The sequence below is a fragment of the Zonotrichia leucophrys genome, chromosome 5 (genome assembly GCF_028769735.1).
Source record: "Zonotrichia leucophrys gambelii isolate GWCS_2022_RI chromosome 5, RI_Zleu_2.0, whole genome shotgun sequence".
NCBI classification, from domain to species: domain Eukaryota; kingdom Metazoa; phylum Chordata; class Aves; order Passeriformes; family Passerellidae; genus Zonotrichia; species Zonotrichia leucophrys.
The window spans coordinates 18,928,767-19,000,855 of record NC_088175.1 but is presented as its reverse complement, the minus strand read 5'-3'; the positions used below and the strand labels follow the sequence as shown (position 1 = coordinate 19,000,855).

General features: G+C 39.7%; 1 protein-coding gene and 1 long non-coding RNA gene across 2 annotated transcripts; one reads left to right on the top strand and one right to left on the bottom strand.

Annotated features, from left to right (window-relative positions):
- Positions 1–42,916: 42,916 nt before the first annotated feature.
- On the bottom strand, positions 42,917–62,967 carry LOC135448483 (uncharacterized). Its single transcript, XR_010440469.1, has 3 exons — positions 62,856–62,967; positions 51,752–51,895; positions 42,917–45,464 (listed from the first exon to the last, which is right to left on the bottom strand). It is a non-coding gene; the product is annotated as an uncharacterized LOC135448483 (long non-coding RNA).
- A 111-nt stretch (positions 62,968–63,078) lies between these two features.
- Positions 63,079–66,514, top strand: SSTR1 (somatostatin receptor 1). Its single transcript, XM_064714552.1, has one exon. It carries the CDS (start codon positions 63,079–63,081, stop codon positions 64,279–64,281), a length of 1,203 nt encoding a protein of 400 aa, XP_064570622.1. The 3' UTR covers positions 64,282–66,514.
- Positions 66,515–72,089: the final 5,575 nt, after the last annotated feature.

Below are 72,089 nucleotides of genomic sequence, written 5' to 3'. Positions count from 1 at the left end.
CCTTCCCATCAATGAGCCTGATATTTGTTGTTTTTTTACCATATCTTTTCATATGTTGTATTCTTCATATACTTATACATACTTCTACATATACAATGGCTTCTCAAATTTATACTTCAAAATTCAATTTTATTAATTAAACCTAAAGGTTTTTGAAATTAACTTAAAGTGTTTAGGATCTAAAAATTAATCTTAAGGAAAAAGCTCTCAAGAGGGAGACTTTTTTTTTTTGGTGGCTTTACACCTAATCTTGGACTTGCTGGACCTTTGATCCATGCAGAAATGCAGAGTTGTCTAATTTCTTTTGAAACTGATATGAGGCATTAATATATTTTAAGGTCTGGACCTCTAACACAATGCAGTACTTGCAGACTGTTGTTTGCTGAAGGCAAACCAACCTTTTTCCTTTTAATTTTCTCTTGCTTCATTGTGCTGTGCTACAATTGCTTCAGCAGTTTGCCATGCAGAGCTCCTAAGGCTTCACTTCTTATTGAAGCTGTGCATGGAATTTCTGACCAAGGAAACACGTTTCTTCTAGTGGAAACTCCAGGCAGACAGAAGTGTAGTACCTGATACTGGATGTTGCTGAAACAGATCTATAAAGCAGAAGAGTATTCTCTCCAAGAAGGGGAGAATGAATAACGCTGCCACAAGCCTAGGGAATCTACATTTCTTGTTAAAACAGCAGACTGCTGGCAGCTAGCCTGCATATTATAGCCAGCTGGTTGGCAGCCACAGGCATAATCTCATTTCACAATAAATTTGAACATTTTGAAGTTTTCTGTTTAACTCAAGTCATTAAATCATCCTTTTTTTCTGAACAAAATAGACACCTTTCATGTGTCCTGGTCTGAAATTACATTTGCTTAGGGTTTTCTCATTTAATTGCATCTTCTGCATTAAAATATAAGGGCTGAGAGTCTTGTTTTTGTTATTTGTGCATGATTTAATTTTAGTTACTACCAAAACACATCACTTCAGACATATCTGGCAAAAACAGGTGTTTTACTGTCGAAACAAATATCAACTTCAATTTTCCAGACTGTAATGGATATTTAAGATGGGGGGACAGCGTAATTTTATTTGCTGATGAGGATATCTTGTGCTGGTCAGAGCAAGGCTAAGACTGTAAGCTGTCAGAAAAGATATCATTGCTTAAACCATATTTCAGTTGTCATGAGCTGACTGTATATCTCCAACAGAGCCCTTCAAGATTATTATAAATATGATAGCCTGAGCCCTGATTTGCCCTCCTCATTCCCTTCACAGGCTCTTCTTTCTCTTTTTTGCTCTCCATCAGCTCCTCAGTAGTTTCCTGAATGTGAGGGGCTGCCTCCAGCTATGCAGAGTCTGGTTAAATAGCAAAGAAACTTCTCTGCATCTAATTCACCTGATAAATGTCACAGTGCTCTGTTTAGAAAAAGAAGTGAGCACTGCAGCTTTGAATTCTGTTTCTGCAGGCCTGTGTTTTACATAGCCACATATCCTATTTATCCCAGCCTATGGCTTTGCTCTCCTGGGTTACAAATACATGTGTGCAGCTACACATGTATCCAGTACCTGAAGACTTTTGTTTTACTACTACCACTTAGACTGTAAAGTTGTGATTTGTGACTTTGCCTTCTTAAGAATGGCCAGCTCATAAAAGAAAAGCTATTTGCTGGTACACACTGTTTACTATTAGTGTCATGCACACTTAGAGCGTCCTGTAAAGTATGCAGCATTTTTTTTCCACTTTATGATTGCCAGATCAACAAAGATGCACATAAGGTATTGCAAATGTTTTCACTGTCACTTCCTTTGATGCAGCCATCCCTGAGAATAGCATTTGTCCTGGGAAAAGTAGAAAGAAATTAAATGTCATGGAACAAACAAATTACCAGATAATGCAGAGCTCTTTTGCAAAACTGAACTTTACATTTAGCAGTGTCACTTCATTGTGTTTTAAGAAGGCCTGGCTGCTTCTGGAAGACGGTGTTACCATAAGGCCCCACTGCTGCCCCTCCTATTCATGCTCTCATATCTGTGTGCAGAAACTGGGGCTCCTCATGAGCTTTGCCCAGCCTCAGGTTCATAACTAAGCTCCTCTTTCTTCCTTTCTGCTCCCTGGAGGGCTGCAGGGCATGGCCAGGGCAGTGCGTGACTGTGATGCACAGGCAGGGATTTGGAGGAAAGGAAGGTTCAGAGGCTGTGGCTGTGTGAGTGCCAGTACAGAAGCTCTTGTTCCAGAAGGGGGTGGGAGGCATCCTAAACAATCAGGTTTGGGAGATGAGGAGTAAAAGCAGCAAATATTCTGAGCAATGCTGGCAACAAATAGCTCCTCCTGGGGAAAACCCCCCAAACATTTCACAGAGCACTTCCTTGGATCTCCCTGCTCCAAAGTAAGGCAGGAAAAAACCAGTTTTGCCATTTCAAAAGGGTACGAAATTACAAGGTTTTCACCCTTTATGCTAAAATGGACTGTGAAGCCCTAATTGTCACAGTTAATTAGTACCAGAGGGTGCAGACTTGAGATTTTTGAGAAGTTTTCACTACTTTTGATCTCATGTAATCTCTCCTTCCTTTTCTTGAGATAGGAAAAATACAATTCCAAAACAGATTTCATCTTATATGAGGGACAGAAACTTTATTCTGAAAACGTCCATATGTGTGGTTTTGATCACACAAACACTTTTCCTCAAACTTCATTAAATTGGAAGTTCCATTGCTATTTCTGTCAAAAGAAGTTTTAATCTTTACCCATTGTGGTTTACATTGTCTAAATGTCTTTTTCATTGATAAACCCCTTGCTTATATGTTTGTTCTGTTAGCCTAATTTCTTCCTTGACAATTCTTCAATATTGATCTTATTTTTCTTGTCTAATTTTTTTTTCTCCCAATTTTGTCCTCTTAGCTACTGGGTCTTCAAATTCTAAAAAAGTCTACAAATATTTTGAAATTGTGATGGTGCTTCAGTGCAGCTTATTTTACATGAAAAGGTTAGAATATTGTCTTCAGGAAAGTAGATTAAGAGAAAAAAGAAAGCCAGTTGTAATTCTACAAAACTCCCATTGGAACAAATATTTTTAAGGAAAAAATTAAAATACCTAGGTTTTTTCAGTTTGCCAGTAAGCACTAGAATACAAAACCTAGCCTGTGTGTACATATTAGCATAGAACAACATTTTGACTAATTTCCAATATATTTGCATGTGCAGTTTAATCACATGATATATTAATTATACTGATATTATACTGAGTATTGTTTTTACATTAGTTTACTTGCAGTACTGATTTTATAGCAACATAAATACCAGTGAGATTGGAGGAAACAATAACCACACTATTTTTGCTGTGGGCTGTCTAATTGCTTTTGTTTAGTATTTATTTAATTAGATTTTTCCTCTAAAATACATGGGCTTTATGAGACAGTTGGCTGTCAGTGTCTCCCTTAGAAATATTTTATTAGTAAACAGATCAGGAAATTTTAATTTTTTTTTCAATAAAGCTGGATCAGTCATGAAAAATGGACCAGGGGAACAGAAATTGATGTCAAGCTTCTTCTCCAAATATATTTTTGTTCAAAAGTGACATTTGTTTTATAACAGTAGGGTAAGATGTTCAAAGCAATATGTAGTGGAAATCACAGCAATATCACTTAAATCCACAGAGAACACACAAGATAATGGAGCAAGTAATACCAATGGCCCAGTTTGAAGCCTGTTAAACTCAATATGTTCTTGCCATTGCCTTCAGTGAGCTTGGAATCAGGAATGCATTTCTTTTGCCTTCTCTTCACATTTTAAAACATGGTATTTTGTTGTGAAAGATATAATCACAAAAAAAACCCAAAAACAAACAAACAAACAAAAAACCAAACTCAAACATTACCCTCTCTCCTTTTCCCACTGCTGTGTCCCTGAGCTGACCCAGACAGAGAAGGGGATCTGTGGCTCTCACTGCCTGTGTGCCCTGTGGGCTCAGCTGCTGGCATGGACAGCTGATCTTGCACATGAGCACCAAGTGAATGGCTGATAAATGGGGAATTTTCACCAGAGTTCAGTGGTGCAAGGCTGGAGTGATTTCATTGGGAACAAATGCTGATGTCTGACCTGGAGACTGCTCAGACAGCCCATCCTATAGAACTGGCAGTCAGGATACACATTTAAGTCAACGCAGAGTCTGGCTAATAAGTGGTGGTTCCATAGTCTCAAATCCCTCACCTGCATTCTGGACTTTTCCCTCTTGACTACAGAAGGTGCAACTGGAGTCACTAAATTTGGAAAGGGGTCATGATTAATGCAGGGAGAGTGCACAATGTCCAAGAGTTAGCATGAACATGATCTATATGTGTTGACTGTGTGTACACAGTGGTGGTTTAGAATTCCCAGAGATTTATTATGAAAACCAGCAACATTCAGTCATGGGGGAAGATATTTTGCATTCAATAAAAGCTTGAGACAGCTAATAACATGGTTTCATTTGCCCAACACTTCATTTCTGAGCTTCTTGACATTTTCTCCTTTTAACTTTGCTTTCATCTTTAATTTTAGCAAGAGGGAGAACCCATGCTTCACTGCAGAATAGAAAATAAAATGAAATGTAGATTAGCATTAAGCTATTTCTCTTTGCCCCTTTCCTTTTCATCCCCCATGGTTTTAAACTGCAAGTAGCCCCCAAATGTTTTAAATATATTTAAATAAAATTGTCTGTATCAGACTACTTAGCAGCTGAGCCTGCACTTCCCTCATGCATTCATCAAACTTACCATTTTACCAACTACTCTTTAATAACATTTACCTGCCAGATGGACAACAACACAGATGTAAGGTAGTGAATGGAGGAAAAAAGATTTCTCTGAGGGCAGAGTCCTCTTTGAAATTATTAAAACTAATATGTCACCCTCTTGGGTAAAACCTGTTAGACACACACCTCTTACAACAGAGATCTGTGAAACCCTCCTAACAATGGTGTGTGTTTTTGTTGTGGAGCTAACTGAATCCTTTGCTTGTACTTTTCTACATGCTGAGCCCACACAGCACTTGTTCTTCCCAGTGTCAGGGCTTTATTGCATAACCCCAGCACCCTGTATTCCACCTGTTTTCCTCTATATCATCTCTTCTACAGCCTTTATCACCACACTATTTGAGTACCATTCACCAGTGCATTAAGCATTGTACCTGCCATCTGTCATGTGTTTGTCCTCTGATCCTCTCTGTAGGGAGTGTAATGTGCTCAGTAAGGTGCCCTGTTTTGATAGGATTTTTTTGGAATAGATTTTTTACGAGTGTGTAAAAATAGACAAAAACCTGCCCTGACCTTAGAGCAGATAAGGAAGTCAGTGATGCGCTCAGTTCCCAGTTCATGGGGAATTCATGCCACAGAATGCACCAGCTCCTGAGACTGCAGAGTTTTCCTGAGAGAGGAAACCTTGCACTTGTGGGAGGTGCTGTTGGGCTTTTCCAAATCTCAGTAGATATTTTATATAACCTGGGTCCAGACCAAAAGGAGCTTCAAAGAAAAGATTCAAGACCTTGAATTTGATTTGGATGCTTTTGAAATCCCCCAGCAAAGCTTTGCAGTGCTCCTGGTAACTTTTGTTCCTGAAGAGACAGTTCTTATTCTTGGCCCTTTCTTCCATTCCAGATTGGTGCTACAGCTGAGTTTGCCAATCTGTCAGGACACATTTAAGGCTGCCTCAACAGCAAAAGCATTGCTTTTGTCTGCAGGCTATCAGCCAGGCCTTCCGGGGAAAACATCACATACTGCTTTCACTCCTCTCTGGAAGCCTCCCCCAACAGTTTTCAAAAACTTGTCTCAGGCCTTGCCCATCTTCCTCTTGGCCATCTCTGTTTCCTGAAAATGTTTTCGGTACTCATTTCATTTTGGATTGAGAGTAGAAATTAAGGAAGTCTAGAAATTTAAAAGAAGCTGCATTGAGAGGCTCTGTGGTACAATTCCATTTGTGAAATCAGTGTGTTTCCATGCGTGCTGTCTTTTGTTAGATAACATTTTTGTAGTTTTCTGTAGCATAGACAGATATGCAGACAGCTGAAATTCTACATTAATCATAAAGAAACTGTGGCCCAGAAAGACGAGCTATGCATGAAGTTACACAAGTGAATAACTTAACAGTGTTTCTCCATGTTTTTGTCACTAAACCAAGGTTCTTGCTGTCTCCTTCAGCAACCCCACACTACAGCACCTTCTACAGCAAATACCTCTAAAGTGGCACAATTGATTTTAGTCTGAAGTGGTGGGTGAATGAAGTACATAATAAAATAGAAGCACATGTCCAGAGGTGAAGTGTGGAGTTTAAAAGTCTTCAAGTTGCAAGGCTTGCTGAAAGATTCATGATGCTAGATGGAAGACAAGCGCGACATGTTCTGTTACCGTGTTCAAAATTGCAGAAGAATTGTGAAGAATTGATACCAGGGCTTCTTGTTACACCTACAAGTAACTTTGACTCTCTGCTGGATTACCACCAATGGTGGCACTTACTGGTAGCCTTATCTCTGCTGTTACATAAACTCTTAAAGCTTGTGCAATAAAACCACGGTGATTTTGGCCAAGGTTTTTAATTAAAGTTTTAAATCTTGGAATATAAATAAAGGCTCTATTGTAATTTGATTAGTATCTGAAAAAATAAAACCAAACCAAACCAAACACAACACTAAAAACCAGAAAACAGGAATCAATAGTATGTGATTTCTATGTCCAAGCTGATACCACTTCACAACAGGATCATTGCTGATGTCAATTTTTCTGGTCATTGTCCTCCTTATATAAGCTAGGAGAGCAAGACTGTAAAGCCATGTCAGAGCTATAATGTACAGCAATCCAACAGCAATCCAAGCTTTTTGAGTTTTATCTCACACTGATTTATTTTACACTTTAAATTTATTCTACCTTATGTACTAATGTATTGCTATGTGAAAATTATATTTTTTAACACAAGAGGCCAATGAAATCTTTTCAGGTAAAACAGATTTTTCCAGACTCCAATCAAGAGATCATTATTAGTTTTCTCAGGGCACAAGGGCTAATAGGAAGAGCTGTTGATCTTCAAACCTGTTTCTGAAAAGTGTCTCTGGTCAGTGGCCTGCAGGAATCATACAAAGCAGCAGTAGGCATAAGAGCTCTTTTTCTGAGTGTGGTTTGTCTGGGTGTCTTCAACAACACATTAAGAGTTGTTTGGTTTCACAGTGTTCTGCAGGACAGGATAAAGATTGACAAGGTCTATTGATTCAAATGTTTTGGAAAAGTGCTTTAAAACATTATTGTGAATAATGTCTGTCTGACACTGCTTTGCAGGTCTCAATCAATCAGGGTCTGGATCCATACTAATTTCTCATAAATGTTCATCATTAGTATTTACATTACACAGAGCCTGTGCTGGTAGGGAAAAGGTGCTGGGGAGCTGTTTGCTTAATATGATTGATAAAGAAACCCTTATTGTGATTTTGCAGTTTTATACCACTCTGTTGAAAGACTGAGAAGATTTCTGATGCACCAAGTACAAATTAATGGCTATTCTGGAGGATAAGACATGTGACCTAGAAATGCCAAGTTCAGCATAGAGCAGAATTAAAGAACTGCTTTTCTGAGGAGCAGATTTGGAGCTCATTGCCACAGTGGCAAAGCAACTGATTAGGTTGCAAACTGATGCAGTGGACCAGTGATCTGCAACTAAGAGGTGCTTAATCTGTCTGATAGTATTTTCTCAGTATCAGACAATTACTGAGTTACCAGCTGGGAAAAAAGAGAGACTCCCCTAATAAACATTGTCACTACAGGAAACAGGAACAAAGAGCTTTTTAAGATGTCTTAAAAAGAAAGACATGCAGTCTGTAATCTAAATGAAAATTAACACATAAACATTCAAGAAGAAAGAAGGGACAACAAATGTCCTGTTTTCCAAGTGCAAAAAAGTAGAAATGTGACAGTAATATTGGATGGAATGATCAGTCAGGCAGGTTTTGCTCTGCTGAAAATACACAAAAATATTACATGGAACAGCATAAATATTAAAGGTGTGAGAGGTGCAGAAGATTAGAAAAGCAGAGAGAAGTTCAAGTGATGTTTTGGGTTTTACAAAAATCAAAAAAGAGAACATCTTGGAGGTGAGGGGTTGGACAGATGACTGGTGAAAACAGAAGGTTTTGGCTTTGTGGAGCACTGTAATTTGTCACAGTTTACTGAGAATTGTTTTCACTGTCCTTCACAGACTGTTAGACACTTACTTTTCTCAGCTGCAAATCAGCTTGAATAAATAGGAAGAGAAGTAGAAACAAGAACAAGGGGTATAAAGGCAGAAAAGACAGTACATACTTAAACTCAGTGCCTGCATCTCATAAACACTGTGGTCTGATGTGGCAAGGGATTTTTCACTAAATCATTTACCCATGTTACAAGACTGACTATTGAGCTAGGGGAACTGGTAATTCTCATTAAAGAAAATAAATTTTATTTAACTGGCATTACTGGAACACAGTGGGATGATCTGTATAACCAGAATATTAGAAAACACCACACACAGCGCATCAGAAATTGAGGGAAACTGAGGCCAGCCCTCCATGGATCACAAAAGAGGGACATGAATTTTAGGCTTTTTACTAGACCATGTAAAACAATTGATCTTGATTCCTTTGATTCATTACAAAGGAATAATCTACTCAGAGTGTGGCTGCCTTCCTCAGAGGAGACTGAAGTCTCCATGAGATGGACAAAATTCTTTTCCAGCAATGCCCACTTGCAGTGGATTCCTGTCCCAGCTGCGTTTATAGGTATCCCTGACACTTAAGAAGGAGGCATTTTGCAGAGACCAGTAAATTGTTTTCTTATTCTTCCTGTGATTTTATTGCTCAGTGCTCCACTCAGCCAGAGTAACTCAAGTTTATGAGACTAAAATTTTTTAAAAAGACAATTTTATTTACTTCTCTAATCTAGAGACTTCAACATTTTCATAGGCTACATGAGCTTTATTCTGTGACATGAACAATTATTCCCAGAGGCATTTAATGTATTCCTCTGAGAGTTAAATCAAAGCAGATTTCATAAAGGAAAAAAAAAGGCTGTTGTCTTTCTCCATTTTTTTTTCTCTCTTCTCTCAGATATATATATATTACTAGTTATTTCAAATCCCTGTCATGGGAAAGATCCCACATTATTTGATGTAGCTGCAGATGAGCATCTTCTTCACTGCACACAGCAATACACTGCTGTGAAAAGCAGATTCCATTCTAATGTTCGGTAAGTAATGTGTAAAAAATAAAGCAACCAAACATGGAACTCCCTGACACTGTGTCTGGTGGATTCACCAGGTACTTGTTTCAGTGCTCAAAAGAATAATTTTGAAAGCAGTTTTACTTCTCTTCTCTTCTCTTCTCTTCTCTTCTCTTCTCTTCTCTTCTCTTCTCTTCTCTTCTCTTCTCTTCTCTTCTCTTCTCTTCTCGTTAAAACATTTCAAGAATAAAAGAGAAAGCTCAAGACATATGTTAGCAGAGAGGAAGGTGATAACGACTTGATAGCTTTTTGAGGGCAGAACCCCTTTATTTCCAGCAAAACACGACATCCCAATTAAAAAATTTTACCATTTATCTTCTTTTTGTCTAAGGAATCATGGCCAGAATTCAAAGGGCATTTCAATGCTTGTAGGAACAGAAACACAGTGGAACCAGTGAATTTCCTGTCTCCCGTCAGAGGTCACTATCAAGCCAGGGTGTTTAGTCTCCTCCAGGATCAGGCACTGTATGAATTGCATCAGTTTTTCTGAAACAGTGTTAATTTCTTCTCTCAGACCTGAACAAATAACTTTCTGCACTTTGGTCACAGAATGATCAAAGTGACAGGAATAGATGATTTGTGTCAGCAGTAGGACTTGTTGGATTTTTGCATATTATCCCAAACACAGTCGGGCTAAGCAAATTAAAGAACTAGTAATTCTGCAGGCAAAATCTTTACTTTCAGCAAATGCTGACAAAGCTACGCAGTTTTACGGCTGCTGGCACCTTATTCTCAAGCTTGAAAATAAACCTGGGATTAAAAGGTTCTTATATCAAAACTTTTGTCTGTCCAGTGGAGCTCCTCAAAATGTTTTCATCTGAATTGCTTTCCATCAGGAAATGGTGACTGGGTGGAATCCAAGTGCTCCACAAATCCGGTCTTGGTGGTGCTGGGGAACACAGGGGCACTGCCCGTCTGTCTCTCAGGTCCAGCTCCCCAGGGAGACACACAACCTGTTTCAGTGCCAGGGGTCATCTCCCCAGGGTGCTGAGAGCAGAGAGGGATTTGAGAAAATACATATTATTTATTACAAAATATGACCCTTTTAATATGCCTACCATATGCTAAATGCTGCTGAGTAAAAGAACTGCGATGTGTCTGTTGTCCTGTAAGTACTATACAAAATTATGGCATCATCTGGAGTAGTCAATCTGTGTTCGCATCAAAGATGGCCTTTAAAGAAAGAAGTGAGAACATGCTGTCCTTTCTTTTATAAACACATCACTTTTGTTCATTCTAGGGTATGCTTTTCTCTGGGAGCACAATAAGTTTAATGCTGGAGAGACTGAAGTAAAAACACTTCAGTTCTGGCATTTCAGCCCCCACATCTTCAAGAGTAGGAGTTAGGCTGCTTTGGATTACTAAACGGACATAAATAATATTTTCCTTCTATATTTCATTACTACTAATAATAATAATAATAATTTCCCATACCACAACCTTTACTCATTGGCTGTAACAGGTCTCTTGAGGGAGATAAAACACCAATGAAAGCAGAAAGGGCATATGCAGTATATCTGATGGGAAACATGCCATTAGCACTACGTGAATTGCTAGAAAATTGTACATTGCTACCTCAGTTCAACTGCAGTATCTGCTTACTGGCTTCCTCAGAGTTACACAGAGGATAAAATTCTTTTTAATGTTTCTATTTATTGCAAGTAAGGCACTTAGACTTTATCTACAGTGCTTAGAAGATAATTTATAATGCTGAGAAGCCATAAAGCACTGAGGATGTACTGACACTCCCATGACTTACAGATACCCTTCTTTCATCTGCAGTTCCCTAAAATCTGTTTAACTCGGTGAGAGCGTGTGGTTTGGGAGAGAAGAATTCTCAAGACGTTTAAATTCTCATTTAAGGCTGAAGCAGAGATAAAAATATCATGTATTTAAGAATCCATTGCTCAAAGAACCAGTTGTTTGGTTTTGAAGCACTGGGTTTAGCTTTGCTCCAAATAACATAATATTGTCTTGTTTTTCCACAGAGCTCAAGAGTGCACCTTGCATGCTCTGTCAAATATATAATTTTTCATAACTTTTCCATCTTCTCAAAATTGCAGACTTCAAACTAAGCTGCTCAGGTTTCACTATTTGCTGTTTTATGATGTTTTGCGTGTATTTCTCTCCCTTTACTTGATCATGGAATGAGGATTCCTTCCAGTCTTAGCTTCACAGGAGCTTCACCCTTTTAGAAGGACTCGATTCCTATATTCGTGGATCCAAATGAAAGAGAAGGGTGAAGAGCAACATTGGGAAGGATGTCAAGAGAAAGAATGAGAGACATGCAGGAAACACAAATGTGGTAAGGGAATTGTGAGGTGCAGCTGCCACCCCTTTGCTGATTCACTTCAGAAGTGAAGAATTACTCCACAGAAGGGACAGAAACCACCCCAGATGAATAACCCATGAATATGATGTCTGTTAGGATTTGGAGTATGTGATGGTTACAGAGATCTGCTACATCAAATCCATACAGATCTTGAAAATTTGCAACTTCCTTTGCTATTCTGGTGTTTGGTCTTTTTCACAATATTGGTGAGTATTTAAAATACATTTAATCCTATAGATACTGAAATTCTTCAGGCACTTCTCACTAGTTTTCTAGGATTAAAAAAATCACTGTTTGAATCTAACTCCTCTCCTTGGTGTTGTTCTAATCATAAAGGCAGTAATGTTTTCATCTTTTGAATTTTTCCTTTGTGAAACTGACTGCAAGAGCCTGCTAAAAGAATACTTTTTTTAGACTGGTAATTCTGACTTAGTGTATGTGTTTTACTTCAATTGGCACAACTATATCAAGGTGAATAATCCACTGAATAGAAAGGACCATAAAATGGCCCTGTGAGACCATGGTGCTCGCATGCACAGCCACACAGCACATGTTACATGGGCACAGTTTAATCCAAACTGACTGTGGAAACAGTTTCTCAGTTACAGGACCAGTCTTTATTTTCCTGTGGTGTATTTCCTATCTCAGTGTTAACACACTGCACATGTTACCAAACCACTTTCTCATAATTAATCTGATCATAAAAAAGTTTTTGTTGTCTTCATTGATTACCAGAAACTTTACCTTTCATGTAGCATGCTGTGATCTTGGATACATTGTGTCCAAACACAAATTTTACTGAGTTATTGAAGATAGTGAAGAAATATGGAAGCTGCTAACAGCAGCTGTCATGAATAACCTGTCTGAACACAAGACATACAGAAAAGATACTACAGAAATTGCATCTTTAAGACAGTGCTTAAACTGCTAGCACATGAGTTTAATGAATGTGAAGAATGTGAGCTGAGATTTCTTTTGCATTTATTTCACCTCCATGATTTTATTGTGGCCAATCCAAAACGGAAATAAATCTGTCTTTAATAAAGAGAATGGAATAAAATAAAATCCCATTGATTAATAAAATCAAATATCACATTTATTAAAATTAATAAAGTTAACTCTCAGTAAAAAGTTCTTGATGTCCAGCTTGATTTTTTTCATGTATTTTCTTTGGTGGCTTTATTTTTCTGGTGTTTTTGCAGAGCAGCTAGTGAGGACTGAGAAGCATTAAAAGTCTTTGCTCTCTAAGGAGGGGAAGGCATGAGGTAAGGTTGATGCATACAGTATTTTGCTGGGCAACTTGAGTGGTCCTTTGAGATCCTTAACATATGGAGAAAAGCTTTTTTAAATTTTTTTTCAGTATGTATTTGATTGCTTCATAGAAGTCATTAAGAACTTTCCAAACCTTTCTCCTGGAGATGGTTGTAAAAATGCCACGTGATCTCCAATGTGTGCAAAATGGAAATGGATCAAGCCTGAGGAAATGATCCTTTCCCTCCAGAATGCTCCTTCACCTCTAGGGAAAACATCTAAACAAGAAGTTTTTGTTCAGACAAACTCCAAAGATGACCCCAAATATCAAAAGGGAGAAAAGTTAAATGTGTTTAAATTTTGGCTGTGTCAAATGTGTTTCTGACTCATACTGTTTGTCCTGTTCTCCCCTCCTGCCTCCCAGACACAGCAGTTATTTGGGATGCAGACCAATAACAAATCCAGCCACAATGCCTACAGCCATTTCTGGGTGGCTGTCTGGAAAGCAATGTTGATTTTTTTCTGTTCAAGACAAATTGGCAGTTTAAGGGCCTCTTTGAAAGCAGGAACAATGTTAGGCGAGGTTTGTGTGTTTCCACCCGGGTATTTTTCAAAATTGATGCTGGGCTGCTTGTGTCATCAATAATAATCGATTTCTTCTTTAGTACTAAGGCTGCAATTAGATTCTGTGCATAGTGCTTTCCAGGACAAAGACAAGAATAAAAGCTGTGTGCCCCAGACCTTCTAAATCACAGATCTCAGACACATTCTTTCTTGAGCAGGAGTCTGTGCGTCAGTCCTGTGACAGGAGGAGGCTGCATCTGGGAGTGACTCTTTTAAATGTGGAGATGTGTTAAGATTATTCCTCAGCACTCTGTGGTAGGTTGCAAACAGACAGCTAAGTGCAACTGGGACATGGGATCCTAGAATACATGATGTTGTACTGTAAATGAGTGATGAATGGAACTAGCTTCAGGGACAGTCAAAAGATTGAAACTCATTCACAGAATCACAGAATGGGCAAAGTTGTCCAGCTTCCCGGCTCAGACAGGGTCATCCTAGAGCACATTGCACAAGATTGCATCCAGATGGCTCTTGAACATCTTCAGTGAGGGAGGCTGCAAATGCTCTTGCCAACCTGTTTCATGTGGTCATGCACAGTAAAGTTCTTTCTCACATTCTGGTGGAACTTCCTGTGCATCAGTTTCTGCCCATTGCCTCCTGTCTGATTGCTTGGCACCACCAAGAAGAGTCTGGATCCTTCCTCTGACACCCTCCCTTCAGATGCTTGTGTACATTGACAAGGTCTCCTCTCAGTTGTCTCTTCTCACCACTGAGCAGCTTGCCTAAGCCTTTCCTCATCAGAGAGATGCTGCAGTCCCTTAATCATCTTTGTTGCCCTCTGCTGGACCTGCTCCAGGAGCTCCATGTCTTTTTTGTACTGTGAGGCCCAGAAGTGGACACAGCACTCCAAGGACTGAGCAGAGGGGCAGGATCACCTCCCTCGACCTGCTGGCAGTGCTCTTCCTATTGCACCCCAGGATGCCACTGGCCTTCTTGGCCCCAAGGGTACTGCTGGTTCATCAACAGTTTGTTGTCCACCAGGACCCCAGGTGCTGCTTTCCAGAGCTGCTTTCCAGCAAGATGATTCCCATCCTGTCCATGGGGCTATTCTTTCCTAGTACCCTGCAATTGCCTTTGCTGTATTTCAGAAGGTTCCCTTCTGTCCATCCCTCCAGCCTGTGGAGGTCCTTCTGAAGGGCTGCACAGCTCCAGGGGACATTGGCTCCTTCCAGCTCCAGGGGAGATTGGCCACTCCTTTCATCCGTGAACTTGCTGAGGAGGCCTCTCCTCTTCATCCAAGTCATTGATGAATAAGTTGAACAATGGTGGGACCAGTATGGAAACTTAGGAGCCACCAATAGATACAGGCCTCCAACTAGACTCAATTGCAAGAGTCCAAATCACTGTGTCCAGACTCATCAGACCTGAGTGAGATTCGAGTGTAGACATGAACATAAGGACACTACATGGTTCCAGGGACTCGTTCATCAAACACTTTTGTGAACTGTCTTCTATTTTTATATAAAGAAAGATTTTTCTGAGGGAAAACAGAAGTGAAATGAGATGTAAGGACAAAAGGTCAGGGGAAAAAAATAACAGAGCTAACTTGCTTTGCAGCTGTCTTGTGATCTGGCATTTCGAAACAGAACTTTTTTTTTCTTTTTTCTTTTTTCTTTTTTTTTTTTTTCCTGCAGAACTGAGGGAAGAGCAGTAGGGAAAAGGAAAGAGAGGTACAGATGGCATTATTAGATTTGTTACCTGGAAAAGGATAGATGGGATGAAGAATCCAATTTAGCATTAGCAAGAGAGAAAAGAGCCTTCAAAGGGTTATACTGAAAGAACCATAATTATTTTGTTTACTTTCTTGTGTACTGAGGAGTACTGCTGTAACTAATGCTTTGGGATCTATTTTGAGAGTGAATGGAGGAGGAGCAAAGGCATGAATACATGCATGCTTTGAACATCCTGTGGTACCGTGGCTGTTTGGGATAAAGCATGCCTTGCAAGTTTGGTCATCTCTGTGCTCTGTGTCTTACATTGACTACAGAATGGAACTCTTAGGAAGCACCAAGCTGAGCAGGGTGCTGCCCAGCCTGCCCAATACAATGTGCTGCAGAGAAGAGCACAGAAGTCATTAGAAATTTCTGTGCTAAATTTAAACAACTGCTTCACCTGGAGCTCAGCTTCTTTCCAGAAAATGGGTGAGGTTTGCAGCTTTGTACTCATCAGATAGCATTAATGTGCAAATACAAGATAGATTCAAGGACTTGCTCTCTATGAATTATAAACAATCTCCTGACAGTCATCACTGAAAGAAATGCCGCAATCCATGAGAATTGTGTAGCAGGTAATTCTCAACCAAGTTGCTGAATTGTCATCAAATATTACATAAACTATTCAGTCCCTCAGTATTCTTTAAGCTGTAGAAAGAATGGACATGACCTTGTAAATTAGAAAGGACGCATCTGTCTGCTAAGAGAGGACTAGAACTCCTGTTCTTCCATTTAGCATGAAACTGCTTCACAGAACACAAAACAGCTCCAACAAGATATGCTGATTATTGTGTTACAAATGGCTTTGATGCCAATCTTCTTTGTCAGGAGGAAGCCCTGACTCTGGGTGCCTGCTCTGCTCGCCCAGGCTTCTGAGCACAGGCTGCTAGCTGGGCTGCCGTGCTGCTTGCTGCTGAAGGACACGGGTGTGCTCTGATCGTGCCTTCCAAAGCATGTTATCCAGAAAAGGGACTGCCTCTGACACCTGAAATCCTAGTAAGCATGATACTGTATTACATACAGCTAACTTTAACTGCTCCTAATATTTAAATCCTCAAGATTAGTTCTATTTCTTGATATATAACCCCTCTGTCCCTTGTGTTAATTTTATGCTCATCACCGAATATTCAGGAAACTTCATCAACTGGTGCTTTGTACCAATGTCTTTACAGGAAATGTTCGACTCAGTGCCTCCATCTACCCTTGAGGAGCATCAAAAGTAACCCCACTTTAGCCAGTGTTTTCTCTTTGCTGGTTTTGTCAGGAGTAGAGTCAGTTTTCTTCCCAGTAGCTAGGACAGGGCTGTGGTTTTGAATTGTGCTGAAAAAAGTGTTGACAATACAGAAATATTTTTGTTACTGCTGAACAGTGCTTGCATAGAATCAAGGCCTTTTCAGCTCCTTGTCCCTCCCCACCGGGGAGGGGGCAGGGGTGCACATGGGGTGAGAGCAGACACAGCTGGGACAGCTGACACTGACTGCTCAGAAGGATAACCCACACCATATGGTGTCATGCTCAACATAGAAAGCTGGGGGAGAAGGAGGAAATGGAGATGTTTGGAGGGAACATTTGTCCTCCCAAGTTATAGTTACATGTGCTGGAGCCCTTTCCTGGAGGTGGCTGAACACCTGCCTGCCCATGGGAGGTGGAAAATGAATTCTTTGTTTTGCTCTGCTCACATGTGCTGATTTTGCTTTGCCTAATGAATTATCTTTATCTCAGCCTGCAAGATTTCTCATTTTTACTCTTCAAATTCTCTCCCCCATCCCACCAGGACTGAGTGGCTTTGGGGCTAAGCTGCTGGTTGGGGTTGAACCACAACAGGTGCCTCTCATTATTTCCCAGTTAAGTCTTGCCTTGCTTTACAGTCTTGCATTAATCTTTCCAGTCCAGGTTTTGCTAAATTAATAACCAGCTCTGTTTTACTTAGCTTAGGATACTACATATCCCCAATCCAGAAGATCATTTGTGTTAGCAAAAAAAGCTAGAGTTGGTGTGCTTTCTTAGTATCCTTATGAATTACTTTTCTATGATTGATGAGCTGAGATGATGGCATGAAGATCGTTTATAGCATAGCTCTTAATTCATTTACTGGTCAATGTACTCTGTAGTTGTGACATTAAGTATATACTGTCTATTAGCTTCACTGACCTCAGACTTAATACTACACATTTATTTTCATTAAATTGTGTTTTCTTTTCCTATGCCAAATGATATAGGAGATCAAAGTCTAGCCACAATATTCCTTAATAGTAGTTGCACCTTCAAATTATTTTTGCTGAATTTGATATATGCTTTAGATAGCTACATGAAAATAGTTAAACGTTTTTCATATAAGACAGGTTCTCAAAGTGACCTCAAAAAGCTACAGTTAGTAACAATGAAAAACTCACACACCTTTCCAGCGCAGTAAATTAGTCACTGTTATTATACAAGTTCTTTCTTTAGGGCATTTTAACCCTCAGGCAATTTTACAGTGTTATCATTGGAGCTGAGTGTTTTTTCTTTCAGCTAAGACTAAGCTTGTGGTAAAATTTAAACTTTGATATTTAGTAACCCTAATAGCATGATCTGAAGTGGCATTTGCTATGTAAGTTGGAATACATTTTCTGGGCTAGAATTACAAAAATGGTGGAGAAGTTCTCATCTTCCTTTTGTCTAGCAGAAAATGCAATTCATGATTCAGTGCAAGATCTAAACCTTACCTGTGGTTCCCCTTCAGGGAACAACAGCTGAGCCACAAGCGCTCTGGTGTTATTACCAGATGAAATACATGGTTTCTCACAGTGCCTTGTTTGAGCTGTTTTATTTTGTAAATACAATTAAACATTCTCTAGATTATTTGGGTGTTTTGCCTCCTTGTTGAGTGGCAGATCTTTCAGACTTTTGATCTCTCTTAGAGACAAAGTCAGTATTTTGTACCAATCAGAAAATATAGCAGTGATAGCAGCTGAGGCTGACTGGCTACTATCACTTTCTGCCCAGTTGCTCAGCAGTTAGGTCAGTCATTTGGGCAGTAAGAATTGTGGATCTCCTCTGGATCTCCTCAGCCTGTGACCAGCTCAAAATTTCTCCTCTCTGGTTAACCTTGCTCAGCCCTGACACCACTGTCATGCCTGAGTTCCTGAAGTTGATCAGTGGGTTGGCACCAAGCAGTTAGAATATTTGTTTTCTATCAGTAAATTACCATCTTGCAACAACCTAGATTTTGCATTTATTTAACCAAGGACAAAACTGTTTAACTGTTCCACAGAATCATCAGAGGTTTGTTTGTGTTTTTGTCATGTTGTATGTGTAAAAATGTCATATTGTAGTGTAAAATGGTTGCCAGAGAAAAAGGGAAATAGTTTAAAAGCACAGTGCTTCCCATTTTAACAGCCAAGCGTAGCCTCAACAGAATATGCTAGAAAACAGGAGAAAGATGATCATAGTTTCAGAAGACTAAATCACCATTCATCATCAAAAGGCAGGAACAGTGTTTTAGACAATGAGTTTTTCTAATTTTGCGATAGTTTGGAGACTGTTTTGGGGGACTTATAAATAGGAAAGTAAATTAACTGCAATACGCCTTTCACTGGCTGAGCTCTTACATGTATAAACTGGAACCTGAAATTTTCTTCACAAAGAGTTTGGCTAATGATGCATTGTACAGATGTTTTCAAAAGGTAAGCAGGTGGCTGCCCACTATTACTCTCAGCCAGGGAGTGGAAAATCCTCCTTGGCTTGTCTGCTCTTTAAAAAGATAAGCAGGTTTTTTTAATGTTTCACATAAAGTTGCTCTTTGAATGCCACACAGCCCAGGGAATCCACACCATGCAGGTCTCAAGAAAAGGTCTAAGACAAACCTCCTACCACCAATGAGCAAGGAAATTGCTTACAATCTAAGCCAGGCTCTCTGAGGCTTTTTTCATTTATTCATTTTCCTGCTGTAGCCCAGGGTCATGTAAGGCACAGGTGGTGGTTTTTCTTTGGCTCCTACAGGAATGCTTTCCTCAGGAAAGCTCAAAGTAAAAAAGGGAGCAATAGATTTGCTGCCTTCTCCTGCTTGATGTATCTTGGCCTCTCTCCTCTTCTGGGGTCCTTTTCCCTCCCTTTCTCGTATGCAGACTGGGGTGAGGGGTAGCTGCCCATGTCATGGACCTCTCCTGTCCACCTTCCCCTGATACAGAGGTATCTGAGAAGGGAATGGAAGGGCAAAGGGCTGAAACAGAGGTCAGAGGGGGAACCAAGAGTGGGACAGCCAGATGTGATAAAAGGATACTTTAGCGAGATTAATCTGCCCAGGTTAGAGTAGGATGAGTATTTAGGTGGTAGACACACGCATAACACTGAGACATTCTTCTCTCTTGTGTGTGACCCACATACTTCCTCCTACGTTTTTGGGTCTCTTCAGTGTTGGGGTAGAATGTTCAGAAACCAAAGTGCACCCACATCTCCAGCTGCAGCTCAAAGGGTGTGATTCTATTGCCCATCTCTTCACTGGAATTCTGGTTCACAGAGTTCTCTCCCCTCTCCTACCTGTCTGCCAGCTGGAACTTTTATGTTCTCTTTCTCTTTTCCTATACTGCTTTTCACTACTGCATTATTTGGATCAATACAGCTATAAACTAGGCTAGGAGGATAAACCAAGATAAAAAAAGATAAAACTCATGGTTTGTGCAAGCAATGGAAAAGACTTTGCTTCCTTTATGCTGTCCAAGGCCTGTGACAATGTAGCTGAAAAACTGTTACATTTCTTTTGAGATTTATTAAAGGTTTTTCCCTCTTCCATGTAACTGCTTCATTGGCTTGCTGTAATCCTTCAAAGACATTAAAAAGTTACTGACAACCAGTTCACAGATAACTAGAAAAGCTATTTTAAAATTATTTTTCTTTTGGAGTCTTGGCCTGCCATTGCATCAAGTGGCTGATGGGTAACATGTAAATGATATAGATAATTCTGAAATATAATGAGAGACTATATTTAACATTTTCAAGAGGTAGATGGTAAGGGATGGAGATCCTTGATTTATCAGTTTTGAATGTAATAGGGAATTCACTTGCTCCACCCATACTGCCATTTCACAAAGCTGAGGCAAAGATAAAGATTACCAGTCAAACCTGTAAAGAAATACATCAAAACAGAGAAAGTAGTGTTTTTTGAACATCATGAATTTTTAGTCAAGGAGCATAAGCTTCTCTAAATACAAAGTGCAGCAAACCTCAGCACATATGCCAGAGCCTTTTGAAATAATTAGCTAAAGTTGGATGTTGCTTCTCCAAGTTATGACTGCAACCTAGGCAAACATGCTTTTATTTTAATTATAGTCCATTGTATTTTAAAGATTCTTCTTTTTTACTACTCATTATACTCAGATGGTATTTGCACATTCTACAGTTTCCAATATTAACATTTATATCCTTATTCAGGTTTGGAATATAAACTTTGGTTTCATACATTTCAGTGGCATGCTTTGAGAAAATACTTTTCGTATTACTATGAAAATAAATTATGAATCCAAACTCTTCACTGTTTACAAAGGGAAACCCTGCTTAAAGAACTTGACATTACACTATCTCCCAATGCAGGAACAACTTGGTCTTTCTCATCCTATTAACCATGTGCATATGTTTAACCTGATGAACACAAATTGGTCCATTGGGATTACTCTACCACTTGAAAATGTTTGCAGTGCAAGTACTTGTATTGAGGTTAATATATAATGTAAAGGAGAATGAAAAATATGTGACTAAGCCACTGAACTAGAGACGGGCTTTCTTCCTGCTCTTTGATTAGGATACTGAACTAATTTATGCTAGTTTTATTTTTGGAGCATTCAGCAAGGCTGTGTTACTGCAGCAGTAATTCTCATCTGTGCAGAGTACATGCTAAATAAGATTGTTCTGCCCAGGTAGAGCCTTGTACTCTTTATATACTTTGCATCTAGTGTAAGTAATGACCCAAAGAGAGCACAGAGTCACAGTTTCTGAGTAGAGGCAACCTCGGCAGTGTTTTGAAGCATACAAAATCAATATTGTTGAAGTCCTCCAAGAATCTTGGAACAAAGTCCCACTACTCTGAATGATGATCATACTGATTATTTATCTTAAAGACTATTTTCTTAGCACCGCAGTTAAAAATACTCTCTGATGTAGGTATTTGCGACCTGAATAAAATCCAATTTCTTTATTCAACAGAACATATTCAACTGAACATAATTATGCATTTCATCCTTACCATTACCTGTCCAATAGAATTAATATTCTTTCAGAAGTTGGAAGAGATGGGCAGTCAGCATGATATAATCTTCAATGGTACTATGTTTTTTGATGCTAATGAAACTGTAGCCAAGCATTCGGCATATCCTAAAAGACCAATTGAAGTCCATGAGTTCTTTATTAGCTATAGTGGGTTTGGGTTTTTTGTTTGGTTTGTGGGGATTTTTTTCTCTGCTTTTTATTACCACTGAACACATCTGGGCAGATTGCTGATGCACAGAAACCTGCATGGACATGGAGGCTAGAGCAGCTGTTAAAGAAAGCTGTATTCCTCAGCATCCCAGAAGCTGTTCTTTGAGACACATGGGGACTTGAAGCCGAAAATGGACTATAGGACACACAGTCTGAAGTGTTATCACATATTTAATGCATTCCCCTACAAACCACTTTATTGAGAGCTCCTAATATCCTCCTTGATTCCTCTATCACTTTGAAGTCTCTTCTATTATGCCCATCTAACAACTTCTCCATAATTCCAGTACCAGCCACATCCATGTTTTCTTAGCATTAGTTAGCAGTCTTTCTTTCCTTTCTAGTCAAATAGAATCCACATTACCTACCTATGGATATCTGCTACAAAAGCACGGATTTCTAGGCTAGTCCTCTCAACCACTTTTACAGTCACTGAAACAAGACACAGAGCTGTTCAATTGCTGTAGTTTTCTAACATCTGAATCCGAGTCACGAGGATTTTCATCCCTTCTGGACTTACACAAAATTGGAAATGTTCAACTATTCCCAGGTCAGCGAAAAACACATTATCTGAGGTCTAGGAAATTTGAAAAAAAAAACCAAGATGTTTTTACCATATGAATAGCACACTGTTCACAAAATGATTGCAGAATTGACTGTCAGACTTATAGGATAATATTTGGAGGCTGAATTGTCAAATTTTGCTTGGCTTGACTGAAAGCATTCCATTTCCAAGCACGGGTACTGTATACCTAATTGATTCACCATAAATTTTAAGTAAAAAATAGAAAATTCAGTGAAAACTGAATTGGTGTCTCTTTTGTATTTTGTGCTCTGGGAGTTCATTATGGTTGAAAAAATACCCCAAATCTATGATTAAAAAACTTAAAGAAGTATCATCTTTTCAGGTCCAAAATGCTTACCATATTTACAGGAAATTATCTCAGGTACTTACAGAACAAAAGATAACTAGCAAATGATAGCAACACCCTGGAATTAAGCTTCAGTCTTTAAAGTTCATTTTCAGGCAAGATGCAATTACAAGAAATGGTGCAATTTGAAATGTGTGTTTCAAAGCACTGGGTTGTAAAACCAGAAAGCTGTCAATCACCTCTTTTGAGTCACAACAAGAGTAGAAGAATAATTATCATGAAGAACTCTCACAGTTATTTTGATGCATTAAATGGTTCAGAATAACTGAGAATATTTCTTATTGCATGCTGAAACAGTGCAGTAGACTTTATCAACCTGTCTTTTCACACGCAAGGGGTAAAACTTGGTGTACCAGCAGAGCTTCCTGCCGTGAGTGGGTTTGCTGAGACATAACGCAGGAGATACAGTGCTGCTCAAGTGCCAGCAGGTAGCCTAGGTAAGAGGTTATGCCCAAATGAGCTTCACAAAGCTGAGGTGCCATTCAGCCTTTTAAAGACACTGTTAGCAGCTGGAGGGTTACTCTGAAAAAATACTCTGAAAAAAAATTGTTGCACTGAGTACTGCCACAATTCACCTAGATTTGTTCACCTGTAGCCAAAGGCAGGGGAAAAATCAAACATGCTTTATGTGTGTTTTTCGCTTTAAGGCAGAAATTGTGAGCACATTCTGTATCTAGAAAACTGCGCAAGAGGAAAACCCATGTAGTTTGATGGCTTCAATATGGCTTTGATATTTGTAGCAAGAATTCAAACAAAGTTTTAAATACTGCCAGTAGGATATATATTTTAATACACAGTATTTGACATTGCTGTGTTCTCTGTGCTAAATTCAGTAAGGTCTACACTGTAAATAAGATAGAAATAAAATAAATTGCTGTGCTATTATTCCTGATTGTGTGTGGTTAGTGCTCTAAATATTAGAGAATGTCAGTCTTTCTTTTTCATCTGAAAATGAGTGGGGATTTTTGTTGTTTTCAATTTTTTTAATCTATTAAAAAACCTGATTAAGTAATGGTCCTGCAGTTCTGGAAGACTTCTCGTTATTCAGTTGTTCTGCTCATATTGTGATTAAATAATATACAGACAGATGTAATCTGTGCCATTTGATTATTTTTCAGAATAAAATAATAAAAAACCAGATAAATAAATAAATAAACCCACAAAAACCAGATCTTACTTGTTTCTCTTAATTTAATGTAAATGTGAAGAAGTTTGAAGATTTTAATTAAAAGATGATGATACATTTTCAGCTGTAATACTTGGTTTAATTTTACACTGTTTTTTTCTTTTACACTGTCGATTAATAGGCACTCTATGATTAACTTGCAGCAGTACCTAGAGCATGATATACAAAACCAGGACAGTAAGGAAATTAAAGTTATGTGAACCGTAGATCCAAAATTTCTGCTCTCCGTAGTTATATCATTATTTTCCTTTGATATGAGGACTTCTGGCTATGTTGAATATTTATGCACCAGTGTTTCATGGCAAAACTATCAGAGGTGATGTGAGGTCATTTTACAGTATTGTTCTCAAGATCAACATTTGGAGTAGAATACGGGACTGCACCAGCTGTCAGTGTGGTAATGTGCTGGGAGCAATCAAATTCCTCAGAAATCAGAATAACTGTCAGTGCTAATTAGCAGAGGTGTGAAATAATTATGTCTTTTTAATCAAGAGGTCTCTCTAGGAGCCAAGCTTATGCACATATTTTGTAGTATTTACATTGTGTTTAATTGGGACACCTCTAAGGCTTCTCACTGGATAACTGGGACAGCTGGAATTGGCTCTGGTGGCTGATTCACTCCCAGTTAGAGGTAATTATGAGAATAAGGCCCAAGTGTTCAAATGAGCACTGCAGCCCACTGTGCTGTGATGCACTCTGCCACACACCTCTCAGAACACACTGCATGCTCCTCAGCCAGCAGTGCTGAACTGGAAGCTGAGGGAGCTCTCCTGCCCTGGCTGCAGCTGCCAACACTCGTGATGTTTTAAGTGGAGTGGTAAAGTGGAAGTATTTCACCTTCTTCACACATCTTACCCCTTCAGAAAGATATTTTGTTGTGTAATGTATTTATTTTTGCCCTCAGAGTCCTAATTGGTGCTCTGTTAAATGTTGGTCATGGCTGTCTACAGGAAGCTTTGGTGACCAAGGAAAACCAGGAGCAGAGCAGCCAGGCTGGCAGTTGGCAATGGGAGATGGCAGGAGATACAAGCAGCTAACAGAAAATGTGAGTGTTTGTGAAATTAGAAACCTGCAACCACGTGTAGGCAAAGCAGCAGCTGGACAGAGAGCAGTACACTCAGCTGGGAGGTGGCCACAAAATGTACCTAGGGATTGTGACTGGGGGAGGAAATCAGAGCTGGTAAAGTGACCCAGGGCAGATTTTTTTAAAGACTGGGGCTATTCTATCATAAAAGACTGAAATAGGAAAGGGCTTGGGGAACACATGAAAGAGGTCTTAGTGAGAAGTGTGGACTACTCTTGGGAGACCCAGAAATTGGATTTGGGAGGGTTGCAGGGCTTTAAGGAAGTCTGAGGAGCTCTGTGTGAGTTGGGAGGCACTGAAGATGTTTGTGGCTGTGGAATAGCTTGGTAAGAAGGTAAGAGAGTCCAGAGAGAAATCAGTGGGAAAAGAGAAATCCAAACATCAGGAGTTAGGAGTTCCTGAAGAATCACCATAGGACACCCACCCACCAATTTATCTGTGAGTGAAGAGCTGCAACAAGTCCCTTTACTGCTTTAATTTAATAAGCACCTGAATTTCTATCAACATGTGGTTCATAGAAAGGGAGAAAGAAGGTTGAGGTAGACAGAAGATGGAGGGTATAACTGTGCCATGCCAGCTATAAAATAGTCACTTAGAAGAGTTTTTTAACATGAGACTTTAAAGTGTTTCTAACTGGATAAAATAATTCAGAGAAGTAGAGTTTGAGCAGCCAAACAATGCAGGGAAAACAATAATGAATGTGAGTTATAGAAAGTGCCTCTATTTCAGTGGCAAAAGTATTCTTACACAGCTCACTGGCATGACTAGTAGAAACATAAAATGTTAGACAAAGTACGTGTGCCAAAACTGCAGGAGGAACAGAGAACTGTTCAATGTACTTACCTCAAAACAGAAAGTCTTTCTGGAACCTGACATGAAGTCGTCCTGCTATACCACTGCACTGCTGTCTTCATGAAAAGCAACAAGAATGGTAACATTTTACCTCACAAAAAGGGATGAGAAGCAGATTTCCTGTGGGGTAAGGCTTTTTATTTGTGTTATGTAAGGAGTTAACATAAGAAATATCAACAAATTACCTTTGGCATCATCTGCTTATGGATGATATATTAAACCTAAGGTTTTAATTTATGTATATTCATTTCTGTCTTTACAAAATATGTGTCTCAATTCCTCAAAGTTTTGGTTTATAGATGAATCAGTTCTCCATTTTAAACTAGCCCTTTTTTTTCTTTTGGTTTCCTTTTTCTGTTTTTTCAAGGTTTCTATGTGTTTTGCATATTTTGATCCTAATGAAATGTTATTATTACCAAGAATTGTGTACTGCTTGACTTTGGAGAGTAGTGATAATGTTAGTTACTGTCAATCTTGTAAGTCAGATTCCTCTGTGTCATGAACCTAGCCATGATTCCTATTCTTTCTTAAATTTTGAAATATTTTATGTTGGAATAACACTGAATTCCTTGAGGCTTAATCTGTTTGTATATCTCTTCATTCTGACAATCATGTAGAGTGTTGTGCAGAGAATATTTCTATACGATTTTTAAAGGATGTGCTCTCCTGACCCCCAGTCATCTCAGAAGAAGGGAGGTTAACTGCTGAGCTGCTGGCCTGACAGGAAGGTCAGGCTGAGACACAAACCCACACTTGGGTATTGCAGATTTGGACTAAGCACATAACCAGTACAAATGAGCAGGAACACAGGAACAAGTGCATGTCGTTGCTTTGTTTTGGGTTTTTTTTCCCTTGAAATTCAACTGTTGAAAAGCTTTTCTACTTATCCCACAGTCTGTTGTTTATTGTCATTGTATGTGGTTTTATGTTCCATACCCTCTTTAATAGACAAGTGAGCAATAGATGATGCAGAAACTAAAGCAGTAAATACATGCCCTCTAAATTTCTGAGGCTTTAGCTTTATCAAGGTGTCCCAGACTGCAGCAGTAGCTCTAAATAAGAAGGACAGTGCAGGAATGAGGTTGGGAAAGATAAAAAGGAAAATGGAACCAAACCTCAGTTCAGGTTTTTTTATTCTGTTATTAAGTCACAACTGTTTGTAGTTAAAACATAACAGCAGAAAACTGTTAGTGGAACTGGCTACATAACACAGCTTAGGTCTATTTCCAAAGGACAAGCTGGAGAGTCCCCTCATGCTGTTCACACCTGAATTGTTTCACAAAATAACTCCTGAGAGCTGCCCTGGAAAAGAGATTCCATTCCAAATTTCGCTGCAGCCATGCAGTAGATCCATACAACCCCTCCACAGAGCAGGTCCGTCATATTGTGCACAGCAGAAAAATCTGTCCTTCCACTTCTCCCTGCCTCAGTCTTGTTGAAACTGTGACCCCATCTCACTGCCCTGTACCAGGGATTCTATTGAATGCTTGGTGTTGTATGACAGTGTTTCCAAAACAAATCAGTGGGGGCTGGATCCAGATCTCTCAGGTTTTCATGGCTTCTCTGCAAACTTTCTCTGCATGAGCCTCACAGCCTATATAAAGGGGACAAAGAGTATCTATTCCTAAAAGAATATACTCAAAGAACTTTCTCTCAATCATTCCATAAGGCTCAACAGCATGATGGCATGTTGTACTTCACCTGTACCAACCTGTTTTCCGCAGAAAGGGAGCTGAAATACTCTAGCTGGACATCAAGGGGATAGCCCTCTCCTCTCCTCTCCTCTCCTCTCCTCTCCTCCTCTCCTCTCCTCTCCTCTCCTTCTCCTCTCCTCTCCTCTCCTCTCTCTCTCTCCTCTCCTCTCCTCTCCTCCTCTCTCTCTCTCCTCTCCTCTCCTCTCCTCTCCTCTCCTCTCCTCTCCCCTCCTCTCCTCTCCTCTCCTTCCTCTCCTCTTCCTCTCCTCTCCTCTCTTCTCTCTCTCCTCCTCTCCCTCCTTTTCCTCTCCCTCTCTCCTCTCCTCATCCTCTCCTCTCCTCTCCTCTCCTCTCCCTCTCCTCTCCTCTCCTCTCCTCTCCTCTCCTCTCCTCTCCTCTCCTCTCCTCTCCTCTCCTCTCCTTCCTCTCCTTCTCCTCTCCTCTCCTCTCCTCTCCTCTCCTCTCCTCTCCTCTCCTCTCCTCTCCTCTCCTCTCCTCTCCTCTCCTCTCCTCTCCTCTCCTCTCCTCTCCTCTCCTCTCCTCTCCTCTCCTCTCCTCTCCTCTCCTCTCCTCTCCTCTCCTCTCTGTTTTTAAACAGGTCCCACTTCAGCCCATTGTTGATCTGCAAACAAATGTTTGTTGAGGTAAAAATAAGAAATGTACTTTTTACTGTATCATACATCTCCTTTTCTTTTTCAACCCTGTTTTTGGTCAAACTGAGCACTAAACAAAAACCTGTTTTGCATTCTTTGGCTGTGTTTTAGCCTGTGTATGTAGCATGGTGAAGCATAGCTGACCCAGATTTCCATAGGTATTTAGCCAACTTGGATTCTGTGATGGCACCACTGCCTTGCCTCTGGGCAGTAAACAAATCCAGGCACCCTAAGTTACACAGAGGGGTTAGACAGACCCATGTTTGCTTTCTGAAGCAACGACTACTTGGAGGGAATGGATTTCTTTAAAAGCATTTTTAAGGTTTAATTTTGAAAGTATAACCTATTGTCTTTATGTATTTAATGTTTAATATTGCTAAGTAGAATTGTAGCCATTTTTACTGTATTTATTTAGTAATGCCTATGAGATTAGTATCTCAACAGGAAAAATCAATAGCACTTCAGTATAGACATGTAAAGACAGTATAATGCCTCACAATCTTTTCACATTAAACCCAAACACCTCTGAGGTACAACTTTGCTTCTAACACAATACTTTCCAGCCTTTTTAATAACCATATTTTCTGTGCTGGAAATGTTGTAGCAAATATTTTAGGATCAATTTAGTAGATGAAAAAATAATAACAACAATTTTTCTATGTCAAAACATTTTGAAAAATGTGAAGAACTAAGGAGCAAGCGCTGTTTTACGTCAAACCAAGTCCAAATTTTAAACCCCCCTTTCTGTTGTATTGACATTTAAAATGGGCTAGAAATAGAACTGAGGGTGAAAACACTTCCATAATGCAAGCCCAGTCAAAGAGATGTTGCATTGTAATCTTGTGACTAAGGCAGTTTGGTCTGAGGGTTTGCTGATGTACTTGAAGCATTTGGAAATGTTATTCTTTATTTTGAGCATTTTGAACTTTTTTGAAAGCCTGGGCTGAAGTTAGTATTACTCTCAAGTGATTGTTTAGAAGGCAAAACTTCCCAAAGTAGACAAAAAATTACTTGTTAGGAGCAATGAGTTTGCCTATATCAAATGAAAGAAATATTTGAAAATCTCCCCAAAACAAAACAATACTTAGTACAATGACCCTCTGCAGAGGCTTTAATGATCACTTGAACAATGGAATGTGATCTTTATTTCACTTGCACTATCCTTTCATCACTTTGCTGATAGAACTATGCTGTCTGAAAATTTTTCATGTTTCTGACAATGATCACTATAATTTTATTTCCAGTGCCATGTGTCCTTTCTGCTGTGCCTTGTGATATGACAATAGGACAGAGCTACCTGCCATTGCTTGGATCTGAGTCAGTCTCTCATGCAGTCTCTGTAGCTGTGCGGAGCTCCATTATACACTTCCATAATCTGATTTTACTTGTAAATTTGGATGCAGCAAAAACTTGTTGTTCACTTACAGTACTTGGAATTGTACACATCAATTATCTGAAGGGATTTATTGCTTGAATTGCCATCATCTTGAGCTATTCAGTAGGTCCAAGATACAGACAGATTTTTCTGAGGGAGATGAAAAACGCATGTCTGACATAAAAGCAACCCACTGCTAAATTGCACGTCTCTGCTTCAACACAAAGGAAAAGCTGAGCCCTTCAAAGAAAAAGCAGACAGAATTTGGAGTGCTGAGCACTTTATTTTCACTATCACTAGGCTCAAAGATCGTATAATAAGGGAAAGATTCTATCACCTCATTTTCTCTTTGCAATTCCTGGTATGTCATTTTCTTGTAGGTAATTTTTTCTTTCTGGGAATAATTAGAAAGAAAGTTAGGCTGGGTCTGTGAAAATGCATTTTCCTTTGCATTGAGAGACTCATTCAAGACTATGAAGAGTCAGAAAGCCCTTTGCTTTTAAAGTATGGGAGAAAAGGAAATAACACTGGGAGTCTGAGAGCTGCTCCTTCCTGCAAGCTCTTTCTTTGACTTTGCCACATTGTGCAATCTGAGATCTTGGCTAGCACCTTCATTTCAATGCTCCCTCTAGATCCATACATGTCTGCATACAAAAAAATGCAAACAGTTTATTATTATTACCACACACAATTCAAATATTCAAGATGAGACTGATCTCCCAGCTTAGCGCCGCTTCTCCACACTCTTAAAAGATGGTCTGTGCTCAGGCACAAGATCATGCGCCGGCCTCAGTTCTAGTAATTATTGACCCGACCTAATGTTATTAAGTCAATGGGAACTTCTAATGAGTCTCAAAGGGCTTTGGGTCAGGATTTTTGTGCATAGTAAATCCAATGATGCATTAAGACACCCCTTAAATTTTGCTTTAAAACACTGACATTTGGAAAGGTCAGTACGAAAAAACCATTGAACTCATGATTTAGAGTAAGCAGGGCTAAAATAAGAAATTATTATCTCACAAGGATCTTGCTGTGTGCTTTACCATATTCAAAGTAAGATATTTACCTTCTTCAAAGATGGTAAGTGGAGAAATAAAATATCTCATGTTGCTTATGTTGTGCTATGAATGTTTCCAGAGTGTTATTTCAGTTGTTGAGTTTTCCAGGCACAATGCCTTAATAGGTTTTAACCTCAGTGATTGTTGGAAAAGAATGGCTCAGTCCTTCAGCTGGTACTTTTCTCTGGCACATTTAAGGAGTTAGTACAGCCAAGAAAATTAGAAAACAAAATAGCTCAACTAGGACACTTACTAGTCATTGCTCAATGAGAACAGCAGGCAAAGACAGAGCAGCTCTCACTACCTGTGCTAAGATTTTCTAAAATTTACAATTCAGTACTGCACTTGCTGTTCAGTCAAGACCTCTCATTTTAAGTGTCAGCACTTAGTACACTAATGTATCATGATTAATCCTGTAAACTCCAGAAATAAGCTGATTTTGTTGTTGTTGCTGTTGTGATACTGGGACATGCAGTTACTGTGCCCTGAGCTAAACAGCTTGTAAAAGCATGCTCAGCTGGATGAAAAAAATCAGTTTGTCTTAGGACAGTAAAAAGCACAAGTGATAAAATTCAGCCCCTGGAAGAATAAAAACTCCTGCAGCATTTGTACTGAATAAAGTTGGCTTTGTCATATAAATAAAAAATCAAAGGTGATAGACTCCACATTTGTGATCGGTGTCCAAGACAAACCAGATAAAGTAAAACCCATGTTTGAGTTGAAGTTACTGTACAAAGGAGAGTAAAATGACAAGTTTTTTGCAACTTGCACATGGTGTGATTCTTGAGCTGTCCCATGCAGGGCTGAGAGTTGGGCTCATTGATACTTTTGTATCCCTTCCAATTCAGGATTATGTGATTTCATTTTATACTCATTAGTTATTCCTTCACTTATAACTTTCTGTAACTTAGTGTCCTGGTTTCAGCTGGGATAAACTAATTTTCTTTTTAGTAGCTGGTACAGTAGTACAGTGTTTTGGTTTGGAGTCAGTATGAGAATAATGTTGGTAACACACTGATTTTTTGGTTATTGCTAAGCAGCCTTTACTCTCTGTCAAGGATTTTTCAGTGGCTCATGTTCTGCCAGTGATGAGCTACACAAAAGGCTGGGAGGGAGCCTGGCTAGGACAGGTGACCAGACTGGCCAAAATGATGTTCCATACCACAGAACATCATGCTCAGAATATAAACTGGGGGCAGTTGGCCAGGAGCAGGATGGTGATTGTGGTTCAGGGACAGGCTGGTCATCCGTCAGCAGGTGGTGAACAGTTGCATTGTGCATCACTTGTTCTTTGGTTTTATCTCTCTCTCTCCCTCTCATTTTTATTACAATTATTGTTATGTTCATTTCAGCAATAAAACTGTTCTTATCTCAGTCCATAAACTCTATTTTTTTCTCCTTCCTGACTGTCCTCCCCATCTTTGGTGGGGATGAGCAGGGAAACGGACGTGAGTGGGCAGCTGCAAGGTACTTAGGGTACTTATTTGGCAGCTGAAATTGAACCATGACACTTAATTGCCTATATCACTGTAGTAAAGGTGACCTTCTAGAGCAATAAACTGGATGCATTCCTACTGGTAAGGTCTGCCTGGTAATAAGCCTGGCCTCTCACTCAGGCTGAAGATTGCTGCGTTGCTGTGGGAACAGTGGATTGCCGCTGCTGGCTCGGGGAGGAGCGATTACCCAAAATATGTGACAGGGCTGTAAACAGCTGAGATGTATATTTGTCATGGAGCTGCAAGAACCACTTCAAGGACTGATGATGCCAAATGCTGCATACATGGAAGAAAATTTCCTTTGTCAGATGCAAATCCAGTGACTTTTGACAAGTGGAAACAAATGAGATGCAAATAGTGTTCTGACACACCCTTACCAGGCACATTCCAAAACATTTCTGTGGTGAAGTAGAAACTACTATTAAGTTGGAGCAGACTTTCTAATAGTTAAAATGCTACAGAGTCAGGGACCACCTTTGACTACAGAAAATAATGAACAATGTGTATGCTGGCTCATAATATCATGCTAATAATATAATGAAAACTGAACTGAAAGAGAAAAATAGATTTCTGAAGGTTTGTTTGCTGCTTAATCCAAATATAACTTCCTTCCTGAGACTCTTGTAAAGTTCTTGCCACAGGGAAGTCAAGGTACAGAAGATGGAACATCCTGCCACCAAATGAGACTTGAAATCTTGAGCAACTGCACAATGGAAATAAATGTTTAAAATTATCTAGGACAAAAGTATTAAATAAATAGAGGGTAAAACTTATGGGATCTCTGAATATAAATAGCTACTCAGAGCTGACCAAAACTGAAAAAATGCAAACACAGATGCAAGAAAACTGGTAAATATCGATTGTACCTCAGAGCACTAATTGCACCTGAATCTGGGTACAGCACTGCAGAGTTATTCACCTGTTCTAAAGTTTATTTTCTGCTGTTCCCTTTCATGTAAGCTCTGTTCATCCTTCATGTATCATCTGACAAAGGAGGTTTCTACTTAAGAAGGTGCTGCATCTTATGCTAAAAAATCTTGAATTGGTCCCTGTAGACCACTGGAAAATATGCCTGTCATCTACTGAGTACACTTCTACTTACTTTCACAAATACTTCTTCTTGGAACACCTAAGGTCACCATAACTGATGGTCCCTGGCATATCTCTTCCAAAGTTAGTACTGCCAGATGAGATATTTAATTGGGTAAAAAAGTGTCTTTTTGGATCTCCACTGGCTTATGGCTCATGAAATGCCACCTTACTCACTGACCTACATGTTATAAGAACCAAATTCAGAACTATAATTATTGACAGTGTAAAAATGCATTTTGGTACAGCTGGTCCAGGAAAACTTGGCATCTAGTGAGAATTTTTATTACGGAGACAGCATCACTTATAATCAGCATAGCTGAGAGAAGTGTTGGCCTTTACCTCTTAACCAGTGCAATAGTAAAATGAATTATTTACCATAAAGGCTAATTCAAGTAAAAAACATCTGACTTGCTGCATATTTGCCTACTGCTATTGCAATTTGGTGGGTCCATCAAGTATACTGACAGTTTTGCAATACTGGGAGGGAGATAGTTCATGACAATTGTTTTGTACCTCCATCAGATAAAACTCAGGTGAAGCTGCAGCTTCAGTGAGTGCAGGATGGATCACAGATGGCTTATGGAAGTGCCCAAAAACACATTCTTAGGCTTTGTCCTATCAGATGCTCACCCATCCTTCAAGGAAGCAGACATCCACCTGGGGCAGGTAGCTGGATGCTTGCACGTGTCACATCTCACCAAGAGGCGCCCACCAAGTGTCACACACCTCACACAGCTGCTCTTCCCTTTGATGGTGATGCACTGGTGGGACTGCATGATCAGGGAGCAATTAAGTATCTGGTCAGATGAGATGTCTTCAAGGGCCAGAATAAATCCATATGTTGGTGTAATACAGGAAAGACCCGAGTCAAAGGAGAGAATAGGAGCATACCATCCTTCCATTTACATTACTGATCCTATTTCATACAACCAGTGAGTAAGATCATAGACTTTGAGAGCCTGAACCTTTGAAGACCCTTCCCACTTCCAACTTCCCACTTCTAATCTCTCTTCACTAACCAGTTCAGGCTGGTGTGAGTTGAGTTGGATTCATGAAGATTAATAGCAGAGAACCTTGCTTTTGACATACATTTTTGATGTTAGAATCAGTCAGGCAAATGTAATTCATTGGTTCCTACTAAAGCTACCACAGCTGCACAGCGAGACCTGGAAGCACAATTGAGACCATTATCTCGTGTTCTGTTGAATGGAAAAGCAATGCACTCCAGCCTAAACCATGTCTGTTCTGCTGTCTCAGAGCCAGCATTGTTACCCAAATATCTGCCTGTCCAGCTGGGCACAGCAACCAGCTCTAGAGTGTTGTGACTACTTTAGCTCAGTCATATAGACGTAGGGCACAGGTGACTTCACCATTTCTGTTTACATAAATCTGTGGGCATTTCCAGTGAGTTTATGCTCCAGCTGGTCTGTAAACTAAGTCACACCAGGCCAAGCAAGTTGTCACGACATCAGACTATATTTGATCCCACAGCATACAAGGGGATCAGACAGACTTTAATTTTAGGTCTTGGCACAGAGTCCAGTAAAACATTTAAATGGTTATAATGTATTCATTGTCTAATTCCTTTGAAAGGGAGCCTGTACAAAAAGGCAATTAAAGGCTAAAACAAATTCAAAAGTCAAAATTATGGTGATGCTGAAATTAACACTCTAGTTCAGAAAAACATCTTAATGCTTTGAGGACTGTCGCAGAACCATTGTGAGGGGCCATGGAATCATGGTTGCATGTTCTTTCAACAGCTTACAAACACCAAGGGAGTGATGTATTTTGTCTGGCCAGAAAATACAGAAAAATTTTAACTTCATCCTTCTTGGTTTTGTCCTTCAGATAGAAATGATAAAGTAGACAGTATTCTGAAGTTACAAGAAGCAGTGAGGCTGAAATTCATTCTGCTAAAGAAAGATTTTTAAGGAAGCAGGAGCTAATCTAGAAGAATCCCTTTATAAAAAGAGACTCTAAATAAAAATTATTAAACAAATATAATTTTCTACACACAAGCTTGTCATACCTGGAAACTTTATTGTGCAGGCAGGCTGAACAATCAAACATGCATCTGTTTACTTTGAGCTCAGATGTCTCTTTGCACATGTAAATGATCATAAAATATGTGTCCTAGGAGATACTGTTGAACAGAGAAACTCTTTATATCAAGATGCCAAAAATGAAAACTGAAATTCTTGTTGCAGTAAAATCACTGGTGTTTCCCCCACTGGCTTCTATCCTGTTAGAATTTCATTTTTAGATCTTCTTTTTCAAATCACAATATCAGAAAGGATGCTTAGAATATTCTCCGGAAGAATCTGCACCATGCCACTCTTACCTGGGTTGCTAAGAATCAGCTCAATTTTTGCTTTTTTCAAATGGCTGATCAGAGCATTTGTACCTAAAGGAGAGACTGATGATTGTGGTCTGAAGAGAAATGGGATATTTTTACCAGCAACAAGCTCTGCACCATGTATTTTAAAAGACCAGTGTGTACATTTCCCTGCAAAGTGACGTGCACAGCCTTGCACAAGGAACTAAAGAATAAAAATCCCTCTTTTCTTTATGTTTGTTATTCTGATTTCCACCTTCTAACAATGCATTTCATTCCTACTGTGTGAGCAAACCATCATTTACAGGTGACCTCTAACCGACTGAACATAATACACAACTGAATTTCGGATACCTGAAACCATTAAAGATATACTCACAAGAGCTTATTTCTAAAGAATTTATACCAATATCCACATAAGATTTTAGCAGTGATAATACATCAGCTTTTACATGCCTGGCTGCCTAGTACAATCTCTAGCCCTGTGTGCAATGGGGCTCACTATACATCAAGAGGGATCAGCAAATTCAGCCTCCTGGAGGGGTGACCACCGATGGGAAATACTGAAGAGACAAATAAGCTTATCTTTTCACACCATTTTCAGTGATAGCAGTTCCTTGGGCAGTAAAAAGGCACTCTTTCTGACATTAACCAGCTATGTTAGTTATGTTTTACCTCTCCAGTTACTTATTATGGCTGGCAAGGTCCCTGTAGACTGTCTGGGAACAAAAGACACACTCATCTCCTTTGAGAAATCAGCTGGGTTCATTTAGACCATCTTCACTGTCTTCATAATTACATTTCTGACTGCATGAAGCAAATATAAGAGTCTTCCCACAGCTGGTTCAGGTGGCAGAGCTGTGAAGACAAGTTTATCCCCTGGAGAGGGAGTACTGGGGTGCTCCTACTTCCATTAGCAGAGCTATTGAAGGAGCTGTTGATTGTACAGTCATGCATCAAATATTCTGTGCACTCAGGAAATTACCTACTGCTTCTGGCCACATTCTGTCTCAGAATCTGTTGCTTCACACTCCCCTTTTGATGTGGGTTTGGGATTCTCTATAGGCAGACACAGCAGGGCTCTCTGCACCTGCAGTGTACAAGTGTCCCTACAGGTAAGAGGTGATGGATTGCCTGAAAATTAAGAGAGTCATAAAATCAGCAATTTTGGCATTCCCTTCAGATAAGCCTTCATATTTGGATTTGTCCCAAAAAGGTTGGTTTGACAGTATGTGGAATCCTGAGTTAATGGGCAAGTCCTTGGTGTCTGTTGAACATTTTTGCACACAGCTTGAGAGGAAAATTCAAGTGTATCTTAAATTTTCCTGCAGGTTCTTAAAATAGTGGAGGTTCTTAATTATATTATTTTGTGATGCATGTTTTGATCAGAGTGAATTCTTTCATAAAGCACTTTTCATTAGGAATTTAAGGAGGATATGTTTTTGACATAGAGTGCAAGCTGTTGTTTATCAAAAATACTCAGAAGGATGTTTGTGTGGGATAGAATTAAATGCCCTTTGTCTCTCAGCCTACTATTTCAGGTCTCTATTTCCTTCAAAAGCAGGTGGGAGATGAAAGAATTTTTTCTTCATTTTGAAAAGCAAAAGGACAAAGTTATAATGTACCATTTACCTAAATGTTATATCTAATGGTATTTACAAATTTATGTTGTGCCAATGTCACAATATTTTTATTATGAACATAATTGTTCTGAGACAGTCTTTCAGTCCTGAATAATTTTATATTTGGCTGACTCATTTTGTCTTGCAATTAAATGTGTGTATGTTTTGATCTTTAAAGATGAATACTGGATATTATGCCAAGAAGTAATTGAATTGCTTTGCGTGCATTATTTTTTGCAGTTCAGACATGTTTAGCTAAACAGACAGTCTTGTTCTCTAATGGACATAATTTTATTTGGTTTTTAATGATTCTGCTATCTCCTTGATAGTGCGAGATGTCTTCTTTTAGGAGGTTAAGCACTGAGATAAAAATATATTCTTGTTCTTCAGAAATCATCACCTATTGGATTGAGAAACATGTAGCTGAACTTCATTTTGAAGGTTGTTTTAAACATTTTTAATCACTTGTAACTGCTTCTACTTAAAGCTTCAGCCAGTGTCTGTCAATGCACTCACAGCCAGATCACATTTTACACTAACTTGGCACTGCTGTATCAGGCCAATAAATCTGCTCTTTTTCACCAGCCTCACACCTGCACCATATCTTGTCAGTTTGTCATACTGAATTTTTGCTGCAGCTCAGGCATTGTTTCAACTGAAGTCAACTGCTTAACATTCAAGTTTGATGTTCTAACCATCCTTCATCTGGATCCATTATCTAAGCTTTCAGGTGTTTTGTGTAGCTGTAGCACCTCTTGATCACTTCCTCTTTTTTGATTTATGTTGTAACATCCCACAGTGCAGCTGAGTCCAAATCATGACTCATGTGTCCGTATTTTGTATAAAAGCAATCATGTTAGAGCGATCTTTTTCACATTCTTTTTCATTTGTCTCCCAATCCTTTATTTCCTTTACACTTAGTCACTCATTAATGGGCACAAATGTATAAATCCACACATGGTGTTTATGATCTCGTGGGGAAATCTTGCTAGACCTTATTGGTTTCTGAAAGAGCCTGACCACGAGCTAACACCAAGTCAGAACCTCAGAAAGGTAAGCAAATGGTTTAGACCGTCCAGATACCTTCCACATAGAAAAAAGAAGTGGAGTTCAGGGTTTCTAAGGAAATTGGGAAGAAATCTAAAATATTTAGGCACCTCAAATGAAAGGAAGCCTGCTGAAGGTCCACTGCAAACTTAAATCCTACAGTTCCCAAAGGATTTTCTTTTACTTTTTTTTTTTTTAACTGAAGGTGTTTTACCTGCTGCAAGTGGTAAATATGGTTATAACTGCATCATCTTCCATTTATGGTTATAACTGGATCAATTCGTGCACTGTTGCATGAAACTTACCTGAAATGTTTTTCTTCCCTGTTACTGCAGAGGAAGTGCGGAAGAAGGTGTTACAGAGCTTAAATGTTTTTTCTTTTGCTTCAGCTTCTGCCTGGCCATCTGGGAATAAAGAAATCACTGGACTGCATGCTTAACTAACTCTTACACCCTTCGTCAGTTCTTCCATTTAGCTCCACCTTTTACAGGTTCCAGTGCATGGGCGCCCATCTGGGCCATGGAAAGATGAATATGTTTCTGCCCATTAATACCCAAACCACTGAGGTTGTTTTAGCCCAAGCATGTTTCCAGTCTGTCTGTAACATTATGAAATGGTCTTCATTTAAAGACAAAGTCAATCATTACTGTTTGAAAAATATTGCTTTATGCTGTCAACTGGATCTCACCAATGCTATAAAATGGAGTAAATAAATAAATGGAACCAAGAAACCAAGGAAAGGCTTGATTTATAAACTCTGCATTTACAGAACTCCTTTGCATTTACAGAGATCCCCCTGGAACACGAAGAACTTTTCACAGCCTTTGAAAATCGTCAATTAATGCATGGCACATCAGTATGAGAGGAAGAAAAGGCCAGAATGCCTGTGGCCATTGTTGGTACAGAATGTTATGTGGCTGTTTTTCATCATTAATATAGAATTCTGACAGGTGATGAAAGAAAATGGTTGAAAACCAAGGCATTTCCTCTGAAGTGTGCATGTACACATGCACACTCACACACACACACACATATATACACTGCTCTTTTATCTTTTCTGGCTTGCTATGGGTTTTGTGCTGCTCCAAACTTCTGAGGAAGTACTTCTAAGGCAGTTGCACTCTTTTGTTCTTTCATTACTGATGTCAGCAGTTTTTAAATCCCACATTATCAAAATTATATTAGAGATAAGGTCTGGTATAATTAAATGCTGGATAACAAGTTTGCTCATTCTCATTTCACTTGAAAAGGCTGCTTTTGAGAGCTATTCACTGTAACAGAGAGAGTAAAAACAAACTGCAGAAAAAAAAGACCAGATTCTCTTTCTTCAGAGATGGACAGAGTAATCATCCACTTTGAAGTAATGTAGGTGAAAAAAGCCAAGACTTTGCTTAAATATGCATATCAGTTTTGATTAGTTAATGACTTCTTTCTTTGGACAATATATTTTATCCTAAATATACATTATGTCTGTGCTATAAGTTTGAGGGCAACAAAATACTAATGAAGTATGGATCTTGAAAGAGGCAGCTGTTTTTTGAATTTGCTATTGAAGTATTTTAGAAAATACCAGGGAAAAGTCTTGGCAATTTTCCCTGATACTTTGCACTTGCACATTTGGAAACCAACTGGAATCCAAGATCTCCCAGTGTCCCACACCCATGAGAGCTTTCAATTCAGTGTCTGATACCCTGGAAATGTTAGTAAAGGCTCACAAGGACGAGTGATTTTTCCAAGATATACTTGTTTTAAATGCTCTGACTTTTCTTTTGGGACTTTTACTTTTGGAATAGCTTTGTCTGTACTATAAATAAGGTGGAATCTACTCCAGTTACCTGAAAAACTTTGATGAAAGATCTTACTGAATTTAGAGACTGTGAGTTTTCTCAGAGCATTTCATATTTATCTGGAGTAGAAAAAAAAGGAAAGAAGAACAACTCTAGATTGTCTTACCTTCTGAGAAGAAACAGACTTGATTGTGAAGAATTTAGAGTACTTCAGATTCATATCCATGGCAATATGTAGGCACAGATGAGATAACAGTCCCATTTTGAGGGCCTTCAGAATACCACAAAAACTATTTTTTGGATGCTCTGGAATAGTTTGTGCTTTTTCTTGCTTTGAAGGGCTCCTTGACAGATTTTTATAAGGTTGAGTTGTTAGCTAACTCAGACAGCCACACTAAAACTATGATTTTCTGTGACTGAGATTGCCTAAGTGTTTCTTTCAACTGAAACACCAACAAATTGTTTGTGGTTGAAAGTTCTAAACCAACTGAAAATGTGGCCTAAAAAGAAAGCCCTTGTTTTATGTAGGAGCAGCAGACTCCATTTGATCAGCCAAAACCTCAAAATGGCAAAGCAAGAAAAGGCTTAGGATGTATATCTACCACTCTGTTCCACTGGGCCAGTTCATGTGGATTTTTCACCTTTTCCCCTTTTTTAGGATTGTCTGTAGTAAACAGAAGCCTTGGGTACAGGTTGTTTGAGGTCTAGGTGGTGAAACAGAACTATGGAAGAAAACACACTCTGCAAGCCATTAAGACTGGCTCAGGAAAATGGATAATATAAGAATGGCACCACTGCTTTTTGTTTTTCTTGACCTCAGGGATTGCATAAGTTCTCAGGCTGTATCTGGGAATATGCAGCAAAAAGTGACAAAGAGCCACATCAGACTCTTGTTAGTTCTGCTAGTGTGTCCATGAACCCTTTGGAAGTCTTTGATCAAGTTACAGAGAATTTCCCCTCTTTGCTCTCCATTATAAATAGGTGGAAGCATGAGAAGCTCTGCAGTGCTGGTTCTGTCCCAGGCCTGTGTGAACGATGGGCAAAAGATGTACATGGGCAGATTGGAGAGGGGGGAGATAATTTATCCTCATTGCTGGCACGGGAGGAGGGGTGATCACCTTGTAGAGGCTGAGCACAGCCTGCACTGGGGCCAGCTGCTGCCTGAGCTCCGTGGAGGGGCTGAGACATCTGACCCTCCATCCCATGGAGCCCTGCATTGTTCCTTTCCATGCAAGGCAGAGAGGGAACATGGAGAGAAGACTGCTATGTCCTGCGCACATGCATGTCCTGTCAGAGGCCACCTTAGGGGCTGCTCCCTGTTTGCAGTGTCTAAACCACCATCACTTCTCAAAATGAGCTTCAGCTTCCTCACTTAACAATTTTGAGCAATGTTTATAAAATGCACATTCTTGCATTTAATATTCATTAGTTTCATTTAATTTCTCTAGATAAAATCCCACATGATAAATCATATAATCTCTGCTCAAGGATTCAGATTATTTCTGCAATAATTTGTGCCTGCTGATATGTGAATTTGGGGGCGTTGGATCTGCTGGGTCCTTTAGAGGAAAGGATTCAGCATGGGAGTCTGGGATGCAATCTGTGCTGGGGCTCTTGCTAACTTTCTTGATTCCTGTATAGTGGGCTCTAAAACTCAAAGTTTTAATTTAATGCAAGCTGGATTTCTTAAAGGGTTTGCAATGTTAATTTAGCATTTTATAAGCTGTATTTGTGTTACCCAGTGTCCCGCAAAATCACTGATATTTGTGTGGAGAAAGGGCAATATCTGCTCTACATGTATGCTTAATGTAGAAAATGAATCTTCCTCAGGCCAAGATCTTTCTGTCTGTTTTTTAAACTTCAACCTTGGCTTGCGAAACAGTGGTGTATAATGTCTGAATTTGTGAAGTTGAGAAACTGAGATTAACTCACAAGAGAAAATATTCATTTGGGGACCTCATTCTCCTCTCCAGGGTGTCATTTAGCAAATAGAGGTGACCTACTAGCCCAATGGAACCATAGAAAAGGCATGGGTTTGAATCTCATGGAAATTCTCTTTTGACATGAATATTTCCTCATGAATGACAACAACAGAGAAAGCAACAACAACAAAGGTCTTAGTTACCAAAAACAGAAAGACAAAGGTACAGGTTTTTCCAGGATGAGGTTTAAAGTCCTGGACTGTTTCCCTTTCTGTAGCCTTGAGCTGCCAACATGAGAATTTGTACATGCAATTCCAAGCAATGCTGGCAAACAGACTATGTGTGGCTGGAGTGATTGCAGTCAAGGTGTTTTGGATAACCAATTTTAACCTTCCATCAAACTGCTTAGCAGGAAATCTGAAGCTAAACACCAAATCTAATCTTGTTTTGCAGATACAGCGTTCTTTTACATTCCTAGGAAATCAGGGAGTCTGGTTTTTGATTGGTATTACCTACTAATAACTGCTGGCTGGAGATTAAATGCAATTAATTTCCATCAGTTTAAGAATTTCCTCATGATAACCAGCAAAACATACAGAATTCTCCATGTATCCAAGTAACTGCCAGACACATTCTGGGAATTAGGAGTTTCACGAAAGTCTTTTCACTGCCTGAAATTCCAGATAGGTCCACTTACAAGCGGCTGTATCTTCATCACTGACACCGACGTTCCCAGCTTCCGAACCACACAGCCACGGTGGGAGTGTGAGCCCTCTTGTCCTTACCACTTTCACACCATTGAAGAGGGAACTGCAGCAGCTTTCTGGAAACTGTGCTAGTGTGCTTTACTGTTTACCAGCTGTCTTAGAAACCCCCTGAATGAGACGCAAATCAAAATGAAGTTTTTATTTTCGCAAGCTCAAGCAAGAAAAAGGATCCAGCATGTTTAGAAAAAAGTAAACCAATATAATAACAAAACCACAGCCCTTGAATAGCTTTTATCTGCATTTTTATTCAGTTCAATATATTTTTCCTTCTATGCATTGTCATTCTCCACTCATAAGTATTTTTCTCAATTAAAGCTTTTGTGGTCTTTTGTAGACAAGATTTTGCTTTCCATTTAAAAAGCACAGAAACATAATCTTAAGCATTTCAGGCTTTTAATTAGATGAAGCTGAAACATACAATGTATATAAGAAAATCACCAATAAATACATTTTATTTCAAAATTTTACACAAAGGGTTATTAATTTCAATTTGTGAATGGATGAATTATATATACCTGATCATTGATGGAATTTTCTAGTAAAGCCTTCACATAGAGTTGTACAATTCCTAATTTTCCTACAATTAATTAAGTTTTCACAAAATATTTTTCAGTTGTAATTCTTTTTATTCACTTCACCCTGCATTTGAGAGCTGTGATGCTGTGGTTTAACTGTGGTATTCCAGCACTAGGACACTTAAAAAGAGCAAATTTCCCAAATTTTTGATTGTCAAAATAATCAATCAATGGTAAAACTTTCATTGTGACAATTTGAAAGTGAAATCAGCATGTGAAACTTAGAGGAAGAAAGCCAGGGATAGGGCAGATGTTATAAGCAAAACCAGGAATAGAATATAACGTGTGGGATTTGGTCTCTCCTGGATTTAACAGAACGTTAATGTCAGAGTCTTGAGAGTACCAGTGACCCTAATGATGTTGACCAGACTCTCCTGGGACTCCCACCCACATCTTCTGCCCATGGGCCTTGAAATCCATTTTAACTCTGGCTGAGCCCCCATTCCCTGTGCAAGCTGCACTGCAGAGATGTCTGTTCCCGGTCCCATTTCACTCTGGAGCCCTCGGACCTGTATTGCAGTCATGTGTCCAGTCTTGTCTGCTGCCCTGTCCCCTGCTGCTCCTGCTGGGACCCTCTGGATGGGGCTGTGGATGCACCCTGTTTCCAGCACCTGCTGCTGCCTTGCTGTGCCCAGGTGCTGCAGGACTGTGTCCTGGTCAGTGACAGCACTGTCCGGGCTGGGATCCCTCATCTCCTACCTCACTCTTCCTTAGGATCCTATCCTTCCTGCTCCGTGACAATCCAAGACAGGAAATTTATTTTTGCCTTCCTAAATTGCTGTGTGATCTCTACATAATGCGCAGAAAAAGATAAAAAGAGGAATGGAAGTACTTCAAGGATGCCCAATACTCAAGGGAAAGGCAATCCACTCACTGCTTGGAGACTTGGAGCCTGCAAGTGATAGTATTGTGTCTGATGAAAGAGAGGCAGATGAAAGAGAGTCAGGATAATCCTCTCAACTGCTAAGAGACCTTTATCATTTAACATGAGTGCTCCAAACAGCAGGAAATTCTTTATTCTTGGTTAATGTTTAAAGGCTTCAAAGTACGATACTGTTATGGCTGTGAATGAAAAGGACAAATTTTGCTCACAAACTTAGCTCCAGCTTTTCCCTCTTATTTTCTATTCAACTTTCTTCTTTTCTCTAAATACTGACAAAATTGTTACTTTGAGAGACAATGACAGCAGCTGAAAACAGTTTGGTTGACTCCATGAACTCAGGTCACAGCACAAACACCTTGCCTTGTGTGGGTTGTAACACTTGTGTTTGCCACTTTATTGCTGGAAAGGTGGGAACACTCCAGCCTGCACAGCTCTTCTGAATTCCCAATTCCCACTTCCAGGAAACCCTGATATTAGTAAAAATATAGCTTATCTGGGAACCAAATGCATAAGTTTCCAAAAAATTTGCCACGGACACAAGTTTCTGTAAGTGGTCTATTTTAGAAATAATTTCTTTGTTTAGCTGGGGTATTTCCCTGAGAGAATAGAAATAGCTATACTGATTTTTGGATGCTGTCAGTCAGGAGGATACTTTAGATTTCTTATAATGTTCCCCACTCCTGGGAGCAGCCAGTTCTCTGCAGAGGAAGCAGGAATCTGAGACTTGATGTGACATCCCAGAAGCAAATAAGTTCAGAAACTCCCTGGAATCAGCTTGCATGTCAGCAGTGATTTAAGGAGGTAAGGATTATTTGTGAAGCAGCATTTCCTTAAATAAAAAAACAAGCCCCAACAACACTGACCCTCTCACTGCACTGTTTTCTGTGGTGCTGGCACAATAACAGCTAATTACTAAGATGTTAATGAGTAGTTAATTATTTATACAAAGTGGGATGGCTTCAGCAAGAGTTACTCTGGTGTCAGAATACAAGGTGGGACTTAGTCTGTATTTTAAGATAAAGTTTGGAAAGTTTTAAAATGTGTCTCTTGCTTTCTTGTGACATACTTAAATCCCTGTGAAACAGGATATTCTGGGGAGAATCCATTTTTTTTTTTTTAAATGAGCTTATCTCCTTCCAAGAAATGTATTTAGTAGGTGGTACTTGAGCAGCAGCAGACATATCCCACAGGCTTGGAGTCAGTGTGTACCTTCATTCCAGAGACAAAACTTGCTGATATTACTCTTGAGCATCCCTGGCTGGCAATGCCAAAGTTTCTTCCTCATCTCCCTGGTTTCTGGAAATCCTCTTCTTTGATTACATGTATTTCATTCTTTGTTGTCCAAGGCACATGAGCACCTATTCTGAATTCCCCTAAACACCATGACTGCAGCTCTATTGGTGTCAAGCATCTCCCTGTGTTATTCTGAGAAACACAGCCAAGGTAACTTGTGGAACAGTCTAGGATCAGACCTGCAAAGGAACACAGAAAATCCCCAGAGGAGTCAGGTTACTCAGCTGAGTCTGGCAGAGTAGTAACTACACCATTAGACAGCCTCCTCTCTCAGGTACACTGCACAAAGGGATAATGTGAAAGAAGTAGTTGTAGATTAATGGGATTCATCTGGAACATCAAACAGAGGATTTTCCCTTGAGGATTGTGATTAGAACTTGCATACTTTCAGTGTAGCAAATCTGTATCACTTTACTCTCTTAGTATCGTCAAAGTCTAATTTTGGCAATATTGGGCTGTGGTAGCTAATTACGTAAAAAGTAGAACAATATATCTATCTGTACAGCTCCTTTTCCCAGAAAAAAAAAAACCAACAAAACAAAACCCTTTCTCATCCCATTCCATTTGGTTGTCCTTTTATAGAATCTTATTACTATTATTTGCACATTTCTCACAAATACAATGAATGCCACCTTCACAGTAAGCTGCTACTGCCATTGTTCACACTACTTCTTGATATTTGAGAAAAAATCCACTATTAAGATAATAAAATAATAACACAGATATAGGATTTAACGTCATTGGATGATATTTCAAGCTTCAGAACATTTTATGTTTCTTCAGTCATCTACTTTCCCAGGGTGATTTAGTCCATTTTTGCTCTTGTATTCCAATAGCAACTGTAGCAGAAAAGCCTATTACCATCTGGACAGGCTAAAATACTGTAGCTTCCCTCTAAAGATGCAAATTTACATACATGGATTGATGGTGACATCTTTGTCACAGGAGGTAGAGACGCCTGCTAGGATCAAGCTTGCAGGATTCCTGTAAGCTGATTCAAAAAGCAGTGGTCTGCCAGAAAAGATAGATGAAAAGCATTATACCAATCTATAAATTGTCCATTGGCTCCTCATTGGAGCCTGGTTTTAATTCAGCGCACTGTTCTTTATCTCTAAAGCCTTAATATTTAGTTGACTCTGAGAACGTCTATTTTCTGCCTGCTTACACGAAGCTGCAGCTGATGATTTTTTTAGACTTCTCTGTTCTAGACTGAAAGATGAAGGAGGCAGTGGCACAATGTATTATTTCTTTCCATTTCCCAAGTTTATAATTTTTCCCTTTTAGACTGCAATGTATGAATTCAGATTTCCCCATCACAGAACATGATCTGCAAAATCCTCCTCCATATGCAGTTATGACAGTTTTTTCATTACTTTCCTATCAAAGGAAACCCCATGTTGGCATTGGTAAATGTATTATTAGCTCTTTTCATGAAGAATTCTGCCAGATATAATGCTAAGACATGTTTTAAAAATATCTCTAATAAAAAAGAAGATATGAAACAGAAGCATTTTAATGTGTTTTAGCTGAATTCACAATAAAGCCTAATGTGCCCATGTCTGATATATTTATGCCATCCAGCAGCTTTTTATTTCATAGAAAGTTACCAACTGGATGCAGCAAAAGGACAGCTGTACCTCAAGTTTTTTTGGCAGAAATGCACCTTGAATACTTTACAAGTACCATGCCCTTTTTCTGTAAGCAATGACAGATACTAATGCAGTTGTGTCATTTCTAGATTTCAGCCTCAGCCCTGAAATTATTACATATGTGATTAAATTTATTAGCACTTGCAATCATAGTTAAAGCAGTGGACTTATTAAAATAAATTACATGTTTAAATGGTTGCAACAGCAAAGTCTTAAATAGCAAGAAGCTGCTTATTCTATCTATTTCTTAGGTTTTTTTGTCATAAGGTGTCTTCAGATACTGTTTATATGAATAAATCTTTGTTCAGCATGGTTGTTGCTGCATACAAATGCAAAGGTATTCTAAAAATATAAACTGCAGCAACTAAAGAAGCTGAGAATCTGTATGGACTCTAAGATGGATCAGGAAATGCATTGGGATACCAGCTCCCATCTACCTTATGACATGAACTAAATGAATATGCAGAAGAGAGAAGGCTTTGTGTCAGAAATAAAGCAAACTCCCTCCACCACAGATTCTTTTCTATAGATTGTGATGAAATGCACTGAGATTGCAGCAGTGATTAACCATTTTCTTCCAAGCATCTTAAAACTGAGTGAACAATCTGAGATGAAACTTGCCCTGGCGACAACAGCAGGTATCCTACACAGTATGTCTTATTAAAAGATGATGGTTCATATAAATCTACCCTCAAGACAGAGGATTTCCACTTCTTGCGCAAGAATTTTGGTCTATATGGCCGTGTTTTAGAGCAGGTTAGTCTCTGTGAAGAAACTCAGTCCTACAGCACACACTAGCTTTTTCTCTCACAATACAGAGATGATATCTGTGTCCTTGCTGGGAGGTCTCAGGAGGCTGCTGACTTGTGGAACCCTGCCGGCCTTGACACTAGGCTGGGAAATAGACTGCAGAGATGGGAGAGTTCTGTAATTTTGCATGGAAAAGGTTCCACGTATCTTTAGAATTTTAATTACTATTTTTATAATGCCCACAGATTTTTGATTCTCCTACGTAGTTACAGAACAATTCTAGGAACTCAATTCATAAGTCTGGTGTTGCTGGTATATTTTCTCCTTCTAGATTTTGTTTCAGCTTTTGAACCCTTCCCTTTGTCAAATCATTAAATTTAGACAACCAAAACCCTGCTCAGTTGGTGCCCAGCTGTGAAGAAGCCTAAAATTTATGGAGAGGTGAGTTTTATTATTAAATGTCTTCACTGTATCTCATGAAGCTGAGCACGCTCTCTCTGTGCTTCCTTTAACTGGTGACATCTGGTGCTAGTCAGGTTTAATTGTAACTGCTTTGGAAAGCTGGAATCTTTCTTATTTCATTTAGCCTGAATTAATCTTCCTTAACAAGCACTCAAAACAGCCCTTTTCCCTCTAAGTATGTTGGCCACAGAGCCATTGTTGTGACTTATTATTGGGAATCCTTTTTCTGCCTAGCAAAATTGAGACAAAGGAATACCTCATCAAGTTTTTACTGTTCTGCTGCCTTGCATTTATAAAGCTCATATGAATGGCTACAAGCAAATGTCCTTCCTGTAGGTCACCCAATTAAGAGCTAGTGCACAGAACCATAAAATTTTATTAATACAATCCTTTGGCTTAAACTATTTTAATCTAAAAGCTTTTTTAAATTGCTAGTAATATTTTTGAATATAATTGCAGTTAATTTACAATAATTAGAGAATTTATGGGTCTGAGTCTTATATTCCTGTGTATATTTAGCTCACCAATATTTCAATGTATAAACATCAAAATACCTTTAAAAATCTGGTGTTCATTCACAATTTCTCCAGCCTCTTGAGAATTTGTAATGCTCTTTGCCCCTCTGCTTTCTGTCATTTTGGATTGTAAATTTTTGAGGCTGAGAGTTCTGTTTCATTGTGTCTCTATGCAGGATAACAGGACAGTGTTTGTCCTCAGGCTCACTGGATGTTATTACAGTACAGTCTTTACAAAAATAAGTAATGTAAGACCCCAAACTGAGGCTGTAATGAATGGCTGCTCACTTTCCTCTGTCTGGATCATGTGTTACCATGGAAGGTGGAAGGGAAGGAGGCTCACCCACTTCTCCCCTCCCTTTTCATCTCTGTTATGGAGGGAGCTCAGCATAGGAAGGGAGAGTTGATGCTGTTAGAGATGGCGAAGATGTTTTCATAGATTCATAGATATTACACCTCATAGGGATCATGCAGTCAAAACCCCTGTTGAACAAGTAAGTTCTCAATATTCAAACCACAAAGCATAATTGATCTGAAGTCTTTCTTTGCTCAGAAGAGTTAATTGTTGTATGTTACGGGCAGAGAACAGGAGACCATAAAGCACTGCCAGTCCTGGAGCTTACAATATTTTTGTGACAGGGAGATATTGATGTGATCAAAGAAGGTGAACAACACCTTTAGCATGTAATGCAGAGAAAAAAGAGAATTTTCCTTTTTCCAGCCGCTTCTGTGAAAATACTTTATCAATTAATCAGGTATTACTAGAACACAAAACCAAAGCTGATAATCTCAGGTCTTGGGAAAGCTGTGCTCTTCTACTCCATGCTCTATGTCTTTCTACAGACGGCACAATGTTTTACAGAAACATGGAGGAACAAATTGTGGAATGCATGTAGACTGTAATGGAGGAAAAATTTTCTTATTTCTGATCTTTGCCTACAGGGATTTGGTAAGAGCTAAGCTTTTCAGGCCATTAAAAAAAATATTTAACTTCTTATTTAATTGGCAAGTCATAGAGATCATTTGAATGATCATGCAGTGCTCAACTACCCCAGCTGCCCTCATATTGATAACAGCATTTTTAGAATATTGTCAATCTTTGTCAGCAGTGAAACATGCTGTGTTTCATAATTATTATTTATAATTAAGGAATTGGTAAAAGAGTTATAAGGGCATGCTGACAGCAGTTAACTTAGTAGCAAACCTGAAATTGGCCATAATTGCTGTAATAAATCAATTTGATCAGTATTATTGCTACAGTAAAACTAATAGTCTGTAAGAGCAGTATGTGATTAAAGACAACTCCCTCTCAGATCTTAGTGACTAGAAATTTAGAATGTGAAAATAAATTCTTAATGTGGAATATAAAATTAATAGAGCTGCTGATAAAAACTGAGGTTAAATCTTTCCCAAATTTTTAACAATCAAAAAACAAATTTTTAACAATGGAACAGGTGGGATGAATAACAGGAAAGCTTGGTCAAATTTTGAGGCTGACAAGAAAGCACAAACCAGCATGCATGCTACCACCCAAAGCTGGCAGCCTGAATGCCTAAAGCAGTCTCAGTGTCATTAAGCTCCCTGCCCTGACAGCGCTGTGGGAGTTGTGTTTTTACATCAGTGAGGAAAGAACAAGGGAAACTGCTGGAACGATACCACAATGAAACAATAAACCTTACCCTTTCAGCTGTTCTACCCAGAGCACTGGATTAAAACTAACTTTAGGATCAATCAGCGCACTGGCCAAACTGTATCTTCAAATTTCTGTTTGTTCCAAACAAATTTTTTAAACACAATATCTGCATTTAGTGCCAGCCATGGAACTCTGAAGTGTGTCTCAAAAGTGTGACTTTTGGCCAATTTTGTCATGAGAATACCCACATCACTCTTGCCTGCAAGGAGCCATATTCAAAAGCAAAGGATGGCTCTTCTCAAGCCATTCTTGTCATGTTCCTTGCATGTAACCGGCCTTGAAATTGGGAAAGGACACATGACTAATTTCTCTTGCAGACTGTGTTCTGTTTCATATTGCCCAGGCAGCATTGGATACTTTGCTGTAGTGTAAATATTTCCAAATTCCAAACGGATCAGAAGATGAGTGATGAACCAGTGGCAGATCCATGAGAGCTTACTCTACACATTTCACCGGCCTATTTTTTCCCTACCCCTTAGAAGTGTACCTCAGGGTACACTACAAAGTGTTATCAATTTATAAATAGAGGAAGGGAAACTTTTTGGTGTATATTTATTGGTCTCTAAAAACCGGTAAATCTTCCTGCATCCATGTACAAGCCCAGTGGATCTGGAAGTTCACCAAAGTAAGAGCTGAAAATGTTAAGTAAAAATTCGAGTTGTTTTTTAAAAGTTAAAAGGTTAAAAATACCATTTCCTATCTCTATCTTAAATGCTTTAAAAGTACTGACACGTTGGTTTGTAGTGTATGTTGCATATTCATTTAAAATAAACTAACCCAGAGTAAAGATTAAATTATTTTGAGTAAGCCTTTCCAACAAATACAAGAGGAAACAGGTTTGTATGTGTATGTGAAATTAAACTGCACTCAGGAGGATTATTTACTGCCTTTCTTATGAGAAAGAAAATAAATTCATGCAGACTATAAAATCATAAGAGCAAAATCAGTGCTAAAATTAGGGACTGAATATATAAGAAATATGCATAGAACAAAAATTACAGTGAAGCAAGAAGCCACTGCTCCAGTGTTCAGCTGATTCATTACCAACTTCATTAAACTGCTAAAAGGAGAAGGAAGGTCAATGGTTGCTGTTGCAAAACTCATCTTGCTTTTACTTTATTCATAATTTTTTTAATAAGAACTATTCACATTATCAGGTGTTACAGGAGCACATACCCTTCTCTCTCACCAGTCCATTTGTGTGCATCTTAAATTCTGACACTGAGAGCTTACCATTGATTCCAGCTCAGAATAGATGTCCACAAATTACAAACTGCAGGACTAATACCACACAAGTGCAAGGAATGTATTGAGTTTAATTAAAAATTTATAGATGATGAAATAATCTTTCATTCTTGAGAGAGTATAGCAAGTAATGTTGTTGAAGCTACCTCTACCTTGTTTGCTTGGAGTGGCCACTCATGGAAAGGATGGAAACTTGCAGTCCACAGGGAAGCTTGTATGAATTACAACTGCTGAAACATGATGAAGAGGAAATTTGGACCCTGGTAGAGGAGAGCCTGGGTGTATTTACTGGATATCTGCATAAAGATACAGAAAGAAAGAAAGAAACAGCATTACTTTACAACGACTTTTAATTAAACAGACCTGAAACAAAGTGGAATGTGTATTTCAGTAACTCTCCAGCCCTGTAATCTTAGCAGAGTATACAAAAATTAGGACCAAACTGGGAAATTCAGATAGGCCTTTGAAGTTAAAGATGTCTGATGATAATTTTATCCATTAGGATGTCAGGTACTGGTGTCACTCATTATTCAGCAGAAATCTGATTCATTAATCAATACATAGCTCACTTTGATGATATCAAAGGTGAATATTCCTCCACATAGCTATATGGCTTAAAATATCAACATTGTAACTTTAAGACTTGTCTTTTATTTCTAAAAATGCTATCCAAATTACAAATGTTTCAGGCAAAATTTTTTGGCAAATGGAGTGTTATCAGCTTATGAGAAGTTAAAAGATGAAGCAGGCTTCTCTAACAGTCTCCTTCATCTCTTTTATATCTCTTTTATGGAAGGGACTTCATTTAAAGATGATAAGACAGCAGGTTTAAAATGATGTCATAATATAAATGTTAGGAGTCTCCAAAGTTTTTTTTAAATTTTTCTCTCCACATCAGAAAATGAGTCTGGTGCTGCTTTGACTGAAGTCAGTAGAATTGTCCCTATTCAATTGCACTCTAAACCTGCAATGGGATTTGCTAATGCATAAAAAGTCAAAGCCAATACTATTGATATGCAAAGGGCTTTTATGATGCATGGTCAATAATGAACATTTTCCTTTCTTTTTTTCTGGAAGACCTAATTTCAGAATCAGAGGAATATTCAATACCAAACACCTATTTAAAAAGGGACAATTCTGCAACCAAGCTAAACATTGAAAATCTGTTTCAGACCAGCTTCTGTGGCATTAGATGATACCTAAAGTGCATGAAGATTGCAGCATCAGGGCTGATATGAGTAGGGCTAACAATGACAGAAGGAAACAAATAAAGGCCATTCAGAAGAAATGCCTTCAGAAAATTCTCCCTTCCTGTTCTTCTGTAGTTGTTATAAAATAAAATCCTAACTTTCTGATCAATTCAAATTCGTAAGTGTGAAAATAATATCTATCCCACAGCATGATAGAGGTCATGGGACCACAGCTACTGAGAACTAAAAACTCAGAACTTTGCTGTCCATGAGGCCACCAGGGTACTGCCCACTGTTCCTTTAAAGTGTTCCAGAAATAAATGCAGAGCTAGAAATGGGAAGGAACTGCAGTGGCAATTGGTTTTTTTCACCACTGCTAATGCTATACTGCAGCTCAGACTTTTCTCCACACATTCTCCCATATTTACAGATAGCTGTTCTAGTCTGGGGAAGCTAGAAAAGCTGCAATGTGATATACTATGTCTATATTCTCTCTAGTCTAACCCATCTTTATAGTCATGGGTTTATTACCTGAAGATCATGTACCAGCACAATGTGATGTGTTTATTATCATCAGTAGAGGGAATGTTGAGTTCTTTGTTCATTCTCCACAGTCTGCCTCAGATAAAATATTGGCTTTGGGTAATTCAGAGAAAAATTTACACAACTGGATCAGCATACAATACATTTTCTTTCGATAACCTTAAAATAATAAATATGTTTTAGTCATTATACGTTTTATAAGGGAAAGAAGTAGTCACACCTAGGTTTATTCCCCTTCTCCTGCATGGGAGTCTTTGTGGGAATCCTGAAAAGCCACAAAACATTTATTTTATCTGGGTATGCCTGTTTGTATTTTAAAAACAGAGCTGTCTCCCTCTTCTCATCTCCTGTGTACATCTGCTGGTGTCTGTGCTGTAGGGTAAAATTTAAGAGCCTTGGCCATGCCTAGAGAACACATAAAGACCTCTGCTCCTTGTGGTTTCCCCTGGAGCTTAGAGGCTGGCATCCAGATTTCCCAGCAGCTAAAGGCAGGAACTGCTGGCTACTGAAATGCATTCTGACAAACCAGGCATGGCCACAGCCCCCAGGGCTCAGTGCACAGCCCCTGCAGTAGTGATTGCCATTATTCATTCAGACAGCAGAATATTCGATTACATAGGCTACTCCTAAGGTGGCTTGCACACTGCACAGCTCTTAATTTTCTGTTATTCATGTGTTTGACCTCAGAAGCACCAGTGGAAAAGTCATCTTTTGGGGGCAATGAGGGGCACAGCATCCTGTGGACAGGCAGGTTTCACAGGATGAGGAGTATGTTAAATGCATGCTTTGACTTATTACCCACCAAACCTAACAGTAAAAACCCCACAGACTGTTTGGCATGAAAAATGGAGTGATGCAAACTACTTGGGAAGAGATGCACAGCATGACAGCAAAACAGGAAAAGAGAAAAAATGAAAGTTCTATCTGAATGGTGGTCTAAAAATTTTGTTTCTTAGCACACACTATTTGAAAGATTGAGGGGAGCAGAGAGTGTCTAACATCCCCTGTATATATGCTAACAAACTTCCTGTTCAAAATAGTGTTCTGTATATACAAAATCCAGGGCTTGCCTTTAATATTCAGTGGAGCATGACATACCATACCAAGCCCCTCTGGGTATGTCTAAATCAGTGGTTCAATCTGGATCACTTTTAAAGTGTATCTCCCGATATCTCTATTCAGTTCTCTTTTATTCACACTGCAAAGTGGTGCCTGGGTGCAAAAACTGTGTGTGCTCCAGGAACACCCCTCATGTACTGCCACCACAAACAGGCACTAAATCAGGGCACTGTATTTGTGCTAGCCCAGGCTCTATCCCACTACCAAAGGATTAGTTCTGAATGGAACCAAAAAAATTGTGAGTCATTACTAATATAGGAAGGTAAACATGGATGCTATCTATAACATTTTTCTACTTTTCACACCCTCTTTCTAATCCAAGAGCTCAAGACTGAACATCTAACAAATGCATGTGCTTTAAAACTGCCTACTTTTCTGTAATTCACTGGCATATTATCCCACTCAGCTTGCACTCTAAGGTGATGTAAGCTATATTATTGATTGTGACACAGAGATGAAACAGCCATTCACCATCCCTTTCTGTTTTGTGACCTTGAGCTACTCATCTTCTTCTTAGATAATTTTGGAAATTGCAAAACACATTTCCTGTCTGAAAATTACAGCAACTGGATAAATAAGAAATGAAGTGAAAACAGTTTGTGATTTTTGTATCAAAAGAAGATTATATGCATAGATAGAAAATGAAAAACAAATACTTTGAGTTTTAAATTGAGGTGAAAATAAAATTATGGAAAAACAGGGACACTTACATGTGTATAACTGCTTGTGAAAATGACTAATAGTACCTTTACTCAAGACATAGAAATGTCTTCATTCCTTTTGACCCCTGTCCATATTATGAGACAGCAATGTGAATATACATGTTAAATACCATGATACACTTTATTGTTTCACACTGTCATAATTTAACCTCAGTCAGAAACTAAGCATCACAGAGCTGCTCACTGACTCCCCATCCCTCCAGTGGGGAGAAGTAAAAAAAGAAGCTAACCTTGTTGGGTTGAGATAAAACCAGTTCAATAATTAAAACAAAATAAAATATAATACTAATAATAGGAATCATGATAATGATTGTGACAATAATTGTAATGAACAGAAGAGGAAAAGAATAAGAGATTCACAATGTAATTGCTCACCACCCACTGACCACTGTCCAGTCCGCCTCCAAGCAGATTTCAGCAGCTCCTGGATTACTCCCTCCAGTTTATAAACTGAGCATGGCATTCTGTGGTATGGAGTGTCCCTTTGGCCAGTTTGGTCGCCTGTCCTGGCCAGGCTTCCTCCCAGCTTTTAGTGCAGCTCCTCATTGGCAGAGCATGAGACACTGGAAAGTCCTTGAGTCAGGGTGAGCAACACTTAGCAAAGGCTAAAACATCAGAGCGCTATCATCATTATTCTCCTACTGAATGTAGAACACAGCAGTGTACCCTTCTGGAGCAGCATTGGTGGCTGCTTAAAGCACAGGAAATGACAATACCAGATAACAAATTAAAAAAAAAAGAAATATTTTCAGTGACTGCTAGGTGTATAAAATAATGTTCCCCAAATGCTGAATCATTTCCAGAGGTATACAAGCAATAGAGATAACCAAAGTTAACTATAGGATCCTGCTTTTATTTAGTCAGTCTTGTGCAGCTGGACTTAAGCTTCAAGCAGCACAAACTAAATCAGTGCTGTCACTGTGTGACACTACTGCTACTTCAGTTGTTAGTAGTAATATTTCCCTTTAACTGTGTGCTATAATTTCTATTATAAAAAGAGCTTCCCATGACTCTCATGTGAAAATTACACATCAGAATGTGATGAAAATAAAATTTGAACAAGATTTGTGAGTTTAATTGTTTGCTATATAAATATGTTTCAGAAGGTTGATAAGCTATTAATCAGGAAGATCTGTATCATTTATTCATATCACCTTTAAATGAAAACTCACACTCTGAGGACTCCTTCCACAACCTGTATGAAATAAGTGATAAAATCTAACTGGGTGCCATATAGCATCAATGGTTATCCAACAAATTTACTTTGCTCTCTTCAATCATAGAAATATTTATTGATTTGTTTAAAGTTATTTGCTTGTAAACACCACCCCCCCTTCTCTCCAGCCCATCCCATTCATAATTGATCACTCCTTATTTTCCTCTTACATTTAGTGCAATATTTATACTGCCAAAATAAATACTTAGCACTGGAAAACAGTATCCAACCAGCCCACATTTAAATGTTGCAATTACTGTAAAGACTCTGGTGAGGACTAATAACAGAGCCTTTCCAAAATCAGGCTGGATGAAGCAGCAGAGAGCACTATCTGCCATAGGGGAACGTCTCACCAAAAGCCAAGAAGCAGAAATCCTAACGGCTTTTTCTTCAGCTTTTGCCCTGATCCAGGCACATTTTAGCTAGGCATGATGGAAATCTGCAAAATACAATTTGTCATTGGCTATGTTTCCAGCCCAGACTTACTCAGTAGCTTTTGGGTTGCACCTGCTGCTGCTGACACTTGTCACTGAGCAACTTTTTGACAGGAGACAAGAGATGAAACCTGAGATCCAACCACTTACACATTTATACAAACCTGGTTAACTACCAGTAGACAGAATCATTCAGATTTGAAAAAGTGAGTCTGAGATCAGATTTTTGTACTATATCATATCTTGTTTGCTGGGGCAGCCACCTTGCTCTTGAGAGGGAGGGTGCTGTCAGCACACATGTACAGCCCTCAGCCTGCATGAAAAAATATTAATGACACAAAGCGGTTTGATGTATGGTTTCTAGATAATTGATTTAAATAATGGTACTTTGTGCCAGTTATTAACTCCTACAGTAGAAAACATGATGAAGTGGGAAGAATTGCAATGTAACACAGCTTTTGTCAGCCATAGGATTTGAACTTTTTGAGCACCTGGTCTATGAAATGCAAGTGGATCAAGACACAAATTAATTTGTATGTTCTCTAAGCAACAGCCTGACTCTTTCTCTGATTAATCTTGTTTAACACATCTGTTCTTACAGAATAATTGTTAATTTCTCAATTAATTGTAAGGTATAAATGGCAAAACTTTTCTTTAAGAAAATTCTTTCTAACATACTACTATAATGAACCACTTCCATGTGTCTATTTGCACCTCATTTTCAATCATAGCTAAAATTGATGTAAAGTTTAGGCACTCTGCTAAAAGTAAAATTATAACCAGAATCATGACATCAAAGATAAAATATCTGTATTAAAAGGGGAGCTTTTAAAAATATGTTGACATTCTAATGAAAAGTTAAAATCTCTGCTGACTCAAAGCACATCCAATGATACTACTCAAAAATTAAGAACAGAATTTACATCTGAGTGGTTCAAGCAGCACAAAATTTTCCATCTTAATCAAAAGGTAATGAAAAATGTATGACTTCCAAAGATATGCTATTGAAATGGGTACTGAATGGTTTTAAACAAAACTATAGCAAGCTATAATTCAATTGATTACCCAAATTATATTATATTTTACTATTTTGTAGAAATATATGGTGGTAAGAGTGTTCACTCATTAATTTCTCAGCAAGATTTAAGAAACACTTGATTTGAGTGGTGCACAGGGTGTCTACAGTTTGAATAGGAGACATTTTACTGAATTAGTGGGGCCTCATTGATATGACTCAGCCCACAAAAACTCTTTTGAATTTACTTCGGGTTCATGGTGTCAAATTACAGCAGTCTCATGCATTACCATATCACTTCTGTGCTCAAAAGAAAGCTACTGAAGAAAATTATTCATATACTGTCTCAGGTTTAAATATTTAATTAATTACCATAGGCCTCATTTTAACTGTCATGACTGTTTCCTTTTTCTTGCCACAATACTCGAGATAGAGTGACACAGGTGAAATGCATCTTGACAGAGAGAAAAGGTATCATCTGCCTTGGGAGCTGTTTGTAGGCTTTTTTAACTTGGAGATTTTCAGTGTCAGCCTTACACAGCCATCAGGAGAAAGGTTTGCCAGCTGCTCTAGTTATCACTGGCACTCTCACCTCAAATAGCTCAGATGGAGTTGAAGGGATTGAGCTCTGATTATCACTGGGAAAGGTCTTCATCATGTGGAGCTCTGGGCTTTGCCTCACCTAGGTCTAACCCTGCAGTGTGCTTGGAATGGACCTTGACCTGACAGCACAGCCATTTCCTGTAGGAGAATGAGGATGAAGAAAAAATTGCAGCCTTCTCCTCACCCTTTAGCAGTCCCTCTTAAAGTTCAGCTCCCTTGGAGCTCTTGGCTTTGTCTCTTTTCTAGCCCCAGTCCAAGGGGGGGCTTGACAAGTAGTCAAGATTTACCCTATCCTGAGTCACCATCCTATAGCAAAGAGGAGAAAATTGTAAGGGCATATCATCCGTGGAGTTTTCCCCTACCTTATTCAGGTTTTAAACCCTTTTCAACCCCTTTCAACTGGAGTTCTTGTCTTTGGCTCTTGCCTGACCTTAACATAAGCCTAGGCATGGGATGAACTGTATCCTGAGATGTGCAGTGTTATCCCAAGAGTTCTGGTGTGAGCTCCTTGCACAGACTACCCCACCACTGATCCTCCCCCTTGAACCCCAACTGCACCTGGAGCTATGGGCTTCTTGTCTCAATCCTCATTCTAACCCCAGGCATGGCCTAAGCCTTAGATGGGTAGACATCCCAGCATGGCCCAGAAGTTTATTTGAGCGATAACTCTTTTTCCTGCCTTCCATGAGAGGCAAGAATTGCAACAAAAATGGGCAATTGGAAAGGCTCTGTGTATATCCTAGGCCAACCGGCAGACTGTGTGGAGAAGGTCAAGCTGCCCTTCCACACTTTGTGACAGGTGGATTATAAACACAAGTTTAGACCTCTGGTCTATTCCTTATAGTAAAGTCCTTAGGCAAAAGAAAGAACTACAAAAGAATAAAATTTCTAAGCACGTTCTCAAATTAGAATTGGTTTATGTCAGAATTTCTGCTTTAAAGAAATCTTTGAATGTTAAAACTATGCCAGTGTTGGTATTTAAAATGGCAGTATATCATTACTGAGATAATAAAATGCATTATTTCTGATCAAACATTTCTACTTTATCAAATAGGGGAGGTTAAAAATCTTGAGCAACATTGAACATTTGTAAAGATCAGTAGGTATAAATTCTCAGTAAATTAATACCTATAATATTTTTTAGAGGAAATGATCTAAGAGACTAAGCAGGCACTCAAACAATTCCTTTTTGGAAGGTGTTATCATTCTCTATTGTGAAATTTTCTGTATCCAAAGGAAACTTCAGTGAATGGAGATATCAAACCTTCTGAGTGTATGCTATAGCACAGGGTACATTATTATAATTATGCCTATGATGGCATTTCTTTTTCCTGGGCACTTATGTCAAGCAGGTATATGTGTGATGCCTAAAGGGACTACTACTGTTGCAGGAATAACAATTTATAAGTGATTTATTTTGAATAAATGCAGTAAGAAAGAACACCATGCTTACATCTACTTCAACACAAGAGTTTTTACCAACCCTTTTGGGTGCAGGGCATGGACCAATTCAAGTGTGGCAAAGTAATGTGAAATGGGCACTAGCATGAATGTCTAAATGACAATTTATAACAATATGAAAGAAGGAAATCCTTTGGTTTGCGCTCCATAAGTAAATGACCCTCAAAACAAATGTTTATGTAAACAAAAATGGGATTGTATTTGAACTGTAGGTTTTCCAAGAGACTGAAGTGCTGAAACCAACCAGATGTTCTTGTTGATGGCTTTGCAGCTATTGACTTCTGCTCCCTCTCATATCAGTGACTGAAGGCTGATTCATATCCTCTAGTATACAAACTCTAAAGAAGATAATTCTTCAGCTAAATTTATGTAATTGCAGAAATTTGAGCAGCGTCAGATAGCACATTGCAAGAAAGGATTTTCCATGGTGTTAAATATAATTTTTTTTCTCTATATGCTGGAAGCCCTGATGCTAACACATCAGAATATACAACCTCTAAAACCCAAATGTAAGCATGAATTTTAATTTGTATGACATCCCCAAGTGCTCAAACATCTAGCTAAACCCTCATATACAGGAACAGTTATAGGAATGATAAGATCATTTGCAAAAACTGCTCAATAAATGCATTTCTATATTTGAATATAAATACAAAAAGTCCTCAAAAGTCACAAAGTGTATAATCCAAATAGAACTTGTGCAATTACTAAAAACTGAATAAGGTTATTTTTATAATGTGTAGGGGTGTATATATACTCTATATGTATTCACAATCTGCTCTTCAAACACGGAAGGAAAAGAAAGAGCTTGGTAAGGGTCATGCAAAAGTATGCATGTGCTAAATGTAATACCCTTGGCAAGGTGTCAAAGAGCACATGCCCATCACATGGGAGTGCCTAGGTTTGTCTGACTGGAGGTGATGACTGATATAAGCAAAGTCATTCAGTCAGAGAGGTTACATGCATGTGTTTAAATAGATGCTGGTGTTGATGAGAGGTATAAGGATATATATGGTTGTAGAGAGAATAAATTCCTGACGATGGGTTGTAATCAATTGATGGTAATGCTGCATGTATCTGCATATTAAAGTGGTGGGTAGTGATAATATGCATAATTGTGATGGTGGGCAGACAGTGATAACAAGATGTGTGAACAGTAGGAGGTGATGGGTATGTATGCACGGTAAAATGAGTAGGTTGCAAGGATGCATGTGTGATGCTGAGTATAGCAGTGCTGTGGGGAGCATATAGCAGCATATGCACCGTGGTGATATTTGTGTGATGTGGACCTGCTGTTCTTGACAAAAGTAGGTGGTGCTCTTGGGCAGCAGTTTATGTGAAGAGACAGGTCATTACCCATACAGGTGTGCTTTGCTCATACAGATGGGGGCTACAGACAAGAGAATAAATAAGCATTTACTGAGTATTTTGTGGGTATGCCTGTGCTGAGGGAATGTTGATGCAGGGAGCAAGTGCGAGGGTCTATGTGAACTAGTGAGTAACCATGTCTGGTTAATACAGAATGGTCGGCTGGTATAATAGAGAATGGTCATGGTGGTATATGAAAATTGATTTAGTGGTTATGTACAAGCATGTAAGGACAGATGGTATGCTCAGAAAAATAACATGTAGAGAGAAGAGACATATTGCCCAGCAGGAGAGGTGTATGGGAAGGTCATGCTCTCCTTTTTTTAAAAAAAAATTTGCTTGCCAGAGAAGAGAGATGCAGCTTTAGGACTACCTGAAGATATCCATGTGTGTTTAGAACTGGTGGTGAGGATGATGTGTTTAAGGTGTCAGTGTCTGCCTAGAGATGACAACAGCAGGAACTACAGATGTATGTGTGTTCATCTAGAATCAGGGGGTATGTAAAAAGCACAGTATAGGTCAAGGTATAGAAGTGGTCGGTGGGTACAGCAGGCAGAAGTTATGTAGCGCATATATGCAGCATATGAATGGAGATGGTACCGATGGTTTGTGTCACTGTACAGGCTTAGGAGGGTTTATAGCCTCCCCTGGTGTGGATACAGTCCCATCAGGGATATGCATATGTTTTAAGTAATATTAAGTATATATTTGTATATTTTATATAAATATACTATATATTTTAAGTATATTTTAAGAGAAGGGGTTGTAACACTGGCGAGGCAGCATGTGGTGGTTGAGCTTGAAGTGATCCTATGACTGGAAGCAGGTGTGTGGGGACAGAGGCGTGGACAGCAGGAGATGGTCTTGGCACCACAGTGGTGTAAATAGTCATGTGGAGCTGCAGCGTGCAAATTGCTCACTCACTCTTGCATGTGATGGACAGAGGCAAAACATGTGCCGGGGTGTTGCAATATGATGGGGGGGTATCTTTCGGGACAGAGTGTGTGGAGAGGGTCAGGGCTGCTCGTGAGTGATATCCAGAGGTGTTGGTGGCGGGACAGGACGAGGTCGGGGGCGAGGAGCTGCGTGGCGGTGGGAGGCACGGACAGGGCTGTGTGCACAGGATTGAATGTCCCGTGCTTTGTCTCTCGGTGCCGTGCCTGGTGCCAGCGCTGTGAGGTGGGCAATGCACACGGTGCAGTGACAGGAGAGGGTTACAGCAGCTGCGTAGACATGAGGCATGCTTGCCTAGGTAACGCTGCTCACCCATGCAAGACCCAGGCTTTTTTCTTAAAGGACAAAGGGTAGTCCCTTTGCCAGGGGTGCCCCTGGTGTGGACCGAGGTGCCGGGGAGGGAGAGCTGCGGAGAATGGAGGGAGAGGACGGTGGACGGGGAGGGGATCAGTGGAAGTGGGGCAAACAATACTGGGTGGGGAGAGAAGTGCGGGATAGGGGGGCACTGAGTAGCGTGGGGCAGTGGGAACAGGGAACAGGCTGCCCTGGAGCTGCCGGATTTGCGAACAGCTGGAGGGCGGGATGGGAGGCGGGCAAGGGGAGAGAGGGGTGGGAAGGGACAGCCACTTACGTCTCCTCCTGTATTTTTTTTCTTTCCCTCCTTCTTTCCTTAGCTGGTGACGCGCCGCTGCTATTAATCATTCACCAGCCGGGGAGCAGCAGTTGCAGCCGCCTCTCTCCCGATGCCCGCGTCCCGCAGCCGCCACGCCGGCATCCCTGACGGGATGGTGCCCAGCGCAGCCGGCGGCGGACGCCTGCTGCTCTGAGCCGGGGCGTGGGGGTCCGGGCAGAGGATGCTCCCCAATGGCACCTGCCCCAGGCTTCCGGGCGGTGCAGGCAGCGACAGCGGCCACAGCGACAGCGGCGGCAGCGACAGTGGTGGCGGCGGAGCCGGTGGAGCCTCGGAGGAGGCGGCGGCGGAGGGCATGGACTCGGGCGGCAGGAATTCCTCTGGCGCTCCGAACAGCACCCTGAGTGAGTCTCAGGGCAGCGCCATCCTCATCTCATTCATCTACTCCGTGGTGTGCCTGGTGGGGCTGTGCGGGAACTCCATGGTCATCTACGTGATCCTACGTTATGCCAAGATGAAGACTGCCACCAACATCTACATCCTCAACTTGGCCATCGCGGATGAGCTGCTGATGCTCAGCGTCCCCTTTCTGGTTACCTCCACCCTGCTGCACCACTGGCCCTTTGGCTCTCTGCTCTGCCGCCTGGTGCTCAGTGTGGATGCCATCAACATGTTCACCAGCATCTACTGCCTGACGGTGCTCAGTGTGGACCGCTACATCGCCGTGGTGCACCCCATCAAGGCGGCCAGGTACCGCCGGCCCACGGTGGCTAAGATGGTCAACCTGGGTGTCTGGGTGCTTTCCATTCTCATCATCCTGCCCATCATCATCTTCTCCAACACAGCAGCCAACAGTGATGGAACAGTGGCTTGCAACATGCTCATGCCAGAGCCCACCCAGAGATGGCTGGTGGTCTTTGTGGTCTACACTTTTCTGATGGGCTTCTTGCTGCCTGTGGTGGCCATCTGCCTCTGCTACATCCTCATCATCGCTAAGATGCGCATGGTGGCCCTGAAGGCTGGCTGGCAGCAACGCAAACGCTCAGAGCGCAAGATCACCCTCATGGTCATGATGGTGGTGATGGTCTTTGTCATCTGCTGGATGCCCTTCTACATTGTGCAGCTGGTCAATGTCTTTGTAGAGCAGGATGATGCCACCATCAGCCAGCTCTCTGTCATCCTGGGCTATGCCAACAGCTGTGCCAACCCTATCCTCTATGGTTTTCTCTCAGACAATTTCAAGCGGTCCTTCCAGAGGCTGCTCTGCCTCAGCTGGATGGACAATGCTGCAGAGGAACCCATCGACTACTATGCCACTGCCCTCAAGAGCAGGGCATACAGCGTGGAGGACTTTCCCCCAGACAACTTGGAGTCAGGGAGCATGTACAGGAATGGCACTTGCACCTCCAGGATTACCACCCTCTGAGGAAGCATTCCTGTCCCCCAGCTCCCTTACTGCCCCCCAGCTGGAGGGTGAGCGAAGCCAGGGCTGTGGCATGGGGAGGCTGGGAGGGAGGGGATTTTGCACCTGCCCACTCCCACCAGAGTTTAGTGCAAGAAAGAGAGAAGAAAACCCCACATCCTTGATTTGCTACCCCCCTCCACCCTGGTTGGCCCCCCTTGAAAGCCAGTGCATTCTCTGATGCTGTGACATCCACTGAGGGAATTTTGGCTCTCGTGGGTTTGGTAGCTTAGGGTCTGGTGGCCTGGCTCTGCCACTCTTCTCTGTGTATGACAAGTGGCTGTAAAGGTCCTGCAGTGACTTCTCTCCCTCCATCTTTTGTACAATTTGCCCTTCCCCTTGGCTGGTGGAACACCCCAGGCCACTTAGTCGAGCCTGCTTCAGTCAAGCCCCAGCATTCAGGCTCAGACTCCCCCCAGCTGAAAATGACCCCACTCAACATCTGTCAGTACACACCTCCCCTTCAGAGATTAGAAATGCTGGAAAAATTCCCCCCAACACATACCTTGCCCTTGCCCAGGAAGGAGTGAGTAGCCTCTCTCTGTGCCTACCTTTCCCTCCCCTGGAATAAAATAGAAAGGAGGGAACAAAAAGTCCCCAAGAAAGAAGCAGCATAGTCACAGAGATTTTTTTTTTTTGCTTTGCAGACAGCTTCCAACTCAGTGGGACTTTGGCTCTCTGTGCCATTTGGCCAAAGCAGAGTAGAAAAGGTCTTAGGAAAAAATCTGATTATTGCTGTGCTTTGTAGCTGTGCAGCAGGTTGCTCATGATGGGAGATAGCAGTCCCGTGACACACAGGGAGCAGAGAGATGGGACTCACTGAGATGGGAGCTGGGGGACTGCTGAGTTGGGAAATGTTTGAATTTGTCCACACACACAATAAAGTGTGCTGATAATAAAGTTTAAAGGGAGAATAGACTGTGAATCTGCTATCTTGAGCCTGCTCCATCAGCCGTGAAACAGCAATGAAGGGAGCTGAGACAGTTTTTGAATTACCTGGATGATGGCAAAGTCACTTTAGCCTATATGGAAAAAGGGGGAGTCATTCAAAAATCTCCACCAGTCTCTGAAATAATTACTTGACAGAAAAAGTAGCTGTTCAGTAATAGCTATTACCCTAGCTCCAGTTTCTTCTGTTGCACTAAAAAAAACCCAACAAAATGGGTTTCATATGTTGCCAATGTAATATACTGACCCAGAGCTTCTTAATGTTTCATTTCTGAGAATTCTTGTTTTTAATGTGTGCCAGATGTGTTCTTGTTTGATTTTTATTTGATTCTAGTCACTGTGTTGTGAACGTGTTTTTCTGAAGCAATTTATACTGTGTACTTATGTCTGTGGTGGCTACTTGCAAGGTTGCATTTAAAATGGGTGATGCTCAAGAAGGCTTTTTTCCAGATAAAAACATTGTCTTTTTTCTAACTCTTTCATTTTCATTGTCTCCCACACAGAAATTCTCTCTTGAATTTTCTCTCTTCTCCTCTTATGACAAAACAAATTTCATACAGACAGATGAAGCTTTCTTTGATAAATGACAGTGATTAAATGAAACCATCTATTCCTACTGCCTTTTATCCCACACAGAAGTGTTGGTACAGACTGTGTTGAAATAAGCAGCTATGTTTTTTGCTTTCTACCACCTATGCTAACAGTGTCACACAGTGGCAAGTCTCCCAGTAGCTGTAACAAATTACTTCACTAGCACAATACTGTGGTTGTATCAATTATAACTACTGGCAATATGAAGCAAGAAATTGGAAAAATCTCTAGTAGCAGCATACCCATAGCATTGTACTCGTAGCTGCAGTGCTTAAGTACAGTGTAAAGTGTAAGGTTGACAATTAAGGCATCTAGTATTTGTGGTGGTGGATTGACTACAGATTTTTTTGTTAAATTATACCCTTGAAATTTTCTCAGCAGCAAAAAGCAGGATGCTACTTTGTACATTTCTTTCACCAAAACTTAGGTACTGTTAAATGAATGTATAAATTTAGTATTTCAAAGTTGTCTGATTCAAAGTCCATCAAAATGAGAGAAAAAATTCTTAATTCACTTCAATGGACTGTGAGTCAGCTCCTTTTAGTCTAAAAATTGCTAATGTGGAAACTGTTACATCCTTATTAAAATATTTCATGAAAAGCTTTAACAATTGTACAGTTTCTTTTCTTTTACTTCCTAGTGGACATGATTTTTAGAGAAAACTTGCAAATAATAAATTTTGTCATGTTTTACATGTACATATGGGGAAATGAGGATGAAATAGCTTTATAAGCTCAATTAAATTTTCACAGAAATCAACTGTCTGTCAAAACAGTAAAATGCCCCATGACATCCATGATGCTATTTCCAGGGCTTCACTTGAATTCTCACTCACAGTATGTTCAAGATGGCATCAATCTCATAATCTTATGTGGTCCTTTTCCCCCAGGCATATCCTTATGTATGATAAGATTAGTCAGCCAAACAGAGAGTCAGTCTACCTTTTACTGGTGAATTTGTTTCACATCAAACACGATGAAGCAAGAGTGAAAAAGCATAGAGATTCATACTGCATACTCAGCTTTAATGAAAAGTTGAACTGGGTTTTGTTGTTTCATTTTTTTTTCTCTTTGCCTTGCAAAGGTTGCAATGGAAGCCTGCACACCTTCCAGCATATGCACTTTAGTTTCAGTTCTCCCAGGCACATTGCAGAGGTTGGGTCGGGCCTTCAGTAGATGGCAGGCTTGCCTTCAGATGGATGGGCTGATTCACTCCCAGCCAGCACTGCCCCTATGGTTCCTGGCTCTGTGTGGTTTCAGCTGGAAACAAAATCTGTTTATTCCAAACTAGCAGTAGTTCCTGCTATTTTTCACTCTGGGAGAGGTGATCAACAGCAGTAAATTATTCAATTTAGCTTAGAAATAAAGTTAGTTAGTTCATTCTGTGTTACTATTCTGAATTGTAGGACATACCCACTGGAAAGATAAAAAGTTGTTCTCATGAAATAACATGTACCAGAAAATAAACAGAACTCTTTTTAATGCTTTCCAAATGGCAAATAAGAGCATTCAGATTTAATATGGAAATTATTTTAAATAATACTTAATTCACTGAAAAAATAGTACAGTGGTTTATTTCTTGGTGACATTTTGACCGTTTTATACAGCTGCAAGTGAGTGAATTGTAATTTGTAACCAGTAGTAATTTTTTTGCTATTTCCCCATGAGTTTTGGTTTATATTTCAAAAATACTGCATCCATTTTGTCATGGAAATTGGCCAGTGGGACATCACCAAGCAGTACGCAGTCAATGGACTGGAGTGTTTCCTGTGGCATGTACTCCAGAGAACAGCCTTCACATGGAACTCACACCAGGTGGGCAGCACACATCAGCTGCAGCATTTTCCCACTCAAAGTAAGGTGCACAGGAAATCACTCTCCTTTCTCACCAGGCTTCCCAGTGCAGTAGCAAACACAACACATCCCAGAATCCTGACGCTGGCTGCTGCCTGCAGTTAGGGGACTTGAAGAAGTCTGGTCACAGAGGCCCTTTATATCTGGACAGTGGATAGAAAACGTGATGGCTGCATGCAGATATTCTGCCTCTTCAGATAGTCCCTACAGCAGAGAATATGACACAGAGTATGATGTCTTTGCATTCGACTCTTAAAGAACCCATTTGATATCTTCACAGAGAATGAGAATCAGTTTTCTGAATGTGATGAAAGAATTTCTGAAATGCTAGCTTTCCAGTGAATCAGAATTTTAAAACAGCCTTTCTGGTTGTTTGTGGAAATCTAAAAATCTGAATTTCTAATGTATATGGCATTCCCTATTAACACTGACTATTTGCTGTATTTTAACCTGCTAGCAAAATCAGCATCTTAATTCTAAATATGAAACTAAGTCTTACTGAAATAAGAGAACCCAGTGATGTCATGTATTCATGTTATATAAGGTTTGACTTTACTCTGCCATATTTCTAGAACAGTGACAATTTAATGTCTTGTAATCCTGATTAAAAAAAGATCCAAGAAAAATAATTTCAAAAAAACAGAATAAATTAGCCAAGAAAGAAATATCAATCCCGTGTTCTAAACTCTGTGATATTAGTCCCTAGAAATCTTACTTGACACCAATGCTCTACAGACAAGAATGTGAATTATGAATCTGTAGAGGAGAATAAAATATTTCTACTGAATTGTGTATTTAGCACTTCCATCCTCTTCAATGTAGCTTTATTTGGCTGATAACTTCAGGCTAAGCCACAGGAAGAAAGGATGGTTTACTAATTAGATTTCTCTTTAAGAAAAATGCTTTTAGATATTACTTTTTGTGGAGAGAAATGGCCAAGAAAAATAGGTGGACCTGAGACTATTTAGAAGTATATCATTAGACAGCTATAAACCAAGCAAAATTTTGACAAGACAGATGCTTTTCAATAAAAGCTAAGTATGCCCACTCCCTTCCAACTTTTTTTCTCCAAAAGCCTAAAATCTGGATTTGGCAGAGCAATAAGCAGCTATGAAGCAGAAATCGCAAGGTGCTGTATCTTGCCTGAGGTGTATAGGTTTTTGTATCCAATCTGGAATACATTTGTCTTTATATGACTGTCGTGTCTATGACGGGTAGGGTCACCTTGGAAACTATATAAATATATAGAAAATTCCTTCTACTCTGCATTACCACCCACCACCCCCCCCCCTCAAAATGTCTTTTCTACACAGGTTCTTACACTGTGTAATATGTCTAAGGGCTACTCTGTGGGTTTTTTAGCTTCCTAACTAGAAAGGCTCAAATAAAAGTGCCCAAATTCACAGCATAGGGAAATTGTAGGACAGATAACAATTACCAGATTTCTGACTTGGGATCTGATTTGTGTTGTATTTATGACTTGGAACAGGATTGTATGCTCTCCACTTACCTTGTTGGTGACAGTGCTGTTGTCAGTGCACGTGTGGGCCCTGCCAGCCCAGGGGAAGCTGCTGGAGGGTGCTGGACTGCACTGCACTTCATAAAGCTGAGCAATGCCAGGTGACACCAGTGCTGCTGCCACGGGCTGAGTGTGGCACAAGCTCAACTCAGGCACACAGCACTTGCCCGTGCTCAGATTCACAATGGAAAGCCCAAGGGATTGCTGCTCAGCTGGAGTGGTCCAAAACGTGGCAAAGCTGGATATCTGGGGGAGAACAGATATAAAAGAAGGCCAAACTGGTGGGTACTTGATATGGAGAAGACTGAGAAGGAATCTGATATGGAGAAAAATCAGGTATGTGATGGCTGGGAGAGGCCATTTTGTTAAGAACAGAAGAAAGTAAGTAGAGCCCAGTACAGGCATTGCAGGAATTTGGCTCTTTCACATAATTAACTTCTACTGTTTGGAGTACAGCAAATTCATTAACTCCCAACTCCGCAAAAAATATGAAGTTGTGCTTTTTATGTCAGCTGCTGTTTTCCTATCTGACTGTTATTTTTGAAGGTTAGAAAGTATCTAGGCATTTTTTCTAAAAACTAAATGACAATTTAGATACTTTATGGAATTACTAAAAACTCAGGAAAACAAGGCAGAAACAGATAGATAATAGATTTTTCTGAATGTTAATTTATTTTGGATTTTTAGATGCCTTGAATTTCACGATTTTTGTCCCTTTGTCATTAAAATAGAGAAAAAGATCTAATAATTTTTTGCTTAATACAAACCAAGAAGACTCTCATATTGACAAGACAGAAATTGAATACAGAAGAATTTTCACTCTCTCTCACTGTCATACAGTAAAATTTACTGAATTTCTTACTTGAGCAGAATCTTCAAAGTTGCTCAGGTTCCAATGACTGGGAAAAATCCTTTCCCTTAGAGAAAGATATACTCCTAAAAATGAAAAGTAATATAACACATTCCTCTGCACAGACATTACAGACTTTGATCAGTTATAATCCCACTCAAGCTATCCGTAATTATGATCTTATGTTATGTTCCAGAGAACAGTGTAAATCATTCTTATCAGCCAAAAACACAAGGCCAGCTGGTTACATTCCAAAAACAAAACCATGCTTTTCTGACAGGTTATAACCCATGTGCTGTTTCTGCCTTAATGACTGGAAATATTTATTTGTTTGCAAATCACCACATTTTAAATAACACCTGAAAACATATGCAGCAAGAAGATGGTTAGAGCAGATACACTCTGGTAAAGATGGATGCTTACCTGTCTTTCTCATCTTCCCTCAGCTCATCCTCCCTATGAACCTGCAGTCTTCTTTCTCTTATATTACCCCTAAAATACTTGAGAGTGAGTGTTTCCCCATTTTTCTGACTTAGAATGCAAAAGGACGGGCAGGTGGAAGGAGGGGAAGGACATAACAAATGCAGGACCACATCACATCTCTGCACTCCCCAGCTCCACCGCTGCTTCCACTCCACCCGGAGTACCGTGTTCTCCTCTGGAGCTCCCAACAGAAGGATGTGGATATGCTGGAGTCCAGAGGAGGCCCCCCAGATGATCAGAGGGTCAGAACACCTCTCCTACAAAGACAGGCTGAAAGAGTTTGGGTTGTTCAGCCTGGAAAATTGAAGGTTTCCAGTATCTACAAACAACCTTGCAGTACCTACAAGAAAGTTGAAGAAGAACATTTTCCTAGGGCTTGCGGTGACAGGCCAAAGGGGAGGGGCTTCAAACAAAGAGGGTAGGCATGGATTAGGCATGAGGAAGAAATTCTCTGCTGTGAGAGTGGCGAGACACTGGACCAATTTGCTCAGCAAAGTTGTGAATGCCTCATCCCTTGAAGTGCTCAAGGCCAGGATGGGGCTCTGAGCAACCTGGTCCAGTAGAAGGTGTCCCTGCACACAGCAGGGCGGTGGAACAAGATGGTCTTTAAGGTCCCTTCCATCCCAAACCATTCCATGATTTTGTGATTCTAGTCAGAAATACAGAGAAGGGAAAATATTTGCTTGCTAACAGATGATTCCTTTTACACATCCACTTCCAAGTCTTCGAGTCCTAGACTACAAGCCCAGAGGAGAAAGACAAGGCTGCATACTGGACAGAAGAACTGGGGGAAAAAGAAAAGATATTAAGTTTAATGTTTTGAAGCCCTGGGAATGTGGTTACTGTTGCTGCTGCCCTGCTGTGTTTGCCGTTTAAGTCAATTATATATCTTTAGTGAAATATATGAATTACCGCACTACAGCCTTGCTAAGTGTCCACATACTGAAGAAATAAAAAAATAATATTTCTAGAAGGAACTACATTGCATCTACCAATGGATTGACTTCCACGTAATAATGAGGAAAAAAAATTGTGATTCAAAACACGAAAAAAATTAAGTGATAAGGAGTTTCCAGGGGAAGCACAGAATCCATTATATTTTTAATATTCTTTAAGCTATAGGATACACTTAAACAAGGAGAAGTGTTGTCAGAAGTACTCAAATTTTTCTAATGTCCACTTATAGATTTCATTTCAATCCCACAGAACACAAAATTAAGCCTTTAGCAGCATAAATAATTTTTTTTAAATGTGGAAATTAAAGTTTATTTCTGATTATTTGATGAAACAAACCATTAAAAATTCATCACTTGCTCATAAGTAAAATGTGCATCTGACAAATTATATGCCTACCAGTCAAACTGTATTTGTAGGAATTAAGGAAATCTGAAATTGGCAACATGGGACACTTTTTGGATAACTGTGATAGACAAGAGATCTGGACATTCCTATTCTTTGCAGGAATCACCATTTTCAAATGTATACTAACGGTTTCTTGCTATCACTATTTCATTACAAATGTAAGCAT

Bases quoted from the DNA above. Each gene is read 5' to 3' on its own strand.
- SSTR1 (XM_064714552.1), top strand. From the start codon at position 63,079: ATGCTCCCCAATGGCACCTGCCCCAGGCTTCCGGGCGGTGCAGGCAGC.